General features: G+C 39.6%; 1 pseudogene; it reads left to right on the top strand.

Moving 5' to 3' along the window:
• Nucleotides 1-23,714: 23,714 nt before the first annotated feature.
• Nucleotides 23,715-33,537, top strand: LOC105980186 (annotated as a pseudogene).
• The last annotated feature ends 38,552 nt before the right edge of the window (nt 33,538-72,089 follow it).

Genomic DNA, 72,089 nt, shown 5'->3' with positions numbered 1-72,089 from the left:
AATCTGCTTATTTAAAATTTAGAACCCAAACTTGACTTGTTTCAAATGGTTCGGCAAACACATCTGTGCACCCATTCCGTGCACTGTGACATAAAGAAAACGTCACAATGCCAACAACTGGGAAACCAAGCAAAGAGAACACGAAGGTTCCATGTACAAGTTTGCTACTTTTCTGTAGTTCTGAGGGTTTCCAAAACAAAGAAGAAAGATTTCAATAATCCGGCAAAACAATTTGATATTGTTGAGAAGTACAAACAACGGAAGTAAAATGATATAGAAAATAACTGTCAAAATGCAGTACGATGCTTCCTCTGAGATGGATGAGTCTGTGGGGAGACTTTTGATACTAAAAACTGACACGTGTGTGTGTGTACGTGCGTGTGTGTGCGTGGTGTGCATGTGTGCGTGTGCGTGTGTGTGTGGTGTGTGTGGTGTGTGTGTGTGCATGCAGGTGTGTACACAATGAATACATACTCATATTCTGTTTTTTTATTTTTCTGGGTGGATATTTCACAAGAGAAAAAAAGGTAAAAACATTATAAAGAGGAGTATAGAGACACTTTCAAAGAACAACTATTAGGCATTTGCTACACATTATTAAAAATAATTTTTTGCTTTCTAACAAGTAAATTTACATATGGGAGAGGTTTTTCTGTAAAAGCCATTAATGTGAGATTTGACCTATCAAAAGGCTCTTACCATGATTGATTTGAAGACTAGTTATCATGTGTCATCTTACTATATAAAACAGTTCTGATATAAATAATTCTGAATCTTGTTTGAGTTGATATTAGATAGTACATAATTCTAAGTACTATGCATTCATATGCATTTAGGCTAACATTCTAGTATTTGCTGTAAGAAAAATCTGAATGAAAGCTTTTTAATTATTAAAAAACCTTATATATACAATTGATATAATTGATATGTAAATTTTGCCTATTTTTTGTAGTTTTATTTCCAGCTCAGCACTGTAAATTAAATCCTTGGAAAAACTCTTAGCATCTTAGATCCCTTTGTAGCTCAACGCACTATGATTCTGGGGACTGGATTGGCTTTTGAAAAACCATGACCCTCCTTGTATTCAAAGATAGATTAAAAAGGCAGGTCATCTTACTGCAGAGTTGCCAGTTGTATTCACCACAGTGTCTGTAGGTGGTAAATGCTGTAAAGGATCAACACACTCTGCTTGTGTTCTAGAATTTGAATACTTCAATAAGGATGAGTGGAAAAATAATGGCTCAGTGCCTGTGGCACTTGTTGTGTGGCCAAGGTGCTTTACATCTCTTACTTCCTTTACCCCTTACAGCAGATTATATAGGTGAACTCTGATGATCATCATTGTCATTCTCATCTTCCAAGGCCACTGGGCTCCAGAGAGAGTTAAGTGCCTTGACCAAAGATCATTTACATGACAGTTAACCCAGTTGGGTTTGAGCTCCTGTTTCTAGCACCAGATTATTACCTCCCCATGATTTGAAAGAGAAGAAGAACTATGACAGCAATGGGAAGATTAGAAAATACCATCATCACGGTTCACAGGGATTCCTAGCAGTAAGTTAAATATCATTTATCTTCACGCAACACAACCGTCTTCCCCTAACTTTTGCTTTGAGGGCTTTTTTTTTCCTGTTCCTCTTTGGTTCTGAGGATGACTTCCCACATCTGCAGTGCTCTGTGGATTTGAACTCCTCAGATAGCTACAACTTCAACTCTCAAATCACGTTTGAATCTTCAGGGTCAGGGTTATAAAGTTTTCTTCTTTCCGCCTATCCAGGGTTTTTCTACTATATCTGCCATCTTTCCAAGCTTTTTTCCCCACCTTCTCCCTCCTGACTTCACTTCTTCCCTCTTTGTCACAATGTATTCAGGCCTGAAAAGAAGCCAGGGAAAAGATATTAATTTGGGAAAAGAAGACAATAATAAAAGATGAGCTAGCCAAGGCAATGAATCAATCTGACTTTTCCAGAAAGGGCTACTTCATGGAAAGATAGTGACTTACAGTGCTTTTTTGTTTTCCTCTCTCTCTTGCTGTCTCTCTCTTTTTCTTGGGGAAAAACAAAGTTGATATAAACAGCTGGAGATTGGGACTTGAAAAATCAAGAATGCAAGATGAATAAAACTTCCTGTTTTCCTCTCTAACCATAGTCTACAGGGGGTTGGGCTACAAGGCCATCTTCCAAACCAGATGTTCTCTTCCTCACGTTTGTTTGAGAATCTCTGCATATCAGTTTTCTTTGCACAGCACCACCAGACCTTAGAAACAATCCTAAGAGCAGGCTGCAGCCAAGCTCCTGCCAGGATCCAGGGCCTCTTGGGAAAAGCCAATAAATGTGGCCAGCACATGACTTGGGACCAATGAGTTAAACTCATTACTTTCTCCATCTAAATTATGTGCAACCTTAACAGAGCTCCTCCCTTATGTCACATACTGTGGCAAAACTCCAGCTTAGCTCATTGAAGCCACAGCACGACCCCATTATGGAGATGCTAATACTGTCTTTATGTCATGGATCAGGAAATTCATTCTTAGAGAAGATGATTTCTGTCTCTGGCTTTCACACTAAATAGAACCACTCCCACCGTCTCCCCACTGTTCATGCTGCTCTGTTTAGAAAAGATGACTAGACGGAGAAGTGACAATGATGGAGAAACCCTGTTTTCTACAAAGGAAATATCATCACCTGAACCACTGTCAGCTTCCGCCTGTTGCTGGGCGGGTTGCTTTTCTCCTTGGCTGTTCCTCCTTTTTGGAGACATGTTGTCATCTACTTTAAAGGTCTGTCTGCATGCTCTGTGGTCACACCCAGCTTCTGGACCTTCAGCCTCACTGCCAGCAGTATGCTCAGCCTCCTCCTCGTCCCTCTGGCCCATCTCTCCTCAGATATGTCGCAAACAGGGAAGGTGGGACTCCTTCATGGTAAAACTCTTTAAGTGCTTTAACAGATCTTAAAAGATGAGCTCCAAGCATGACATCATCCATCTATATTCGGCTTTTCCATGCTGAGTTACAATCTGCCAATAAGATTAGTGGAGGAGTTGTTATGATCAGTCTTTTCCCTGCAAAACAGGGTACAGTGTGCTTTTGGATAAAACTGGTTCTTGCCTGTTGGGTAATTATGTATAGCTAGAAATAGCAAGTCGTCAAAAATACATTTGTCTGTTTTATTGACTCCCCAAAATTTCCTGTGCTTTTCTAATTGTAAAGAACCCATGGGATTGGCATTTCAAACAATGAATGAATGCCCACAGTAAACTTCAAAGCTTTCCTGAGGGGCCTCAGGCCAGGTCAGCTTTGAGTCCTCAACTCTCCATAGGGTCATTGAGAAGAAGAATCTCATGGGCAGCCCCACCCTATGCGCCATTAGTTTTCTGAAAAGTAGCCTTGCTTCCAAAGTTCAGGAACACCCAGAGTAACCTCATCCCTTCCATTTAGCAAGAATATTGTAGGCCCCTGTTTCATATACAAAATCTGGAAAGCAGCAATGTAAATGAAAAAAAGAAGGCATATTTCTTTAAGTCAGGAATTCACAGTACCATGAATATCTCAAGATCACTCTGAATCCTCACGAAATAAATGCAATGTGCGTAATGTGTAGAGCTTCCCAAACTTTTTTTTTAGCTCAGAATTCTTTTTTTTTCCTTTTTTATTTGAAAATACTGTACAGAGGGATTACAATTACATGGGCAAGATAATGAGTACATTTCTTATCAAGCATTGTAGCCTCTTCCTTTGTTTCCCCTTCCCATCCCTTCCCATCCTCCCCCTACCCACCCTACATGGGAACTTCTTAGGATATGGTTGTCTCACAGAACCTGTCTTGGTCTGTTCATGCTGTTTTAAGAAAAAAAAAGTTGTTACAGATGATGCACACCAACAACACCAACAACAGAACAACAGAAGTTTGTTTCACACAGTTCTGGAGGCTAGCAAGTCCAAGATCATGATGTCAGCTGATGAGGGAAGACCCAGCCTCTACTTCCAAGATGGTGTACTGGCTATGTCCCCAGAAGGGATAAGCATGTGCTCTTGTGGTGGAATGGAAAGAATCACAAGAGAAGACAAACTTTGAGCTTCTTCTTTAAGGGCAGTATCTATCTCCACAAGGCTCCCCCTCCTCATCACTACCATGTTGTTGTATTAAGATCTATTCTTCAATACTACAACAGGAATTAACTTAGGTATAGTTGCAATGTATATCACAAAAGTTTGTACTTTGGAACCTTCATTTCTAATGTGTCAGTTTGGGGAGGTAGAACCCAGTGGAAGGTATTTAGGTCATAAGGACTCTATCTCACCAATTGCTCAAGGCCGTACTTGCAGGAGTGTGCTAGTCTCAGGAGTGAATTGAATGGCTAGGAGTGACACTCATGTCTACTCTCACTTACATCTACTTTTTATTTTATTTTTGCCAGTTCTGGGGCCTGAACTTGGGGTCTGGGCACTGTCTCTGAGCTTCTTTTTGTTCAAGGCTAGCACTCTACCACTTGAGCCACAGCCCCACTTTTTTTTTCTGTTTATGTGGTACTGAGGAATCAAACCCCAGGCTTCACGCATGCTAGGCAGCACTCTACCCCTAAGCCACATTCCCAGCCCTTACATCTGCTTTTCTAACTTGGTATAGAATAGCACAAAAGCCTTTTTCAGGGGCTTGGGCTATAGCTCAATGGTAGAGCTCTAGAATGAATAAGGCCTTGAGTTCAACCCCTAGCACGTCAAAACAAAATGAAACAACAATAAAAAGTCCTTGTCAGATGCTATCCCTATGCTTTTAGAATTTTGGCCTCCAGAATCATGAGCCAGTGCAGTTTTATTTCCATATAAACTACCTAGTCTGTGGTGTTTTGTTATTGCAATGGAAAATGAATGGATTCAGAGGAATTTCAAAATGAATTTTGGAGGAGATATACATTCAAACTGTCACAGCCCCACTTCAGGGAATCATAAAATAACCATAATGGCCACGCGCATTAAGGTCATATGCCAAGCCCAGTCTAAAGCTCGGCACTTTGCATACATCTTCTCACTTAATAGCCACCACATTATGAGAGGCTATCCTTATTATCAGCACATTATATACAGGCTTAAAGAATTTAGTGATTTATTCAAGGACACACAGCCTAGAAACAGGAGGGCGAGGACTAGTTGCAAAAGTTTACACTCCTAAATCTCATGCTCTTCTTCTTTGGGTAGTTTTTAAAAGCAATTTTTAATAAAATAAAAAGTGGAGGGGTAAGCAGGAAATCATTGAACAGACATTTACCTTGCTAGCATGTGAAGTTATTATGTTTTTAAGTTTGGTCTAATTTATTTCCAGCCTTTCTTTTCAAAAAAGGAATAAATATAAATAAGTCCTATTTACTTTTTCATTTTTTTAATTGTGAAAATATCATACAGAGGGGTTACAATTACCTGGGCAAGTAATGAGTACATTTCTTATCAAGCATTGTTGCCTCCTCCTTTGTTTCCCATCCCTTCCTATCTCCCCCCACCCCCCACGCCCACTCCGGCCAAACTATTTACTTTTCTTTTCTTTTTTTTTTTTTTTGTCGGTCGTGGGGCTTGAACTCTGGGCCTGGGTGCTGTCCCTCAGCTCTTCAGCTCAAGGCGAGCGCTCTACCATTTGAGCTACAGCGCCACTTCCGGTTTTCTGGTGGTATATTGGAGATAGGAGTCTCACGGTCTTTCCTGCCCGGGCTGGCTTTGAACCGTGATCCTCAGATCTCAGCCTCCTGAGTAGCTAGGATTACAGGCGTGAGCCACCAGCGCCCGGCTACTATTTACTTTTCTTACAGGCTAATTCCATGTTACAAATGAGCCCCAATCCCTAGAATGGATGAAGGAGGCAGCAAAGTAGTTGTGAAGGATTACAGCCCCAACTGTTATGGGAGTGGTTCTTTGCTAACTCTATAAACACATTTTTTCTCTTCTAGTTCTCATTTCGTAGTGCTCTATTTGAATTCTCTTCTAATCTGAAGCCCAAAGATAAATATGATTAAATGATATCATAAGCAGAACTCCAAATCTGTCAGTAATATATTGACCTACAGTTAAGAAAGGAGTCCCATTCAGATCTTCAAAGTAACAAGGAGTTGACAGTGATCAGTGGTAAGGAGTTTAAACTAGTGACATCACACAGTGTAGCTAAAGCTGTGCTCTTCAATGTGTAGATGCATATGGCATCGTGCTCAAGTAGGTGCTCCAGGCCTCTAGGTCTGTGAAATTCCTTGCTATTCCTGTTCCTCTGATTTGATTTGTTTTTCTACATAGCACTGCTTGGCATATTTCAACATACTTGTTTCTTGTTTCTTGCCTCTCTTCTAGGATGTAACTTTTTTTAAGGTATTTGTGTTGCTCACCTGTCTGTCCTCTGTCCTCCTGCTCATTAGAGCAGTTATCAGGGATTGGGGGTTGTATATTAATGGCACCAAGGTGGAAAAGACTACACTGCACTAATGGTATTCATTCCACACTGGGCTTTCACTGTAGGATGCAAATGAGGACTTTTAGAAGAGATAAGCTCCCATGCTCTGTGGGAGTCTTTGCTGAGGTCAGGGAGGAAAGGAAGGAGGATAAATAGAGCTTTCTTTGTCTTCCATCTAATGAGGCAGGTGGCCCATCAACAGGTGTGTGGATCATTTTTGCTGTGATCACAAATGGCACCCAATCCAGAAACCTCTGCTGGACTCCTTTCCTTTGGGTCTTCTTTATTTGGAATATAGGTCAAAGAAGAAACTTCTATTGGCAGCATACTATTTTCATGGCAAAGGACTCTACACAAGAGTGGCATAACATATCTATCTCACATTTAATTGGCCTCAGCAAGTTACATGGCTACACTCCCCAAAGACCTCCAAAAGGTCCTGACATTTATTATTTATTTATTTAAGCATTTACTGAGAGATTGCATTTGGACAATCAAATACTGTGGCCAGTGAGAAACCATCCTTCTTGCTGTATATTTGCTGGTTTTCATCTTCCTCAGGCCCACACACCCCTTTAAATGTGGGGAGCAGCTCATGATGGTTAAGGAGATAAGACTTTACTTCTGAAATTAGATTGCAAAAAGCCATGACTTCCATCTTATCTGGGTTGTCTGTCCATTGTACACCACCATGTTGGGAGCTGCCCTTTGGAGAGGGCCAAGGAACAGAGATGTCCACAGTGGGATTAAGAATCTCAGCCAACAGCTTACAGGAAACTCCATCTTGCCAATGAATACATTTCAGGTATTTGGCAGTGGACCCTGCTGTCAGATACCTGATAGGATTGCAGTTACACTTGGCACTTTACCACTTAATCCAGCTGTAATTTACGCTTGAATGACCAGTCAATTAAAGGCATTTTTCCCTCTCTTCCAAATGGAGGGCCAATTGTTACAACACAGATTGCTGAATAATCCAATTCTTTCATCATTGGTTAGTTATATCCCTTTCATCATTTACTTTATTTTCTTATCTACTCTATTTTCTTATCTTATCAAATCTCTTTCATACTTTCTCTCTGAGCAGTGATCTATTTGTGTTTTTGGTTCTAAACTCTTGTCAGGATTTCAATGACTTTATAGAATTTTGATATCTTGTGGTTCATATTCTCATTGACATTCATTTTCCAAAAGTCTATTCTCTATTGTTTTCGGCTGAAATTCAGAATCAGTTAGAAATTCTCATGAAAAATTCTGTTAATATCTCCAGTGGAAAAGCAATGAAATAATGAACATATTTGTTATTTGCATGTTTTGTTCTAGAACATATTATTCCACTTAACTAAGCTTTAATTGATGATTCTTAATGTGATTGTAAAGCTTCTTTATGTATATTCTACACATTTTATTTTTATTGGTGCTTTTCCATAAAAGCACCATATCATAAGATCACTTTCTAATCATTGATTACTGCTGCGACATAGGAATATCATTGGTTTGTGTATTTTGTACTTTATCATGGTACAGTGTGCTATTTTCTAGTAGTTGTTCTTATTTCTTTTTGTTTAATTGTGAAAGTATCGTACAGAGGGGGTTACAATTACATGGGCAAGATAATGAGTACATTTCTTATCAAGCATTGTTGCCTCCTCCTTTGTTTCCCCTTCCCACCCCTTCTCATACCCCCCTTACCCCCCCCACCCGATCCTCCCCCCCCCACCAAAGTTGTAAAGTTCATTTTTCGACATAACGACTTGTACATCTTATTGTTGCAATGGGTCCACCTGTATCCCTATTTAAACGATTTGTTTTTTCCCTCCCCTCCACAAATTATACAAACATCAAATACAATGAAAGCAGGGGTTATACCATGGGGGAGGGATATAAAAAGCAACAAAGAAATCATCTTATAAATATGTTAGAAACAATTGCATGAAAGAAAAAAACATTTGAATACTTATCTTGGGGTTCATTTCCCTAACATCAACTTATTTGACCTTTTCTGCTTGACTCAGACATACACTGGTTATTGCAAATAAGGGAAACCATAGGACCTATGTTTCTTTGGGCCTGGCTTACTTCACTTAATATAATTTTTTCCAAGTCTTTCCATTTCCTAACAAATGGGGCAATGTCATTCTTTCTGATGGAGGCATAGAATCCCATTCTATATATACCACATTTTCTTGATCCATTCATCTACTGAGGGGCATCTGGGTTGGTTCCATATCTTAGCTATAGTAAATAATGCTGCAGTAAATATAGTTGTGCTGGTAGCTTTAATGTGGTCTTGTTTGTGATCATTTGGGTAAATGCCCAAAAATGGGATTGCTGGGTCATAGGGGAGCTCTATGTGGAGTCTTTGAGGAACCTCCATACTGCTTTCCAAAGTGGTTGAACAAGTTTACACTCCCACCAACAATGAAGTAAGGTTCCCTTCTGTCCACATCCCCTCCAGCATCTGTTGTTATTAGAGTTCTTGATTATAGCCATTCTAACTGGGGTGAGGTGGTATCTCAATGTTGTTTTGATTTGCATTTCTTTTATGGCTAGAGAGGTTGAGCATTTCTTCATATGTCTATTGGCCATCCTTCTTACTTCTTCAGAGAAGTTTCTCTTTAAGCCTTTAGCCCTCTTATTTATTGGGCAGTTGTTTCTGTGAAAATTTGTTGTTGGGGGATTTAATTTTTTGAGTTATAAGTATATTTTAGATATGAGACCCTTGTCCATTGTATGGCTAGTGAAGATCTCTCAATCTGTGGGCTTTCTATTGATCTTGCTAGCTATGTCCTTTGAGTTGTTCTTATTTCTATGCTATGGTTTAATGTTTTTGCTGTTGTTCTAATGAGAAATGGATGCTAAATTTTAGCAAATGCTTTTTAACAATTATTGAAATTCTCACATGGGTTTTTCCTGAGCAAAATTCAATACAATAAATATTAACATCTTTTTAAATTTTAAACTATATTTTTATACCTGTAGGTTAACTTCTATTTAGTTATACTGTAACATTCTTTCAACACATCCAACCAACTGGATTTGACATTCTACTATTTTATTTAGATATGACTTGCTGATGTTTTATTTAGGATTTTTGCCTCTATATCCGACTGTAAAATTAGTCTGCTGTTTTCTGACTTTGTGCTGGTACTATCTGCTTTTAACATCAATGTTAGGCTACTAACTTTAACACTGAGTTAAGATGTTCTCCTTTGTTTTTATATTATAAGACAACTTTGGAAATTCAGAAGTTATACATGCTTTGAACATTTTTTTTTTTGGTCAGTTGTGGGGCTTGAACTCTGGGCTTGGATGCTGTCCCTCAGCTCTTCAGCTCAAGGCTAGTGCTCTACCACTTGAGCCACAGTGCCACTTTTGGTTTTCTGGTAGTTCATTAGAGAATTAGAGATAAGAGTCTTGGACTTTCCTGCCTGGGCTGGCTTTGAACCAGGATCCTCAGATCTCAGCCTCCTGAGTAGCTAGTCTTACATGCATGAGCCACTGGTACCTGGCTGCTTTGAACATTTTTTTAATGTCACCTATAAAACCTCTTGATCTGATAACTTTTACAAAGGTACTGTGTTGGTCAGGTGCCAGTAGCTCATGCCTGTAATAATCTTATCTACTTAGGAGCCTGAGATCTGAGGATCACCGTTTGAAGCCAGCCTGGGCAGGAAAATCCATATGATTTTTATCTCCAACTAATCACCAAAAACCAGAAGCAAAACTAGAAACTGGGGTTTAAGTGGCAGAGTACTGGCTTTGAGCATTAAAGTACATAGACAATGCACAGGCCCTGAATTCAATCCCCAGTATTGGCACAAAAAAAGGTACTGTGTTATTTTTACAATTAGAAATTTTTCCAAAATTGAGACAAAAAGTTTGTCTTATTTTCCCCACAAAATCTTTTAAATTAACCTCATTATTCTATTTGGATTGATCTAGTTGCTTAGAATCTTTCTATTTTGTTTATTATAAGCTCTTTTTTTAAAGGTATTGCTTTCCTATAACCTGTGTGGTTTTCATACTTGGGAAGAACTTATTTACTACTAAGAATGGCTATTTAGGGTTAATGTCATCGGCTTTAGTGAATTCAGGAAACCGTATAAACATGCTAGGATTAAAGTAGAGAAGTTAAAGCTGTTTTCTCCTTAGCTTAAACAGAATGTTCTTGATTCATACAATAAATTATCGGGGAAGGGGGCAACCCAAGACCAAAATAAAATGCACAAAGATTGTATATGCATTAAGGCTTCAAACCATTGGAAACAGAAGGTACTTATTACTTTTAATTAAGAAATCCTACAAGTCACATTTCCAGAATAGCAGAGTTCCTGTCTCCTGGGAGGCTTGAGACAGTTGATTTGGACTCCATTAATCTGTGATATGGGGCATAGATTATGATCTTCAATGCTTGAATTCTCCCAGAGGGTGCAATTATTGTGCTCTTTTCTCTGATAAGATTTCACACACCCTGAGACAGTAATGGGGCTAGAGCAAACCATATGAGGCAGTTGACTTGAGAGGAAGGGAAAGGCAATGATAGTGTTTGGTCAGATATTAAAAAAATACCTGTCTACTTTCCAGAATAAATATACGATATATTAAAAGGAATTTAGTTTGGATCCTTTGAAAATAGTGGCATTTATGGTAAGAAAAAGTCATAGGATGCATCGGAAGTAGTTGTGAGGGGTTTTATTTTGGCACTCTCTATTTTCAGAATGCTGTCCCCCATTTGTTTCTCTTTTGCTGATGTAGTAGGTTGGCTGAAGCCTCTCCAAAATATATGCCTACCTGGAATCTATAAATGAGACTTTATTTTTTTTTAAAGCGTCCTTGCTGGTGTAACCAAGTTAGAGATCTTGAAAGAAGTTCAAGCTGGATAATCTGCTATATAGTAAACTCATTGACAAATGTCCTTAAAAAGACTCACACAGAAAGAAGAAAAGAGAGAGGTAGAGACTGGATGAATCACTTGCAAGTCACAGCATGCCAGAGATTTCTGGCAAATTAGGGGAGAATCATGTAATGAATTCTTTCTCAGAATCCCCCAAATAGTCCAAGTACTCTTGGACTCCAGAAATATGGGGAAATAAACTTCTGATGTTTTTAAGCCCCCCAGTTGGTGGCAATTTGTTATGACAGCCTCAAGAATGAATACACTTGGTAGGAGCTCACTATCTGTTTAAAACACCTTCATTCCATTGAGGTCTTTTGCCCTAGATCTCTATTGCTTTTGACCATGAGAACAAGCCCCAACCCACCACTGATTGGATGCAAGTGGTTTGCTATAGCTCTATGCACTGGTAACATCTCATCTGGTAGTTAAGAGATGATTCCAGCCTCAATGAGCTCACAAATTCAAATTTTTCTTCTTCAAAACTGACTAGACACTATGTTGAAAATGAATAATACAACTTGTGGGTGGGGACAGGAGGGAAAACTGGGAAAGAGTAAGGGAAGGGGTGACATCATCCAAAGAGAAATATGTTCATCTGACTTAATGTAATTGTAACAAGCCCCTCTGTACAGCACCTTTATAATGATAGAAAAGTAAAACTGAATAAAAGATCACAGAAACTACAAAAGCCCCTGAGAAATAAGGTTCCTGTAGCTCAGGTCTCCAACCCAGTGTGGATAAATGGTACCAGCATGTCACTCCTCTTCCCTCTTGGAACCCACATAAATCACATCCTCAAAAGTCCTGTGTAGTTAGCATTCATGAGTCCAAGCTGAAGAAGACATCTGAACATCCAGGGACTGGCAGGCTAGATTTACCTATTTTCATTATAATTAAAGGTGCTTTCTACTTCCATTCTCTGCTGGATAACCTTAAGAGTCTCCCTATAGGGATATGTATGATTTTATTTTTTTCAAACATAAATCTAGGATTTGTCCTGATTAAAAATATTGCCTAGCTTCCTATTGCTCCCTGAATCTGAATCAATCTCCCTCCTGACATTCAAGGTCACAGCACTATCTTTACTTGCCTCCTATTTGCCCACCCACCTCAAACTCTAAAACTGTACTTCAAATGCATTCTGTAAGTCCCCACTTGTATGTTTTTCAAGCACTCACTCCTTCCCACGATTTTGTCCCCATGCAGGGCAAATTGTGGCTTTTCCAAATAGCCTTCTTGGATTCCTCTCCCCACTAGAATGAATGTCTCTCCATCTTTATTTATTTTTGTCTCACAATCTGCCTGGCAGAGGAATCACTTCTTGTGCACAACTAATTTTTATTTGAGAGAGTCTGAATGCTTGGTGGAAAATAGAAGCTAACTCTCTTTGCAACTTAAGCTGAAAAGGAGTTTTTTGGAATTAGTAGGAATTTGTAGCTCACTTTATGCATAGGAAGGCTAGACAGCCAAAGTGAAATGTGGAGCAAAATGCACTATAATCATAACCCAGATCCACTCTCCTCATATCTGAGTTCTTTGCTATGGGACTTATAGTCCCAATTTTTAAAGGGCAGAATCTCACTAGGCATCAGTGGCTCATGCCTATAATCCTAGCTACTCAGGAGGCTGAGATCTGAGGATCACAGTTCAAAGCCAGCCTGAATAGGAAAGTCTGTGAGACTCTTACCTCCAATTAAGTGCCAAAAAGCTGGAAGTAGTGCAGTCCCTCAAATGGTAGACTGCTAGCCTTGAGGAAAAAAACAAAATGAAACATCCTCCCCCCCAAAACCCCCACAAAAGTTCAAATAGTGTCCAGATGCAGACACCTCTTCCTCATCACTTCAGTTTGGTTTTGGTCATGTGACTTTCTTTAATCATAGTTAAGTGTGATGTAACCAAGGTTTTGAAAGGTACTTGTGCAAATGTGTTCAAGCCTATGTCTTTGCTATGCAGTTATAAAACAACAAGCATAGACTATCCCACTAGTGAGTCAAGGGAGATTGAAGAAATAATGAAACAAAGCTGGACTGTCCAGTCAAGTCCAATGTAGCTGACAACAAACCAGCATTCGCTTATGTTTGTTAAGTGTGAGATGTCACTCTGTATTTTTGAGAGCTACAGTAGGCTACATTTAGTGTTCAGACATTCAGTGGTCCCTTGTCTTCTGATTCCAATGGGTTCTTAAGTTTTAATGATTGTAAGAGTGATTGTACACATACCTATATACACACATATACATATGTTATATATTATACATATATTTATATGTAAACTCACAACACTGTGTGGGCAAGTTGAAAATTTTTTCAAGGGTAATTTTGATTAAGTGAGATTTTCTATTTTGTCACTGATTTTAGACCTAATTGCCATGTAAGCAAAGCCCTATTACATTTATCAATATTAAGGTTTAATACACTTCCAGAAGGTGAGGGCAACTATAATCATTCTTTTGTCCACCCACCATCACTCCACTCTCAAGCTTGTTGATCTGTGGTTTGCTGGGTTGTGTTTGTAGTTACCAAGCAGTTCATGTAGTTATGCATTTAAAAATTCTTAGGGGGGGCTGGGAAGGTGGCTCAGTGGTAGAGCACTTGCCTTGCATGTCAGAGGCCCTGGGTTCGATTCCTCAGCACCACATAAGCAAAAAGAAAAAAGCCAGAAGTGGCGCTGTGGCTCAAGTGGTAGAGCGCTAGCCTTGAGTTGAAGAGCTGAGGGACAGCGCCCAGGCCCAGAGTTCAGGCCCCATGACCCAACCCCCCAACAAAACTAGCAAACAGAAAAAGCCGGAAGTGGGCACTTGGCTCAAGTGGTAGAGCGCTAGCCTTGAGCTGAAGAGTTCCTTCAGGCCCAGAGTTCAAGCTCCACGATTGACAAAAAAAAAACAACAACAACAAACAAACATAGGGAAGCATTCCAGAGAGCTCTGGGGACATAGTTTGTTGTTGCCAATTTATACTAAGGTGTACAGCACTCATCTAAGTGTGTGTGTGTGATGTTTGTAACTGAAAAATTTTAAAAAGGCAAGAAAGTCCAGCAAGTTGCTTGGGTGTACATTTCCTTTGCTAATTAAACAGTACGTACCATTTTCTTTACCACTGACTGCCAATTAGGAGCAAATTGTTAACAGTATATTTTAGTAAAATCTCCCTCCCCCAATTTCATGACACAGCTGCTCTCAGCTCCTACAATTGGGAAATGACCCATGCACCGTTGCACTTCAGAGGACATGATCCAAGTTTTGGCCTTGTACCTGGGAATCTTTTCCAAGGAGATAAAACTAAGTTTCCCACTCTGGCTGTAAGAGGTTACAGCCCATTTCTCCTCCCCAGCCTGCTTGCCCCCTGTGGGATCTAAGTCAATGCAGCCAACCTTTTCTGTTTATGCAGCTGGACCTCAGGGATAATGATACTAACGACCTCATCAGGATATTAGGGAGTTCAACAATTGATCGCTTTGTGGCCTGAAATATGGGCGGGAGAGAAAGCCCCTTTGGCAGAAAAGAAAGCAGAGTAAGGCAGAAAAATCCCTATAGTAAACCAGCTATTCTCTTTCCACCCTTTAGATTGCTCAGGCATCGGCCCCCACCTCCCCTGGCTGTATGGGATCCACAGTTACCTCTCCAAGTGCCTCTCTCCTTTGCCTTGCAGTGAAGAGGAGGATCTCATTTCCTCCCATAGCTGAGGTGGAAATTGGATTCAGGAATCCTTCTTTGACCATCTTCCTCCACAGCCAGCTCTCCCCTCTGTCTCTCACACACTGCAGATTGTTGGTCATTTAAAGAAAAACACCCAGGGACAAGTACTGCCTGGTGGTTTCCCATCTCACTTGGAATGTGGTATTTCTATCTTGAGAATTCCACTCAAAGGAGACAAGAAGAATCCAGTTTTAAAACTTCATTTGCTTATTTCTGATAAATTCCTAGACTAACTGTAGGTTCTTGACAAATTAGGTTGACTGAGTGACTACTGCTCTCCCCTTTCTTCAAAATTTGTTTTGGGGTCGGATGCAGAGCTTATGCTTGCAATCCCAACATCAAAGAAAGGTTGGACAAATGGGATTGCATGAAGTTGCAGAGCTTCTACATGGCAAAGGACATAGCTAGCAAGAACAATAGAAAGCCCACGGATTGGGAGAAGATCTTCACTAGCCATACAACAGACAAGGGTCTCATATCTAAAATATACTTGGAACTCAAAAAACTAAATCCCCAACAACAAATCCTCAAAGAAACAACTGCCCAATAAATAAGTGGGCTAAAGACTTAAAGAGAAACTTCTTCCAACTACAATGAGGTAGATGTAGGAGCAGTTAGGGCCAACTCTGGTCTTAGTGAAAGTGTGAGACACTATCTGAAAAACAAACTAAAAGCAAAAGGATGTAGAGAAAAAGGATGGCAGAATATCAGTTCATCCTCTCATACTGCCAGAAGCTAAAAAAAAAAAGAACAGGTAATTTTGTCGTGTTTTATTACTATGTTTTGATTCCTCAACTAAATTTTAAGCTTCTCTAGAGTAGACATTATGTCTTACCCAGAACAGGGACTTAGTGAGTCCAAGCTTTTCACAGTATTTTCCAGCATCAAAAGTGTGGACAATTATATAATGCACAGAGATGGGCTTCAGGCTACGTTGGCCAAATTAAAACAAGGATGTCCTCAATTCTAAGTTCTTACAGGGATGTGCATGTGTACTGAGGTTTATCCTAGGCCAGAGAAACTAAAACATTTGAGGGTTGAAAATGAGTCAAAGAAGATTAGGAACACAAGACTTGGACACTCAATGCTTCATAGTTGTTGTCGTAGCAAAATGCAACTACATTTCCCTTGCTGTACTTTTTGCTGTCTCTAAGAGCAAGTTGTAATTTTTACATTGCTGAAGTCCTTATCCATTGCAGCATTTGTGGAGGTTCAGTATACTCCTGACAGTTCTATCATGCTTCCAAGTTATTAATTTGTCACCTTTCAGTACTTGGAGAATGGCACTGTATAAAACTCTCCTTCTCCAATGCATCATCTCCTTAGATTACTGTTTTATGTTTTGAGATAAGGTTTTGCTATGTATTCTAGGCTTTTCCAGAACCAGCTAGTTATCTAGTCTGCCCTCAAACTTGTAATCTTGTCTCTGCCTGTCACCTGTGGAGGTTATAGGCACTATGGTAACGCTAATTTTTTTAAAAAAAATAAATAAAATACATTCAGTGCGTTTTGGCAAATTGCAAAAATGCAAATTAGTGATCCAGTTCTGGTGACTTACTATCATGGAGTAGAGGCCAAAAAGTGACAAGAGGATATTCTTCTCCATGTTCTTGACATTGTCTTAGGAAATCAGAGGACTTGGTCCCAATTTTCTTGTGGTTTGACCCACCTGGAGGACTTGAGATGAATAGTAGACAATAGTAGTAGGCTGCTTAACAGGTGTTGGAAAAAGGAGATGAAAGAATCTGGTAGACTCACTTGTCACCCACTTAATATTAAATATCATCTATCATTGTAACGGGCACAAGGATCAGCACTATTTTTGCCCAACTACCACATATTCCCTGACTTATCGGTGCATCCTTTGGTCCTTCTTTAAAGAGCCACCCACCTTGGGTTGGGAATGTGACTTAATGGTAGAGTGCTTGCCTTGCATGCATAAAACCCTGGGTTCGAGTCCTCAGTACCACATAAACAGAAAAAGCCAGAAGTGGTGCTGTGGCTTAAGTGGTAGAGTGCTAGCCTTGAGCAAAAAAAGTTTAGGGACAGTGCCCAGGCCCTGGTTCAAACCCCAGAACTGGCAAAAAAAAAAAAAAGATTTCCCCAATTTGGCCAGGTGATTCAGGCGAGACTGTCAATATCTCCTGTTCTAGAACTTCAAGATGAACAATATATTCTATTTGTATGGCTACAAAGGGTTCAGGTCTGGGCAAGTGAGCAGGCTGGAAAAACCAGAGTCATTCAGTTTGGACTTTGGCTGGAATACTTGAGAAAGTATTGACTGGGATTGTTGAGAAGAAATGAAACATGACTACAAGTACCGATTGCTACCTTCCTACCATGAGACAATACCTTGCCTGAATCCAACATGAAGGAAAATAGAGTTGAAAAATGGAGGTTACAATACAGATGCATCATTTGAGCCCCTAGACCTAGACTGGCCTGAAATTCACACTTTCCATAATGTACCTATTGTAGCTCATCATTTCATTTTTAGGCTTATTTGAAATTCTCTCTTTCAACTGGGAAAGTTCTAGCTGGAACACTCCTTTGTTTTCCCCCACTCCAGGCTAAGAAGTGTACAAAAGAAATATACAAATTGCCACAATTCGATTGTAAGTTTGTATTTGAAGTGATGAATTTCTTTGATTTTTCCCCCTTCTACAGTGCTTAGTTAACCCAATGCTCTGCATGCATATAATAAACACTTGATGGATGTTATAATCTTTCATATGATTTCAAGGTTTTAGATGATTAGAGTAGGGTAGAGTAGTAAATCAAATTCTTTAGGTATATACTATTTATATAACATTGTGTCCTAGGAATTTTGCTGGGAAGAGGACAAAGAAGGCTACAGAAAGACAGTCTGTGAACGAGTAAGGTAATTAAAAACACCTGGTATATGTAATGGTGTAACTGTTCTATTATTTTTTAAAAAAAATAACCAAGAATAATTTCAGTTATTTTCTCAGCACCATAGGCTCCTCTGTTAAAATACACATCTGGCAATCTCAAGTAAAAATTTTGTTCTCTTGTTGGATGGACCTCTAGGTTTTTTAAGGGGTATTTTATAATCATTGTCTAGAATGATGATTGCACACTTTGAAGTAAACATGATTCCCAGTAGAAATGGTTCTTTGTTATTTACTAGTAGCATTCAAAATGTAGGGAATGAGGTCAGCATACGAACTGGGTATCCATTTCTCTTTCTTGATTTTTTCCCCCTAAACTTCTGCAGCAGAGCATATCACATTATTTGGGGTTGAACTCATATACAAGCTATATAGAGGAACCATGAAAGACCAACCACTGATGCTATACTGCTACATGATGTCATCTTGTATATACTTGGATTTCTCCTGGAGGGCAGGAGAGTTGTGGTCTTTGAGTTTTCTATAGAAGATGAGAATGAAAGGAAATAAATAAATAAACAAGTGTTGGTTCTTTTAAAAGAGCAACAAAGTTGACAAAATTTTAGCTAGTCTAACAGAAATAAAAGAGTGATGAATCAAGGTACTAAAATCAGGAATGAACAAAGTCATTAATAATGATGATATGGGAATAAAATGTATTAAAGGAAATGGCTGAATTTGAATGACATGTTGAAAAGACTGAGGCTCCAAATCCAGACCTTCTCAGTCAAGAAGAGTTCACAGCCTCTTCCACAGAGAAGTGAACCGCTAGACAGGGTCTCTGAGTATGGAGACCAGCAGGTAGGGTGACTATATTCCTTAGGCCTTCCCAAACCAGGGTGGAACACAGTAATCTATTCACTGCTCTCAAACTCTATCACAGAAAGCTTGGTGGCCCATGAGATATAAACGGGGATATGTATAAAACAGTGGAGAACCTGTCCTTCCAATAAGCAAAAGTTTCCTGCAACCAACAACCCAATAGCATCTCCAAATACACAAAGAAAGGGAGCCTCTAAAGTGATTACAACCCAGGGACAGGCAACATAGCCAATTATAAGAGACTTAAGTGATTTTACCTCAATCTGAGCAGGCCCTTGTCACCTACACACTGAGTGAAGGATTGGTTACTGAGCCATCCAGTCTATTCCAGTGATGAGAAATAGACTTCAGTCCAGTCACTGCAGTGTTCTACCTGAGCATTAAGACTAGGTCTTAATGGAGCACAGGTGATGAAAACTCAGCAAACAACTTGGCCTCAGATGTGTAAATTCCAACCTAGAGATAAAACACAAAAACCAAGCAGGTCAACATGTTTCCTCCAAGAATTAAGAATGACACTCTAAAAGACTTAAATGGTAGCAAAGAAAATGAAATTTCAAACAATGAGCTCAACAATGGCATAAAAACAACAGATATAAGCACCTTAACCAGAGGTTAAAAGTAAACAACTGAATGAAATAAAAGAGAATTCAAATAAACAACTGAATGGAATAACAAACATAATAAAGGACACAAAGGAGGAATTCAGAAAAGGTATACAAATTCTGAAACAAAATCAAATTGAAATCTTGGAAAAAAAGACTCTGTAACCCAAATAGTAAACTCAATTGAGAGTCTCATAGATCAGAACAAATTGGAGAAATGAGACCAATCTGTCAAAAACATTGAAATCACACTAAGAATATAGAAAAGAAATGTGTGAATACTCTCCTATGCCATCAAAAAAAAACAAACTTGAATCATAGGCCTAGAAGAAGGAGAGTTATAAAGGCAAAGAGAATTTATTTAATTAGTAATAACAGAAAACTTCCCCTGGGAGGTTTTATATCTTATTCTAGGATCTTAAGTCATAGCAAGTACAAGAAAGTTGAAATAACTCTGTTTCCTAAGACCATCATGGAATTAAACTAGAACTCAAAGAAAAAATCCAAAATTAAAGAAAATATTCTATCACATGGAGAATGACTGATATATTGTTGAATGACTACTCAATTATTGAAGAAATAATGAGAGGAGGTAAAAAATGCTCTTAGAATATAATGAAAATGAAAGAACAGCTGCTAGAACCACTGGGATAGAGCAAATGTAATGATAAGAGGAAAGTTTATAGCTGTGAGTGCTTCATCAAAATGATACATGTGGGGACTGGGAAGTTGGCTCAGTGGTAGAGCGCTTGCCTCGTGTGCATGAGGCCCTGGGTTCGATTCCTTAACACCACATAAGCTGAAAAAGCCAGAAGTGGTGCTGTGTCTCAAGTGGTAGGGCGCTAGCCTTGAGCTGAAGAGCTGAGGGATAGCACCCAGGCCCAGAGTTCAGGCCCCACAACTGACAAAAAACAAGCAAACAAAATGATACATGTCAAATAAATAACCCAATAATGCATTCAAAGCTCCTAGAAAAACAAAACAAGTCAAACTCAAACAGAAGGAAAGTAAAATTAGGGTAAGAAGGAACAAAACTGAAGCAAAGAAACAAAAAAAGCTAGAGAAAATATGGGAAATGAAAATCTGGCTTATTGAAACTAAGACTGGGAAATCCCTGGCCAATTGGGTCAAAAGAAGTAAGAAAGATTCCAATTAATAAAGTTAGAGATGAAAGGGATAATCATAACAAATACCAATGATATATAGAGAATTATGAGAAAATACTCTGAAAACATGTTAAAGTATTTGTCAAAATGTAGACAAAATGGATATATTTCTAGATGTACTTGCTCTATCGAAATTGAATCAAAGGATAAAAATTGTTTAAACAGATCTATTAGAAGAAATGAGATTGAGGCAGTAATAGAACCTCCTAACAAAGACAGTCTCCTAAATCTCCCAAAACCTAATAGATTTCACGACCAAGTTCTGTCAGAACTTTAAAGATCTAACATGAACATTCCTCAAATGTTTCCATGAAATTGAAATTAAAAAATGCTACCATATTTACTCTATTAAGCCAGTATTATTATACTCATTACAAAACTGGACAAGGATACAAAAGCAATAATGGAAATAAAGTATAAACAAATCTCTTTCATTAATATAGACACAAAAAGTATCAATAAAATTCTTATAAACTGAATCCAGCAACAGATTGATTTAGTTGGTTCCACTCAAGGGAAGGTCTACCATATGTAAATTAAAAATGTAATACATCACATAAACAAAGTCAAAGATGAAAATAATCAATTGATCATTTCAAAGTTGCAGAAAAAGCCTCTGATAAAATTCAGTATCATTTATAATTAAAAAAAATCTGAAGAAACCAGAAATAGAAGGAATCTACTTCATAATGAAGGCTATATATATAAAACCTATAGCCAACATCATACTAAATGGGGAAAAACTAAAATTATTTCCCCTAAAGTCAGATACAAAACAAAAATATCCACTCTCTCTACTACTCGATATAGCTCTGGAATTCAGGACCAATGCATTAAAGAAGAAAAAAGAAATAAAGAGGATTCTAATAGGAAAGAAAAAAATTGAATGGCTCTTATTTACAAATAAGAATTGATATGACTCTATCACAAAACTCTTACATCTGATTAACATATTTAACATTGTAGCAGCATATGAAATCAACTCAACTTTTCTATATGCCAATAAAGAACAGACTGAGAAGGAAATCAGGAAAACAGTTCCATTTACAATACTTCAAAATGTATCTAGTACAAGCTTAACTAAGGAGGTTAAAATAGCATTATAAAACCTTAAAGCAGCAAATTGAAAAATATATCAGAAGATAGAGTAATTTACATGTTCATGAGTTGACAGAATTAATATCGTGAAAATGGCTATATCCCCAAAAGCAATCTACAGATTCAGTGTAATGCACAGCAAAGTTCCAGTACTGTTTTCTCATACATAGTAAAATCTAAAGTTTATGTAGAAGTATGAAAGACCTCAAGTTACAGAAGTAATCCTAATCAAAAAGAGCATCACTGGCGCTACTACAATATCAGACTTGAAATTATACCATAAATGTTGAATAAGAATCTTCAGCCTCCACCACTTTTTTCACTTTGCTCTCAGATTCCAGAAAACTTCCTACTAGATTTCACTAACTCTCAATTGTACCGGGCAGAAGACCAAACCTAGCAACTTGCAGATCTTTTGAGGGACATATAAGATCTAAACTATAGCAAGTAGTCATCTAGATTTTGTTTGTCTCAGGCCTTGTCTACAAGGCTTTACAATCTCATTAAAGTGGATGATTGGGGGTGCAGGGACATGCAGCTATGTGAACCATGTACTTCATTTAGGTCTGTAACCGGCAAGACTGCAAAATCCTTGGAGATTTTCCAAGGTCTAAACTGGGGGATCTCATAATGTGCCTCAAAGCAACCTGCCCCATCCTTCATCCTCTGTCAAGCTGTCACACAAGGTCCTCAAAATAGTGCTTCTTATGACACAGGTCTTACAAATTACTCCAGACAAACACTTCCCACATATTTTTTATCCAATCTTTTAGCCTTCTCAGTGTCTAGAGAATACATACTGTGCAGTCTTCTCACCTAGAAGCCTTCCACCCAGATGTCCACAAGAGCTTCCTTTGTACACACAGATGGGTGTTGGCCATTGATTCTAAGCTGAATTAGGACTACAGGTCATGCATATTTTTCTTCATTTTCTTTCCTCCCTCCCTCCCTCTTTTCCTCCCTCCCTCCCCTTTCTCTTTCTCTCTCTCTTTCCTTCCTTTCTTTCTTTCTTTCTTTCTTTCTTTCTTTCTTTCTTTCTTTCTTTCTTTCTTTCTTTCTTTCTTTCTTTCTTCCTCCCTTCCTTCCTTTCTTTCTTCTCCTTCCTTCCTTCCTTCCTTCCTTTTTTTTTTTACCGGTGTTAGAATTTATTTGAATTCTTCTGATGAAATTGAAGATTGTTAATTATTTCTGATGTTTCTATGGCTTGAAATTGTCCCTCAAATTTTAAGTATTAGAAACTTAAAGTCCTGAAAACACATATTGATGGCATTTGAAGGTATGGCCTATTGAAGGTGGTTAGGATTAGATGAGGTCCATGAGGGTGGGGCATGATGCTGTTAGTGATTTTATAAGAAGAGGAAGGGAGAGTCCAACTAGTGTGTGTTAGAATCCATCCCGGCCATCCCAGGGGACCACGCGGAGGCAGGCAGGCACAGGAGAAAGTTTATAAGAGGGGCTATAATACCTCCCCTGGGTGAGGGAGCAATATGCCATCTGCCCCTATCCAGATGGTCGTTCTGGGCAAGTGGTTCAGGTCCTCTGCATGAGCAGGTAGGTCTGGGTGGAGAGTGGGAGTGGCCAATTATCTGGGTGGGAACTCTAGGGCAGAGTGGAGTTCAGGTCTGGGTGGAGCTGAGGATCGGAGGTGGGGAGAATGCTAACAGTGTGCTTACTCTCTTTCATCATGCAATGCCCGCCACCATGCCCTATGGCAAGAGGACCTTACCATCACCACGCATGTGCTTGGACTTTCCAACCTCCAGACCTCAAAGAAATTTCTTTTCTTTACAAATTACACAGTGTCATGTATTTTATTACAGCAACACAAAAACTTACCCCTACAGATATCGACACAGTCTTTTCCAACTATATTAACAGAAACACAGGAGTGATTTTATTGAGGCTCTGGTCAAAGACTACAGAGGTGCTATAATTTCATTCTATCTCTCCATTCCCTATTATTTTTCATAGAATTTTTCCTTCTTCACCCAGATGGCAGTAAGCAAGGATTTTGTTCCTCTTAATAAATTTCACAGAAAGAAATATAAGCAAAGAAAAATCCCACCGTCGGGTATATAAACACCAAGGGGCCATGTGGAGGCAAGTGGAGGCTGTTGAAGTAACTTCATCCTGTGTGGATGGTGAAATCACTTGAGCAAGTGCAGCCAGGACACGGATTCATTGCCACATGTCAGTGAGTGTTTTGGCCAGCTGATTATTGTTTTTGTAGCTCCATGTGCCTGGTATCATCAGAGTCTCCAGCAGCATGCTGGCAGGTTGAGAAAGACCTCTTTCATTTCTGGGCATAGGAGAGATCTTTCTAGCCCAGAGCTCTGTTTTGATCTCACCAGGGGTAAAGCCCATCCCCTCTTTCTAGGATGGCTCTGCTGGCTTCCTCAGCAATGCTCCACCAGCTTCACTTCATATGTGAAAGCTTAAGCTTTCACATAAATTGCAACTGGTTTGAACACTGGGCAACCTATTTCATTCATTAGTTTTCTCACTATTAAGCCTCACCCCACCCAACAGTGATCTTATAAAACACACACACACACACACACACACACAGTGCAATCTACTAGGGACACTTCTCCATTAGCACAGAGACATAAAGCTGCTTTATTATTCATACTTGCAAATTTCTTCATTCTTTGCATTTCTTATTTGAAGTTCCACTGCATGTTTTATGCTCAAGTTTGAGTAGATACTGCTTTCTCTTCTGGGCTGTAAATAAGAAAGTTAGAAAGGCAGGAAAGCTAAATTGAAGTCGTAGAATACTTCTTACAGATTCTTGTTCCTTCCTATGTTTGGGAAGGACAGTAAAGAGAGCACAAGGAGGGGAGAGGAGAAAAAAAAGGAGCTTATAACATAGTTGACCTAGGCCTAAGAATAACTTGGAGACATTTGAAGTCAGGTATTGTCCCTCTGATTATGAGATGAGTCTAGCCATCAGAAAAACCTGTTGGCTTGATTATGTGTATTCTCTAGGGAACTTTGGGTTACTTGGTCCCACACACAAAGGAAAATTCACAGATCTGAACTGTCCCTAGGAAGGCTTCCAGTGCCAAATGATAGGACGTAGATTTAATTATTCCCAAACACTCCATCTTCACAAATGTTTTTATGCATTTTCTGGCTTCTTGACCACCATAAATTACACAGATGCCATTCCCTGGGGTTGGTTATGAAATATTTGTAGACAATGCAGATTACATCCTGTCACTGGCCTAGAGAACAGAGGGTATGTATTTAGGCTCTCTATTGACACTTAGTACTTGGGTAAACTTGAGCAAATTCTAAATGTCTTTGAGCTTGAGTCTCTTCATCTTTGAAATAAAAATAATATTAATATCTGCTCAACTGTCCACGTAGGTAGATCTCAAAGGATCTTGAGTGTCTGAAATAATCCTAAAAGTGTGTGTTCAAAAGAAAGGCATAGTTAGGATTTAGGCCAGCTTTCAACTTGCTTTAGGGGGGTGTGTGGTCCCTGTCACATTCATGCTGCAGAATCGATAATGATGTTGTATAGATAGGTGATTATCTTGGAGGTGATTCTTGTCTCCTAAGTGACATTTAGCAATGTCTTGAGACAGCTTTAATTGCCACAGCTGGCAGGGGTAAGAAGGATGCTATTGGTTTCTAAATGGTAGAGGGCAAGATGTTGCCTAATATCCTACAACATGCATGACATCTCTTTATATCAAAGAATTACAAGGTTTAAAATGTCACTAGAGCAGTGAATACATACCCTGGTGTGTACACAAGATGGCATGTTGACTGTTAGAAGTAACGATGGGTCATTGGGTTACCTGAGAGGGTTCTGATCCTTCTAAATCATTTCTGACTCAGAGAGAAGTTGTGGAGTCCTTTGTAGTTGCCCTGGATTTTAAATTGAGGTTCTCAGGAGCATCAGGCTTCCTGGGAAGAGGTCAAAGTTCAAAGGTCGAAGCCCCACCCTTCCGTGTTGTGATGGACCAGTCACTGACGTGGAAATTAGAGGTTGTACATCCTGGTTCTTTATGAACATTAACTGGATAAATTTGGGCAAACCCGGAACTTTTGAGGGTCAGTCTCCCCATCTTAAATAGGGTCATTGATAATATCTGCTCTATCACCCACACGGGACAGTTCTCAAAGGACATGAATGTGTAAACTAGCTAGGCAATCTGAGTTTTAACAAGCCATTCCAGGGATGTGAATGCATGCTGTTGGTTGAGATTCACTGACAAAAACAGTTGCCATAGCTCAGATTTTGCCACGCTGCCCTTGGAAAGTGCATGTTGGCGTGGGTTCAGCAGTGGCGACTCCTGGCAAGATTTTTACCCCAGGATCTCTCTGCCAAATCCTTTCCACTTCAAGGAGCATAGGCAACCTCACGTTGCAGAAATCAAGTGACATTATGACTTAGCTCTCCAATTAGAGGTGCCTTGTTGAGAGCCTCCTACACAGAGCAATGTTACCACCTCGCACACATTTCATTTTGATTAGACGTTCTGGCTGACAGGCTTCTCACAGCAGAAACTATGGTCCTCATTCCCTTCAGTGAGGGTGGCAATAGGTTTTCCGTGGCCCTACTGTGGATGTGGCTTGACATGGAGCAGTATTCTTGATAGAAGGTCCTGACATCAAATCACAAAGAGAAATTGGTAAGATGGAGAAGTGTCCAGAGCCTGACTTGCTTTTTCTTAAGAGGCACTAGATATCTACCAGGAGCCCACAGTCAAGTCTCAGTGAGAAGAGAGCACAGTGAACTCCTTGCATATACCAGATCTGTTATTTGGTCCTAGCTCTGACATGTTCTCTGGGGCAGTTAATCTTACTGACTTTATCAGTAATGTCAGTGTTATGGTGTAGTAATACAATCTTTCCACTGCTTCATTCAGTATTCATCAAGTAAACATTTTATATATAGACTATGAAGCACATGGCATGGAAGTTTATACATGGGAATTGAAAATGTATGACATGAAGTCAGACAGACAGACAGACACACACACACACACACACACACACACACACAATTATTTCTAATGCATATGGTAAGTTCTTCCCTGAGCATGATGGGAGTACAGCACAGATGAAAGAGTTGGGTGCACTATGAAGCTTTTTCTTTGAGTTTCAATCATAGGAAATTTTACCTGCTTAGTGATACTGAGAAGAGTCCAAGCAATGTGTTTACATGGTCATAAGTTTTAATTATACTGGGAAAGTAGGAATGTGAACATCATTTGCTCAAGACCACTACTTCCTTCCCCCTGGCTTCCCCTTCTTTGCATTTCCCCATGTGTTGGGTGGTAATGGAGTAGCCAAAGGCATTTTAAGAATTCATCTTAGGGAAAGTGGACTTGGGAATATGAGTAGAATTACTATTAGATTCTCAGTCATTTTCAGATATAGTGAAGTTCTTGTTTATTATTCTACTTTAGGGGAGACTTACGGAGATGATTCTACTACCCACTGTAGTGGCAGGACTATGAGGCGCTATGTCCCAAAGGTGTGGGGCAAAGGTCAAGTAAGGTGAGACCTCTTATAGCACCAAGTGTGGAAATGTGAGAAGAGAGAAACAAAGTTTGGAATGCTGGAAGTCTATGTTTGGTCTATGGAAAATTCTAATCTCTGAATGTTTGTAAATGGATTATGGAGTTCATCAACATCTAGTTAAGACAAAGATCCTCTTTCATTAGAAATATATATCATGATGTGGGATATATGAATATACACAGTCTCTCTATATTTTTAGGGAAATAGAACTTTTCCTGTTTTTATTTTTGTAGGATACACACGATCAGAAACACTACAAAGAGTGTATAAAACCCACAAGTTTTATGCATCTTAAATCATCTACAGTTAAAAAAGAAACAGTGATCAATCATGATAGAGAAATGACTAAGAAATATTCTATATTTTTACTGATAATACTATACATGATAACTGGTATGCTATGAAGAGGCAATAACAGAACACCATGTGTTGAAATCCTGACACCCAGTCTGATGTATTGGGAGGTAAATCCTTTGGGAGATGAATGTGTCATGGCAAGAAAGATCTCACAAGTAGGATCCTTAGCCTTATAAAGGGGACTCAAGGAGCTCTCATCTTCTTTCAAACATCTGAAGTCACCAGGACAAGTCAACAGTCTGAAACCCAGAAAAGAGCTCACCGCACCCATCCATGCCCCACACTGACCTCAGACTTCTAGTTCCCACAACGATAAAGAAATATTAAATATAAAGCACTTGATTGGTCCAGGGTGTTGTGTTGCCGTAGCTAAGTGACTAGAGCAGTAGATGCATTTCTCACATTCTGGTTCTTCTAGGACAACAACTCCATTTGCTTCTTTGACCGCTTCTTGGTTTGAGATCTGCTTGGCTGTTTTGCAGCCTACGTGGTTAGAGAATACACATGTGGAATAAATATTAAATTACAGCTCCATGAATTATTCACATAAAGGCTAACAGGGAAGACAAAGACTCAGAGCAAGACATCTTTTCTACCCAATTGCCTTTCAAACACACATGCTGGGATTATAGACAATGCAAAGTGAGGTGAGGAGGGTGGAGGGAAGAATCTGGGGCTTCCTGGAGCCCAGAGCTGCAGACCATATGGAGCATCAGAAGCCTGCCAGTGCTGCTTCATGGTGAAATAACTTTCAGCTGCTCCTTGAAGAAATTGCTGCTTGCAGCAGGGTTCAGCAGCTTCATTTTTTTTTTTTTTGAGCTCAAGGAGAGACGAGCTCCCGCAAGGCTGCAGTTTAAAAATCCAAAACAAAACCTAGCTAAATGTGCTCCAGCTTCTCCTGTTCTGATACTGACAGCTGCACTACAAAGCATGTGCAAGTCAATGCTGCACACACTTCAGATAGGAGGATAACAACCTCTGATTGTCCAGTGAATGACACGTGGACACCATTTGGAGAATGGGTGAATGACAAAGCCTTGACTTCACAAAACAGATGCTGCATGTCATCAAGTGATAGTGAGAATCCAGGGAAAGTGATGGTGGATCAACCCTGGGTATGGTCTTTATTCTGTGGGTTGCACAGTAACCCTCTCAATACAATGTGAAAAGCTCTCCCTTAAAATAATTAGGGAGAAGCTTGGCAGGCACTGGTGGCTCACACCTATAACCCTAGCTACTCAGGAGACTGAGATCTGAGGATCAAGGTTGAAAGCCAACCCAGGCAGTAAAGTCCATGAGACTCTTATCTCCAATAAACAACTCAGAAAAAGCCAGAAGTGGTGCTTGGCTCAATTGGTAGAGCACTCAAGGATAGCACCCAGACCTCAAGTTAGAGCTCTAAGATTGGCAAAATAAAAAAATAAAAAATAAATAAACAAGGGAGCAATGAACACTGTGCTTTGAAATAGCCCATGGCAGGGCTCCTTAGGCAGCATAAATTTGCAACAAAATTTCCTTGCTGAGTGAAAAAGAAATTCGTTGGAGGCTGTGTGTGTGTGTGTGTGTGTGTGTGTGTGTGTGTGTGTGCAAAAGCCAGTCCCGGGGCTTGAATTCAGGGCTGACCTTGTGTGCTTAAGGCTAGCGTTCTACCACTTGAGTCACAGCTCCACTTCCAGCGTATAATAATTATAACTATAATTATTATAATTGTTATAATATAATTATTATATATTATATATTTATTATATAATAATAATAATTGGTATTATTATTATAGTTGACAGAGACTTTTGAGGCTTTGCCTTGCTTGCTAGGATGCAGTATTATTTTGCAGGTAATAGAAGAGCTTATGTACTCTGATTTTTACAGTCAGCCTGCCAGATAGGTGTTAGCCAAGTCTGCTTTGTGTGAATTCTTCCCCCAAAACAAGTTCCATAGTTAACCTAGGGTAAAAAGAAAAGGAGAGACTAAAGACAGAGAGAAAAGAAATGTAAAAAAAACCCATCATATTTGTAACTTGTTTGCTTGATTATTATTTCTTGTAGGAAGTGGCACTGATGATACAAATACACTCCTTCTATGTTACAAGACAAACTATTCTAGAGGTCATGGAGTGAAAGTCTCATGGACAACTAAGATACTTGAGATGATTGAAGACTAACAGCCTATAGCTATGGGAAAGGGATGAGCCAGGTAGGTAGAACCAGGGTAGAAGGACCATATTAAGATCATTCTGCCACTATATCGGATTAGACAATGTTTACATGTTTGGTTTCTTTCTCTGGTAACAAAGGTCAGAGTTGAGTTTTGAACCAAGAGGCCCCAAAGACCTCGGACAGAAGGTACTTATTGGCTCTGGGAGAGAGAAACAGGGACAAGAACTGTTGGACATGACAGTGGCTTGGCTAGTTATGATGAGTACCTTTTAGATTTTACTTGTGTTGGCAAAAAGACTCATGGAGTATGAGTGGATATCACTAGTGGGAGGCCAAATTAACATTTTGCGAAGATTAGCTGCTCATTATCTACATTTTGAGCACATCACTTTTACATCTTCAATAGTTCAATTGTATATTTGTGAATAATATCTACTTTGCCTGTGATAATTGGATCAATCTAATGCCTTCCTCTAAGATACACATTCCTTCAAGGTAGATCCTGTTCTGCTTCCAATTGTGCCATGTTGATCAAATCCTTAGAGTTGTCAGGTCTAAGTCTCCAGAGTCACACATGACTATTTTTATTGTGGTCAAATATACGTAAAGTAGCATTTGCTATCTTGAACTTTTAAAAGTATGCAGTAGTGATAACTACATAAACATGGTTGCACAAATATTCACAGTGTGAAGCTGAAAATCTGTATCAATTGAATAACTTAATCTTTTATACTCTTTCCAACTCTCAGCAACTAGAATTCCACTTGAGTTTTCTAAGAATCTGACTTTTCTAAGATGACTCAAGAAAATCAGATTATGCAGTCAATTATCTTTTTATATACAAAATGGAATTCTATGCTTCCCCATTTGTAAGGAAATGGAAGGACTTGGAACAAAAGTATATTAAGTGAAGTAAGCCAGACCCAAAGAAACATAGACCCCATGGTTTCCCTTATTTATAATAAATAGTATATGTCTAAGGTAATCCTATCAGATGAACAGAATAGCTCAATGGCTATATACATATGACCATATAAGATGATGCTAAGGGAAATGAATTCCAAGACATGAACACAAGAGGTTTTTCTTTGTTGGTGTTTATAATGTACTACATGCTTTCTTTTTCTTTTGTGTTTTCCCCCCTATGGTTTATCCCCTATTGTCACTGTATTTGATTTTGGTACCCTGGGTATTGTATATATATATTTATCTGAATTAGGAAAGGGAAAGGGAACAAAAAATATTGGTGAGACATAGGACAAGGGAAGAACCAATGTAACAGTGATACTCAAAAAACAGTATGTTGGAAATTATCTGTGTAACTTGGGGGAGGGTGTCTTGGGAGGAGGGAAAGTGGGAGAAAAATGAGGGAGGGGGTAACAAGTTCAATAAGAAATGTACTCACTACCTTATTTATGTAACTCTAACCTCTGTGTACATCACCTTGACAATAAACTTAAAATTTAAATTAAAAAAGTTATTGATACAAAAAAAAGCTTGACATGTCTGTCTCCATATGATGTCTTCTGGCTTTGCTGTCTTAACCCTTTGGTTACTCAGCATACAGACATGTTGATCGTTTAAAAGTATTTTTGTCCAGAACTAATACTTTGACTGCTTCATAGGCCAAAGCCTTCTCATGTTCAGAATAATGCTTAGTTGGTTATAATGTAGAATTTTTTAATGTAATGTCAAGTACTTTTTATTAGCATTTCTTAAGGGCTTTTGCATTGATTTTTATTTTTTGTTGGTCAAGCAGCATGAACGCTGGGCCTGGGCACTGTCCTTCAACTCTTCAGCTTAAGGCTAGCACTCTACCACTTGAGCCACAGTACCACTTCTGGCTTTTTGTGCTTATGTGATGCTGAGGAATCAAACCCAGGGCCTCATGCATGCAAGGCAAGCACTCTATCACTGAGCTGCCTTCCCAGCTCCTGCATTGTTGTTTATAAGGAAGATTGGTTGGTAGTTTTCTTACAGTATCTTTGATTTTGGGTATCTGAGTCATGATGATCCACTGAATAGTCTGGAATTATTTACTTTTTTTTTCTCTTAAAAAGTTTGAGAAAGATTAAGATTAATTCTTAAATCTTTCTTCAAGGTCTAGAGACATAGCTTAAGAGAAAGAGCCTAGCAAGGTAAGGTTCTGAGTTCAAACACCATTAAAAAAAGTTTTTGATAGAAGTCTCCAGCAAAGCCATCTGATGCTGGATTTTCTTTGTCAGGATATAATATTTAACGAGTTAAATATTATAGTTACACCTCAGTTCAGATTTTTGTGTGTCTGCTTCTCTTCCCATTTCATGATGGTGTTGTGTTCCCCACCTGTGTGTGCACAGAAGAAATGGAAAGACAAATGAGCTCTTTGGAGTGGAATATTGAAGACAAAAGTGAGAAAATAAAGGAGGATGAGAGAGAGAGAGAGAGAGAGAGAGAGAGAGAGAGAGAGAAAATAGAGACTCTTTAAAGACTACAACTTCTAGCCTTCTATCTAGAGAGCAGTGTTCCCAGGCTGTTTTACAATGTAGGTGGGTTAAGCACTGCTGAGGAGTCAGTGACTGGGCTGTTGGAAACTATGGCAAGCATTTGTGCATGTGTAAGTTTTATTGCACATTTCCTGATGTGCTTTATTGAAAGGCGTCTGTGACTTCTCACCCACTACTTCTAAAATGTATGTACATTGCAGAGCTTACAAACGCTGAGTTGCGAAAATGCATTTCTTTTGAATTTCATATAAAAATGAATCTCATCAGTTTTACAGCTCTTGTGTCTCTTACTCCAGTATGGAATTCTGACATGCGGCCAATGCAGTATGGTTTAGGCTCCCTTGGGGCTTTTAGCATCTCATTATTTAGATACCTGCACCTGCAATCTACATTAAAACTAAGAGGAAACATCGTTGTTTCCACTGCCTAGCGTCTACACATATGGCAAATAAAAAAACATGAACTTGATTGAATTATCTTCACATTCAAAGATCCATGTTTCTATTTTTATCTCAGTAGTAGTAGTAGTAACAGGGTATGCTGATCTTCACAGGACTTTGTCTAAGTTCCTCTTTCTATTAATTTTTTGTGCTTCAGTGCTGGGGCTTGAACTCAGGGCCTTGTTTTTTCACTCATGACTGGAGCTCTACCACTGGAGCTATGCCTCTTCTACTGGCTTTTTGCTGGTTAATTGGAGATGAGACGTTCAGATTTGTCAGCCCAGGCTGGTTTGAAACCAGGATTCTCAGGTATCAGCTTCCTAAGTAGCTAAGATTGCAGACAAGAACCACTGATGTCCCTCTTTTAAAAACCAATGAATGGGGGCTGGGAATGTGGCTCAGTGGTAGAATGCTTGCCTTGCATGCATGAGGACCTGGGTTCAATTCCTCAGCACCAAATAAGCAGAAAAATCTGGAAGTGGTGCTCACATGGTAGAGCACTAGCCTTGAGCTGAAGAGCTGAGGGATAGTGCCCATGCCCAGAGTTCAGGGCCCATGACCGACAAACAAACAAACAAACAAACAAAAAAACAATGAATGGAGGTGAGGAGGGCGGAGAGGCAGGTGTCAGTAAGTCCTGGAGTCCCAGCCCAAGGCATGGTCTCAAGATCCTAACGAACATTCATCAGGGATTTTTCATCCAAGGTGCAGTTCAGTGCCCAGACTGATGAACACTGAGTTGAATGCAGTTGATGCTGAAAATCAGGTGGAACTTGAGGAAAAAATACGACTTATTAATCAAGTGTTGGAACTACAACACACACTTGAAGATCTCTCAGCAAGAGCAGATGTAGTTAAGGGGGAAAAAATCTAAAGCTAAAACCCTCATGTCTGCTTCTAGTGTTTTCCAAATATCTGACACAAAAAGCGAATGAAAGTAAGGGATTGGTTTCCCTTCTTACTTATGAAATTGCTGCCACTCTCTCTCTCTCTCTCTCTTTCTCTCTCTCTCTCTCTCTCTCTCTCTCTCACACACACACACACACACACACACACACACACACACATCTCCTTCCCTTTCCCCTCCCTCTCTCTTTCCTTCCTTTAAAACTTGGGATGATTCCAAATGTTATAGTACCTTTGTTTGCAGGTTCATTGAATATTTATGAGGATAATGTCAAATCTAGGCAAAATTAACGACTCAATAGGAGACTTCCATGTGTTTGTATATTATGTTAGTCTAATAAAATGTGCAGATGAATTGTAGAGAACTTACAATTAGAATTACATATATTTATGAAACTTAAAGATGAATGTTTTATTGAATTTGCTTTGATATACTTAGTAGTGACTTTTACTACACCCTTCCTTAGTGAGATATATAAGAAAATAACCATGTGAAAACATGATCAAAATCATGTACGGAAAGCACAGCTCTATGTATGTACCTGTCTGCCATTGTGTGCCTCTTTACCTCTTCTTCATCTGCCTCCTTCCCATTCCCTTTCTCCTAAGTCAAGATAGTTTCACATTTGTGAAAGCACTTTTATTTTTTTCTTAATATATATTTTATTGTAAAAATACTGTACAGAGGGGTTACAGTTACATTAGCAAGGTAATGAGTCCATTTCCTATTGAGCATTGTTACCTCCTCCTTTGTTTTACCCCACCATCCCTTCTCTCCCCACCTCTCCAACTCCTCCCCCCTCCCTCCACCAAAGTTGTAAAGTTCATTTCAACATACTATCTCGTGAATCTCATTATTACAATGGGTCATCCTGAATCCTTATTTCAGCATTTTGTTATTTCCCTTCCCCTCCCCAAATTAGAAAATGTATATACAAGATGCAGGATACCTGAATCAAATACAGTGACAACAAATATTGTACTATGGGAGAAGAACATACAAAGAAACAAAAAAAATCACATAGTACATTGTAAGTACATTAAAAAGAAGAGCAATGAAGATAAAACCTCTTGTGTCCCTATCTTGGGGTTCATTTCACTTAGCATCTGGTTATATGGTCACTTGTACATAGTTTTTTTACCTCTTCTGCTTGTCCTAGACATATATCAGTTATTGCAGATAAGGGAAACCATGGGGTCTATGTTTCTTTGAGTCTGGCTTGCTTCACAATATAAATTTTTCCAAGTCTTTCCATTTCCTAACAAATGGGATGGTGTCATTCTTTCTGATGGAGGCATAGAATTCCATTGTATGTATGTATGTGTGTGTGTATGTATATATATGTATATATATATATATATCACATTTTCTTGATCTACTCATCTATTGAGGGGCATCTGGGTTGGTTCCATATCTTAGTTATGGTGAATAATGCTGCAATAAACATAGTGCTGGTAGCTTTAGTATGGCCTTGTTTGTGATCATATGGTCAAATGCCTAAAAGTGGGATTGCTGGGCCACAGGGGAGCTCTATGTGTAGTCATTTGAGGAACCTCCATACTGCTTTCCAGAGTGGTTGAACAAGTTGTCAAACACTTTTAATAGTAACCAGCCATGATAGTAACATGACCTGGAACTCCTGAAGTTAACTAAACCTTGCCTAAAGTTTGTCAGTTATGCTTTCTAGTAATAAGATAGGACTGCTGGTTTCATTTTAACCAGTTGAAAACAGATTGGGGCTATAAAGAGGATTTTAATTTGAAACTTAATTATCAAACCCTGCTTTTGCACCAAACAACCTATGTGGCATCTGAATAAGAATTTTGGTCATATATCTATTAGAAGTAGAAAATCTTGAGGAATAAATAGAAATAGAAAATAGCATGGTAAAAGTAGCAACCTATCCCAAATGTTTTCACTTCAGACTAATATTATCTGTGGCACAGAGCAAATCTTTTGGGGAACACACACACACACACACACACACACACACACACACACACATGAATGTGGATGAAGTTTGACTGATTTTACATAAGCCACCGACTATGCTACTTCAGCTCTAGGGCTTGGTTGCAAGGTTTATTTGTTTTACCCAGCCAGCTTTATATGTATAATTGGTAAGCTCAATATTTTTTTAAATCTCACCCCTTCTGTAAATTCAAATAATTGGCTTGCAGAATTTTATTCATTCTTTCAACAATTTTTAAAAACTTAGATCATAGATTCCATTTGGTAAAAAATCAATATCAGAGGTAATATTAAAATATTAGAATAGGAAAAGAGATCCACTCACACAACTTAGCTTTGAGCTACTTTAATCATGGGATAATTTTATATGTCAGAGTAAGGATTGATGAATGACTTTAACTACATAAAGATGTACTGGTCATACCACAAATGTTTTTACATCCTTTTGTGACCTCATTTTACAAGTATTTAAAATTGTGTTGCATTTCTGTTTTGCTGTTTAATAAATAGTTGTTTCAGAAAAAAAGACAATGAATCTTTTTCTTAATTTTTATTTTTATTTTTTATTTTATTGTGAAAATACTGTACAGAGGGGTTACAATTACATGGGCAAGATAATGAGTACATTTTTTATTTTATTTTATTTGTGAACATACTGTACAGAGGGGTTACAATTACACGGGCAGGATAATGCATACATTTCTTACCAAGCATTGCAGCCTCCTCCTTTGTTTACCCTTCACATCCCTTCCCAGCCTCTCCCCTCCCCCCCCCAGTCCCAATCCTTCTCCTCCCCCCCCCAGTACATTTCTTATCAAGCATTGTAGCCTCCTCCTTTGTTGCCCCTTCCCATCCCATCCTCCCTCCACCCCTCATCCAACCCTCCCCCCCCACCAAAGTAGTAAAGTTCATTTTCAACATAATGACTTGTAGATACCAATAGGTAGCAACTTTACTCTCCTTCCATATTTGCCTTAGTTCCATATTTGAAAATACTTTGCCTACTAGTTAATTTAAGTCCCATTGCAATGAATCTTAAATTAACGAATAGGCAAAGTATTCAAATATGGAAGTCTTAAATTAACTAGTAGGCAAAGTATTTTCAAATATGAAACTAAAGCAAATATGGAAGGAGAGTAAAGTTGCTACCTATTGGTGCCTAGCTTGGTGGCCTATGCTTGTAATCCTACCTACTTGGAAACAGAGATTAGGAGGATAGTGGTTCAAAGCCAGCCTTAAGACATCATCTCAGTCGATGAGTGAGCATGTGGTTCCAGTTTCCTGAGAAGCCACAGGTAGGAGGATTGGGATCTGAGGGTGACCCCAACAAAAACACAAGACCTTGCCTGAAAAATAAAGTAGAAAGAAGTTGGGGTGGCATGGCTCAAGTTGTAGAGCACCTGCCTAGCAAGCACAAGGCCCTGAGTTCAAGCCTCAATAGTGTCTCCCCAAAAGTTGCTGGGGTTGACCTACTAAGCAAGCTGGCTACTTTCTCATTTATTCTTTCCTCTATGGGCATCCTTAGTAGGCTTGTCTTTCCAAAATGTTTGCAATGTTGGTTCTTGTCTTGATGTTCTCAGATAGAACTTATCATGTCAAAAGCCTGAAAAAAATCCAAATTTTCTTTTTGTTATTTGTTTTATCTCCTTAAATATAATTATGGCCATATTAAAAATACAAAATGTAAACAAGGGTTTCTTATTTCTCAAGTCTCATGACCTACTGGTCTTTTGACCAAAGATGATGAACAACCTTCCTACAAATGGGGTTCAAACAACTAGTCTGCTCCAGTGTTCCCAAGTTTTTTTCTCAGATTGACTCATAATTTAGATAACTTGTTTTAGAATTCTTGCCTAACATGTGCAGGACCCCAGGTTTGATCCCTAGTATTGTAGGGAAACATTTTGTTTTTTATTTTATTTTATTTTTTCTCTCTGAAATATAATTTTATAAAATAATAAATAATACTTAACCACATATATCCTATGTCTATCTTGTCTATCCTTTTACTTGAAAAAAGTGATGTCTGCTTCTCACCTTAAATAATTTCTTGGCTTTAAACCAATGAAAGGGAATAGAAAGAATGGTTAGTTCAGTAACAATAAGCACTCAGCTGACTGAAAGGAACCTGGATTTTCTGAGACAAAAAAGTTTATATCAAGAGCAGAAAATATAAAACAAGACCCCAAACCCTAAACACAACACTAAAGGAAGGGAAGTATCAGAGAACTCTGGAGTCTTGTAACAATAACTCACGAGCAGGCTTGCAGCCATTCTCTTGCACCAAAGACAGGAATGTTTAAGCAGCAATAATAATAATAAATTCAGCAGATTGAGGCAAATATGTATAATAAGATCTGTGATTTGTAACGATACTGCTCATTTTTGGAGTATACGAGGGAACCAATTCATTATTCTAGAAACATGTAAACAAAGGAAACAAACATTTATCCTGCCTTTCCTGTATGGATCATGGACAGTTAATGAGGAAACGTTTTCTGTATTGGAGAAATTCAGCCAATAAGTGCAGAAAGATGTTAGAATTAGAATGTACACATTCTTTCCCTTAATAAGTATAAAGGTATGATACAAAATAAAGGATCTAGGTAATAGTCATGAGTACAGCTAATATCTTAGTCAAAGACAAATGCCTGGATGCAGCAGATAGCATCAGAACACACTGAGTGATCTTGAAATCATGAAAAGAAAACCAGACATTATGTAATGCAATAGAAAGTTTATAACATCTCCAAAAAGTAATATGGCAAAAAAGGGAATGAATTCTGATTAAACTTTTAGCTCTATATATTATTTTACTGTGTACTGGAAAATATAGAATATGAGGGCCATACTAAAATACTAGTAAAAATGGTATCTGCAATCAGTGACTAGCCAAATCCTAGGAAATTCTATATGGCAAATGAACTTCTCCCTACATAAAATAAATCTTAGAAGAAACAAAAGAGAGCAAGGATTGATACCTTGTATAAAGCAAAACAAAAATGTGATGAGAAGGGAAATTCAAATTCTGATTGTCTACTTAATGCTAGTAGGAAATTTTTATTGGTTTTGGCTGAGTAGGATATAGAAAATTTTTATACAGAAAGCTTAAACTTGCTGTAGAATCTGATGTAAACAAATAATTGCAGAGATGTGGAACAGAAGTGCATCTGTGCAAAGATGAGCTAGGATTAGCCAGAGGTGATCACTTCTAAGCGGGTGGTCTATTGATGGAGTTTACTGTAAGTTTATTATACTGATTTTTCAGTTTTTGTGAATTCTCATGTTTTCTATAACAGAAAGTGTAAAACAAAAAACATCATTCAGATGAAGACTGATCGAATGACTTCCAGAGAGAGCTTGGAAATCTCAATGGATCAGTGCTGAGGAAAATGTCTTTTCAGGAATATCTAGCTGAGGCAGCCAGAGACAGGATGGAGAAAGACAGAGCACAAGTTATTGGTCGAGCCAAAAAGGGCATTTCCTTGAACCAAATCTGGGCCACCTACGAGAGAGAACAGGCTCACAGTCACCTTAACATGGAGCCTACTCCTCAGCAGGGAACTAAGAAGAGTGGAGAAAAAAAGTGGAAAAGTGGAAAAAAGAAGAGTGGAGAAGTGCCAGCAAATGCAAAACTGTGAACTGTGAGAACACCGTGAGCATCCAACTGAAGTTGCGGGCTAAAGGCTCCAGCAAAGGCAATTCACGTTAGCAAAATACCAAATGTCTGAACACCCATCAAGCTCAAAGAAAGTCAGGTTCACGTACCTCTACTATCCCAGCCTCCTCTGCTTCAGTCTCAGAGACCCCAGACATCTTTGTAGAGGCGGGGTAGGTGGGGACAGGAGAAATAGATCTGTGAATATCATCAAGCAGATAGATGAGAAAGACCTGCACTTCCAAGGAAATGTTAAGGGAGTTTTCATTATTAAATATGATTAGAAAGCTTATTCATAGAATTATGGACTATTCTGTTTTATTTCACTCTTCATCCAATGCAAATGAACATGTGCTTCATGAGGAATACTACGGAAAGTAGTTCCTCAGAGCACGTCTGTAGTGAATGGTGGAAGAATGCTCGACTTATTTTCTGCCCCGTGGACTCGCAATTTCTTCTCCCACAACCAATGGTGTTTAGTGATATAAGACCTGCAGTGTATTGCAGCTTAGCAAGTATTAGTTGGTTACTATCAACTATGTGTTATTTTTCTAAATAGCTTTGTAGGGAGAGTTTTCCAGTTATGTGAGAGAAATGCTCTGATAACTCACTAGAGGTGAAAGGTGACACTCCTAAAGACATAGGCAGGCAGGAAAGATGACCCTGAGGCCCTAGACACAGTGAAGACAAAAGAAATAGAACATGAGTAAGAGGAGGAGTGGGAGATAGAGATTGTGCGAAGGGACTTCCTACCCAAATTCATTCCTTAATTTATTCAAAGCTTGCTACGTCTGATGTGAGAAGATGGTCCCCTCATGAGTGAAGGGTTGTGGCCTGACCCTCAACTAGTCTCTTTGTGCAAATTAGAAAAGACAATGGCCTAGGTGAAACAAGTTATCAGACTGGCACATCCTTTGGATGGAGGAATTACCTGAAATATCTTTTCTTCTAATTGTCCTTGTAGAGCTGAGCCTGGCTGGATAGAGTAGTAACTCTGCTTTTGTAGCCAGGTGAACAGCTGTCTTGGTTCTCAGCCCAGGTTGATGAGAGAAAAAAAAAAGCAGGAGGAGGGTGGGTGGAGGGGATACAGAGCCAAAAGACAAAAATAGAAGGTTCCAGGAATTTGTGGGAAAAGGAGAGAGTTTCTATTTTACAGGCCATAGAGTAAGGATTCAAGGCAATCTTACATAAATCTTACAAGTCAATCTGGCTATGCATAGATCAACTTCTGTCTGTTCTCTATATGATTTATTTACTCTCCAAAATTTCAAAGGATTTCAATCTCAAGGCTGTCCTCGTCTATCACTGCTCACCATTTTCAACAACTGGGTAAAAGCAATTCATCAAATGAACTAATGAGGTGTGTGGCCTGCACTGGACTTTTCCTGGCATCCCCACCCACACGCACACCCCTCTTTTCTCTACAGCTGGATCTCAGGTCTCTCTGCTGGGCAGCAGCTCAAGCTCTGAGGGGCTCATGTGGGGACAGGCATGTTCAGGACCCCACCAGCTGCCTCTGTACACTCTACACTTTGTTTAAAGGAGAACCATATGGCAACTTTGAGTAAGGGTCCCCTGAAAGGAAAACAAGGTGTGCTGGCAAAGAAAATAAATACACTGGAGAACAAGACTAAAGCAACAAGTAAGAAAAGGGATGGGGATCTGCAGCTGCTGGGGAGGAAAATGTGGAGAGCGGGCTGAAGAGCTGCCCAAAATGTAACTGGAGAAGAAAGCTCCCCACTGAATCTGTGTCCAGAGTCAAATCAAGAGTGTTTTTTTTTTTTTTTGGCCTCTGAGCCTGTATCATCTTTTGTGATCAGATGTTAGATAACACCTAGCTCCTCTTGTCTTTATGCTCAAACCCCTGAGAGTGGGGAGAAGCTGGGAAGGATGGAGGAAGCAGGGTTGGAATTGGAAAGGTGTATTGATCATTGTGGTGAGGCTGGAATCCGGCAGCCAGAGGAAAGCTATTTTAAGTCAAGGACCCACAAGAATATGCTCAGGTTGTGCTTTGGTGAGTAAGCCCAGGAGGCAGTGAGCCCCTCTCAGATGGGCTCTTCAGATTTGTAGTCCTAACAAACTCAGGGAATTTTCTGTTAATAGCAGGAACTGAAGACAGAAGTGTTTGGTGACTGAACACTGAAAAGAATGTTGAAGGGATGGAAATTAGGGAGTAAAGATCAAGTAGCATATTAATCACAGTGTTGTGTGATTAAGGCAAGAGGACATATAATATCCACTTCTAGAATGTTCTTTGAATATACTACTCCCAGAAAACTATAGTCATGAGGCACTATGGGTGGCCCAAAGCATGATGTATAGGTGCTACACTGAACTATAGGTAGGACTGTTCTGGGCTAGAAGATCTGTCCAAAGCCAAGAATCGTTCTGTCTGCCTTGTTTCTTAGCATTGGTATAAGGGCTTTGTCTCCAGTTCAGTTCCTTGCTCATTACAAGATGTCCCCAGGATTCCTGGCAGCCTTATCAAGAGTAGACACTATCCAGAAACAGGGAGGAGTCCTGTCCTCTGTGCTTCTCTAAGTATGAAGAAGCATGTCCCAGAAGTTCCCAGCAGCTTCAGCTTACAGCCTGGTGGTTCAAATTATGCCACAAGGTATACTGTACACCAGACATTGGGCAAGGGGAATCGAGAGCTCACGCCAGGGATTGGAACATCTTTAACATCTTTCTGTGGTTGAAGAAAAACAAAAGTCAAATGAAAGATATTTCATGACATGTGAACATTACATGAAACTCAATTATTAGTGTCCATAAAGAAAGTTTTGTTGGAATACAGCCACATTCTCGTACTTTGCGTTTACCATGACAATGCTGAGTAGTGGGAATGAAGGCGTGGCCTAAAACCCAGCTCTTCAGGCCTTTATAGAAAACTGTTGCTGACTCCTGTCTTTCCATGGATCAGAAGCCACCTTCAAGGCTGGAAATTTGCTAGTCTCCTTAGAGCTCATATGCACATGGAGAAGAGAGGTTGACAAAAGAAAACTGTCAGAGGCTTTGGAAAGAGGAATGTGGCTGGGAATGTGGCTTAGTGATAGAGTGTTAGCCTAACATGCATGAAGCCCTGGGTTCGATTCCTCAGTTCCACATAACAACAACAAAAAGCTGGAAGTGGTATGCTCAAGTGGTAGAGTACTAGCTTTGAGCAAAAGAAGCTTAGGGACAGTGCTCAGGCCCTGAGTTCAAGCAAAATAGAAAATAAAATAAAAGAGAGAGAAAGAAGGAATGGAACATGAATGTATTCTTCCTCCCACTAGCCACAATGCACTCATTGGCTCAAAAATACAAATGTCCCCAAATCAGGCCAATCCTATTTGTCAGAGCTTCTGAACAGAGAAGGGAGCCATCATCTTTCTTGTGGTTTGACTGTCAAATGTGAGCTCAAAGCTGTCAGAGATGGAGTTCCCACCATTCTGTTAAGGATGCTCTTTGAGAGAATATAGCGAGTTTCAGAAACAAGAGACAGAAAGGAAGGATGTGCTCAGGCAATATGTACATCTCTGCTTCTAGTTGGGCCTTACCATGCAGAGATGTAGGAACTAAGCCAATACCTTCACATCATAATGAAGGTTTAAGAAAAGAGTAAGGGTTCACTTTTAGGCAGACAAGATTCAACTAGCTGAGGGTTTTTTGTTGTTTGTTTTGTTTTATTTTTGCCAGCTGTAAGGCTTGAACTCAGGACCTAGGTGCTGTCTCTGAGTTCTTTTGCTTCAGGTTAGCACTCTACCACTTTTAGCCACAGCTCCACTTCCAGTTTTTTGGTGGTTAATGGGATAAGAGTCTCACAAACTTTTTTGCCTGGGCTGGCTTTGAACTGGGGACATTTGAACTGCCTCCTGAACAGCTAGGATTATGGACGTGAGCCACCAGCACCCAGCACTATTCTGAGTTTTAAGTATTACTGCCAACCTGAGGAGACAGGACTCCTGAAATGGATTCAATATCAGAGAGCAAATGCTAAAGACCCAAAGTAAAGCTGAGCAAGTAAAAACCATTTGAGTTCTCAGTGGAGAAATGGATGGATGGCAGTAGGTTGGTGTTTCAAAAATTTGAAAAAGGGCCCAGCACTGATGGCTCATACTTGTGATCCTAGCTACACAAGATGTAGAAAAGTCTGTAAGGCTCTTATCTCCAGTTAAGTACTGAAAAGCCAGAAGAAGATCATGACTCAAGTAGCAGAGTACCAGACAAGCAAAAAAAGCAAGAGATAGTGCACAAGGCCCTGAGTTCCAGCCCTAAGACTGGCACCAAAGAGAGGGAAAGAGGAAGAGGTAGAGAGAGAGAGAGGAAGGGAGAGGGAGAGGAAAAGGAAGAGGGAGAGGGAGAGGGAGGGAGGGAAGGAGGGAAGGAGAGAGAGAGAGAGGGAGGAAGGGAAGGAGGGAGGGAGAGAGAGAGAGAGAGAAGAGCTCCAGGATGGGCAGAATTTAAGTAGCTGAAAGTAAAACAGCTAACCCACAGCTGGAAAACTGTCTAGATACAACTACTGGTAAAAATATACAAAGCAGATCCAGAGCACAGTCCAACCAATGCTATGGCCTGCGGGTGAGGTAAGGGCCACATGAGTCCACTAAAAGTTGGTGAGCAAGAGTCTTGCATAAAGTCATTTGTGGGCATTGTAATTGTCCTAATTCTGATACAGCTTTGTTGTACGTCTGGAATATATAGCAGAGTTCTGAGTTGTCTTTTACTACGTGTGAATGCTAGTAGGTTATATTAATACATGTAGCCCTGCCACCTTCCAAGGGTGCTATTGCTACACAATCATTTTGTACCATCCTCCCAAGACTGCATACCAGACCCTGAGTCAGAATGACCAGGTTTGGTCTGAACACTCAGGAAAAGCCCCATTCCCCATGTCTGCCTGTTTGACACTTTGAAAGATGAGGAGGGGAAAATACTGGCTCCTGTAATTATCCCCACCTGTTTTCGATACAGACCCCCCCCCACACACACAGGAAAAGAAAGGAGGGAGAGGTGGGCCATACCTGTTTCGGGGATCAGCCTGGTGTCATTTCTGCAGACCCCTCCCTAAGGTCATGGTCTCAGCCTGGTGTCATTTCTGCAGACCCCTCCCTAAGGTCATGGTCTCAGCTGTCATTTCTGCAGACCCCTCCCTAAGGTCATGGTCTCAGCCTGGTGTCATTTCTGCAGACCCCTCCCTAAGGTCATGGTCTCAGCCTGGTGTCATTTCTGCAGACCCCTCCCTAAGGTCATGGTCTCAGCCTGGTGTCATTTTGCAGACCCCTCCCTAAGGTCATGGTCTCAGCCTGGTGTCATTTCTGCAGACCCCTCCCAAGGTCATGGTCTCAGCCTGGTGTCATTTCTGCAGACCCCTCCCTAAGGTCATGTCTCAGCCTGGTGTCATTTCTGCAGACCCCTCCCTAAGGTCATGGTCTCAGCCTGGTGTCATTTCTGCAGACCCCTCCCTAAGGTCATGGTCTCTTGATCTGGAGAGTTGCTTGCCAACTCTTTTGAGGCCCTCCTTGCTCCTTCCAGTGTTTTCTTCAAAACCATCCTTCTGAGTGCTCTACCTTGCTAGGCTCCTGAAGGCTGCTCAGCGCAGTTTTGCTGCCAGGATCTCCTCTTGAAACCTTTACTAAAACATCCCCTGATGCAAAGCATCTGATTGCGCCACCAGCCTTTGTCCAGCCTCCTCTTCCAGCTGCAGTGTCTGTGAAGCAGTCCTTGCTGTGGCTTCTGAACAATCACAAGTGTGTATCACATCCCATGAACAGTAGCTAGATTCAAACCCTGGAAGGATTCCACACTGCCTGATGAATTAAATTCAAGTTCTTTGATACAATGCAGAACGGTGATATTCCAAGGACCATCTCTAGGCTGGGAACCATCACCTGGGGAACATGTAAATTCTAGGCTTCATCTCAGACAGACAGAGTCAGAAACCCTGGGAGAGGTCCAGCAATGTGTGTTTTAACCAAACTCTCCAAGTGATTCTGTTGTAAGGTCAAGTAAAAGAATGGCAGATGCAGGAATCCCTGCCCACCGATCCAGACTCATTACTCACTTCTACCCGACATGCGTTCTGGGGTGCAGCCCAAAAATGACAAAAGAGATTTCCCCAAATCTGGGCCATTCTTTTAAGGCTTTACTGGCTTGCTACCATGATGTGTTCAGAATAATGCAGTTTCCGATGTCATTATTAGGAGAAACTGTACCAAGACTGATTGGTGAAGTAGAAGGACCGGGGGAAAGGATGACAGTTCACAGGCATTTTGCATTCTAAATCAAGTCAAAATTTCAGTCCCCCACCAAATCACCTGGGCTTTATGTTACGTTGATCAGATTCAGGGCCAGACCAAGCTGGGAGAGATGTTTTATCTCAAGAAATGCCAACTTGATGAGGGTTCCTTCAGCTCTGAGGAGCCAGACCCTGCTCAGGAATCCGAGGAAGTGGGGCCCCCGGTGGGAACTTGCAGGGAACTGTGTTTTACCTATTTTTCTTTGTGTGCACAGCTGGAACCAAGTGGGACAGGGAGCAGAGAGAACTCAGCCCCAGAGGCAGAAAGGAGACACCCCAATGGCCGTGGATACTTGTGCTGAGCTCTGCTCAAGACCCCTAAGTCCTCAGGGGGAGGGATGTAAGTGTGATGTTTAATTTTTCTTCCAAAAGAGGTAGGGGGCAAGGAGGCCAGACAGGGCGGAGCTAAGGGGGCTGTGGAGCCAAAAGCATCTGGAAGTGATTACGACCGGCCTGGAAGGCAGCAGACAGGTAATCGGCTGGGCTGTGTATTGCTGCAGAGGAGACCTCTGCCCTCAAGGTGTTTTGCAAGTCTGCTGTATTTTGTCTCTGAGTCTGACATGGCTGTGAAGGTTTCTATGTGAAAAAATGGAACTGCTTAGCAAGTTCTTTGGCACTCTGGAGGTGGGGACTATTTTTGTTGGAACCAACAACAGGCAAATGGCAAGATATTCTCTCCAGACAGACGTGAAGCGAAAACAGAGAGTTCAATGTTGCTCTCTAACCTCTCTTTTCTTGAAAGTAGGGTGTCCATATCTTGCTTGGGTATCCTTCCTAGACTCTCTGCTGTGACTCCCTTCCTTGGTCCTCAATTTCCTCACCCAGCTTTTCCCAGGCCTTGTCACACTGGCATGACAAATGAGACCCCCTTTCCCTTCTAGTTTGGGAGCTGCTATCCCTCTATCCCAGAAAGTTTAACCTTTCTTCTTGGATGGCACAAATCTCTTCTATTTTCTTCTCAAGAAAACTTACTTGTCAAAGAGGAGGACTCTATTCTCTTTGTTATGGGGGGAAAACACTCCAGTAATCTAGGCTTAATGATCCAAAAGTGAGTCAAACTTTTCAGTCTAGCAAGCCTGAAATAATTTCCTTGACAGAATAGACGAAGGAAGAATGCCAGCCTAATAGAATTTGTTTTACCTTAGGCATTTCACCTCCAGAACTCTCTTGGAATGAAGAATAAACTCAAACACAAAGGTATTTTTTAGAAATTCTACTTGCTGCACTATTTCCTCTGAGCTGAGCATGCTTTGCAGAAATACAAGCTGCATGCTATTATCCTCAATTTCCAAGTCCCGACTTTGCTACATTGGGCCTGTCACCCTTGCTGTTAAATGTCAGTTAAGACCTAATTAATTTCACTGCTCTGACAAGTTTAAATTAGTTCCCACAGAGACAGTAATTTGCCTTGAGTTCTTACCTACTATAGACTAGTAATTCCCAAAAGACAGTGCTATGTTTTAAATAACCTTTGTTGGTTTTTAAAAACATATATATATATATATATATATGTATGTATAACCAAGTTTATCATAGGAAAGTCAGAAAATAAAAAACAGAGTAGGAGGGTTTTGTTTTGTTTTGTTTAAGAGTGACAGCCACTATATTTTGGGGTAAATATCTTCTTGTTTCCTATGTATTTCAGAAATGATTCACAAGTATTTCTCTTTACATTTCCATATTTCTGCATTAAGGCTGGATTTTGCAGGTACTAAGGTGGAAAGCTGGATTTTGTCCAGAGAAAAAGGATTTTTTCCAAGTTCTTTGGCTATCAAGAAACAAGCTTGAGAACCTCCGATTATAGATCCTTTTGCTTGAGAGTAGAGAAGGGATTTCTTTTCTTTATATTGATAAGATTATAGAACTTGCTACTAAAAAGAGAAAAATGTGTGTGTGTGTGTGTGTGTGTGTGTGTGTGTGTGTGTGTGTGTGGAGATAAGAGAAGCTCACATTCACATCCACATGCATAAAATGATAGAGAGGAAGAGGCTCAAACAGGGGAAGGACAGCCCAGTTCAGTCTTCCTACTCCCAGACAGGTTTTTGTCACACAGGATGACAGGACACCAAGGATGAGGATCCTAAGTGATTTATCTTGGTTACTTAATTTAAGGTCAAGTCTAGAGGGAGTATTAGTGCTTCTACATTGGTTTCCTGTCTCCTCTAACCACCTCAGGGCCTTTGCATTTGTTCTTGCTCTCTCCTTGGCCTGCAATGTTCCTTCCTAGAGCTCTTTGTTGGCCTTCTCTCCACCATTCTTTTTCTTTTTAAATTTTATTGTTAAGGTGATGTACAGAGAGGTTACAGTTACATATATAAGGTAGTGATTGCATTTCTTGTTAACACTTCCCTCATTTTTCTCCCTCTTCCCGTTCCCCATGCAATTCCCACCCCTAAGTTGTATAGATCATTTCCAACATATTGTCTTGTGAGTATCACTGTTGCATAGGTTCCCCTTTGTCCTTTGTCACTCACTATTTGTTGTTTCTCCTTCACTTCCCTAGTTCAGATAAACGGTACCAAAATTGAATGCAGTGACAACAGGGTATAAAACATAGTGTGTCTGTGTGTGTGTGTGTGTGTGTGTGTGTGTGTGTGTGTCTGTCTGTCTGTCTGTGGAGGAGGGGAGAAACACAAAAGAAAAAAGAAATCACAACAACAACAACAAAGAAAAACCTCTTGTGTCCATGTCTTGGTGCTCATTTCGCCTAGTATCGTCTTATATGGTCATATGGACATAGCTTTTGAGCTCTTCTGTTCATCTGCTAAGCGTATCCTAGATTCTCCACCCATTCTTAATTCAAGTGCACTGTCCTTCCAACTGCTCCTCTGTTATTCTGGGTTTCTTTCAATGTGCCTTTTATAGCTGTAATCCCATGTTTTATTATTCTACATGTTTGTTATGTTTCTGTTCCGCCAGAGTCAAGTGTCATGTGGTCAAAGACCATTTCTGTTTTATTCACCATTTAGTCTTCAACACAACAGCCAGAGCAATGTCTGGTCCAAAGTAATGCTTTGTTTCTACTGTCTAGGTGAGTGAGTGAGTGAATAAATGAGAGTGAATGAGTGAATGAATGAATGAATTAGTGAAGAGTGAATGAGTTCTATACAGTCCAGTAACAACATCATTTCATCACCACTTCCCCTGGTCCTACCATCTACCTTGGGCTATGGTACCAACCATGGTTCATTGTGGATACTGATTTTCCTATATTTCTCCTCTGTCCCAGACTAAGTAATCATCAAGAGAAAGAACTGTGTTCTTTGTGAGGTCCACACAGTGAGGGCTTCATGAGCATTGATAAAGGGGCCAGTAAAAGCTGATTAATGAAACCTGAACACACAGAACTGCCAGTTCCCATAACAGCTTATGGCCCCAGCCATAATCACCTCCATGAGAACAGAGCCTTCCAGCCTCCTGCACCCAGTAGCTCTGGTCAGGCCCAGCCAGGAAAGATTCTGAGGGAATATATGTTGAATGGATGAATAATTGGGTGAGGGAGAAAAGAATGTCAGATCCCACAGAGTTTATCTTTTTATTAGCAACTGCCTTCACAAATGTTTGTTTTGGCTTTAGCCTTAAGGTTTTTTGACCACTTAACAAGAAGAGAATGGTCTTTTTGAATAAAAAATACTTTAACCATTATTTTCCTCTTTTGGTCATGACTGATATCGACATTCTTTAGATAACTTCTTCCAAATTCATCTCTTCACTGGTGCGCTCACCTGTCTATCCATGTAGTTAACTAGCCCAGGGTTACCAGAGGCCCAAGCTAAATTGTATATACTCCATGTTTCCCTCTTTTCACCCATCTGTAGTTAGAGAGCCTCAAGTGACTGGTTTGTGGCGTGGGAGGGCCTATAGTCCCTAATTACACATGAAGAAACTGGGGACTACAAGACGGGAGAAAAAGGTGAGCTAGAGAATTGGGTTCCAGGTTCCTTTTATTCCCTAAAAGTCCTTTCATGAGGGTGACAGAGTGACCATCGGCCTCTGATCTCCTGTTCCCAACTCCAACATTCTGCTCCCGCACCAACCATGCAAATACTGCAGAGCTGCCCACAAAGGAGCGAACATCCAGGAATTCTGAGAGCTGGAAGAAGGTGAGAACTTATGTGTTCTAAAGAATTGAAAGTCCTTCTTCAGGAGTGGGGTCTACACAGTGAAATAATATATACAGTTAAGTTTGAGACAAGGAAAGACAGACTTCAATAGTTTCAATCAGCTTTCACTTCATTAAGTCTGAAGGAAAGGAAGGGGGTGGCTGGGAGGCAGAACTTCAGTATCAGGAACCAGAAGCCTCTGGAGAGTTCCAGTGGCTGTAAGAAAAAAAAAAAAAAAAAAAAAAAAAAAAAAGAATTGAAAGTCTTTTGGAGCTTTTTCACTTTTATTTTTTATTTTCCGTGGCTGAGGATCAAACTCAGGACCTTGGGCATGCTAAGCACATGCTCTACCAAAGTGTGTCAATCCAACCCTGAGGGAATTCTCTCCCCCCCCCTACCCCCGACCCCCATTCATCACTCCAACACTTTACCCATAAATTAGGTTTTTTTTCTCACGTACTGAAATAAATACATTGTAATAAAAAGGGCAATGTAAAATACCATATGCCTTTTTTGTTTGTATGCTGATTGGAAAAAAAGAACGTGTTAATTTTCTTTTTAATTTTGGAAACTATGGAAAATGACAGTGAAGAAAATAAGCAATGTACCCCCACAAATAACTATTTATTAATATTTTTAATCTTTCCTTCTACTTGTTGCAACCATGATAGATTTTTTTTCATGTCTATCTTGTTCAATTTTATGTTCTCTACTAGTTAGGAGCTCAGTAAGTGAATGAATACAATTTTTAACTGAATTGAAATTACAAAAGTGAGAAAAACTAATAATTATTTTATTTGATAGCATCATTTTTTAGTTTTTTAAAGTTCATCCCCAGTAATGAGGCCTTCAGATGTCTTTGTTTTTGCCTGAAGTTTAATGCCTTTGAAGTATTGCTTGCATGACTTCAACATCTAGCACTATTGAAGCAACATGCGTTTATCATTTAGCATTATAGGCTTCAGCCTGAACACGATTAAATGGCTCCAACCCACTGCATTTTTCTCATAGGGAGAATGGGTATTGCCCATGTATCTCCCTGCCCTTCAGATAATAAGTGCCCAACCACCCCTCTCATCTGCCAGTCTTGGATAATGTGTGTGTCTTTGCAGCTTTGCAGATGTTTCAGTCTGATGCTGTTGGTTCCTCTCCTATGAGAGTCAGTGTCATGGTTCTACCCCTAAAAGAACACAGGTAGGATGTGGGGTACACATTAAAGATGTGATTACCTTTGGGGTGGTCAGCAGATCTGGTTCACGAGCTAGCACCAGAAAATTCCTTGCATTAAAATTCCCCCGGGAGACAGAACCAGTAGGACATAGACTGCTAGGTATATAAGTAGATATAGATGAGATTTACTGAAGGAATACAATTACGGAAACCTAGAAGCCACAATCTGGAGAGCTCAAGAAATTGACCTTTTAATTAGATCTGAGGCCAAAGATCTAACAACCAGGGGAGCAGATAGGGTAAGAAAGCCAACAATGGGTACCCATTTTTATACAAGTCCCAGAGCCTAGATCTAGGTCCCAGAACCAGCAGCTCCACTGTCCAGTGTCTGAGAGTAAAAGATAGATGAGGACCACTCAATGAAAGAGAGAATTCTTCTCCCTCCATCTTTTTGTTTTTGGTTTTGGTTTTTGTTTGTCAGTCATGGGGCTTGAACTCTGGACACTGGGCACTGTCCCTCAGATCTTCGGCTCAAGGCTAGTGCTCTACCACTTGAGCCATAGCACCACTTCCAGTTTTCTGGTGGTTAATTGGAGATAAGAGTCCTACAGACTTTCCTTGCCCTGGCAGGCTTTGAACTGCAATCCTCAGATCTCAGCCTCCTGAGTAGCTAGAATCGGCGTGAACCACTGATGCCTACCTCATCCCTCCATCTTTTAGCTCTGTTAGGTCTTCTTTATTATGTCAATTCAAATGCTGTACACCAGAAACACTCCATACTGCTCAAAGAATTGTTTCTGCCAGGGCCTGAATGTGTCTGTTCATACAATCCTTTACCAACATGTTCTTCTATTTGACAAGTCTATTGAGACTTAGCATTGTCTTCTTTTTCAAAAAAGGGGGAAAAATCAACACCCTAATGCACACCTCCTGTACCCTTGTAAGTATTTAGAGGGTAAGAGGAAAATGAACATATTACTGTCATAGTTACTTCTTCATTGTCCCTATACCCCCTTGACTTAGAAGAAGGAAGTGATGGTGAGTATATAAGGTCTCACTGATTTTTAAAAAGCATCACAGGGTTCCTTTAAATGTCTAGTCATTCCATGTATACAGCAACAAGAAAAATCACATAAGTAAAATAAGTTAAGGACCAATAATAGTCTCTTAGTATATTTAAGAATTCAATTTCCCATTCTAATTTCAATTACAGTGGTATATTACAATTAATTAAATGTTAACAGCTATAAACTCATGTCCATTACCCATGGCTCTTTAAGAAAAATAACTCTGTCAAAACTTTATCATGTCCATTCCTGTCATCTACACATCTTTGGTAACCTCGTGCCCTACTCTCACACCATTCCTTTCAATTCATTCTTTATTATTAAATGAAATACTCCAGATGATCACTTTGTTCATGCTTTGTAGAAATTAATGACTAAGTTAAAAGACAGAGGACAATAAGGTTGCTTGCCTTCCAATTGAGGACACAGAATAGGCAAGGAAGCATCCAATCTTAGTTCTTTTATGAGCACACTCTGAATGATTGACCAGTGGGAGCTTGGCCCCATTAGACTTCAGCTTCAGAGAAGTGATATGACACAGATAGACCGATGCCCACCTGGGCTCATCTCTATATAGAGTGGCGCTCTGGATCAACCTCTGTGGGGCCTAGAGACCAACCAGAACCAAGGCTCCTGTGGAAAAACAGCTAGTCCCTGACCCCTTAGGAACTGGCTAGTGCAATGCGCAGCTCTGAGGGCAAACTTTCTTGCTCTGAAAGGGAGGTAAAAATCTCTGAGGATACTGTGCAGCTGCAATAGCTCATAAAACTGTAGCGTGACTTCATCGCTGGCCTTAGAGCAGAATATGACACAGAGCAGGACAAGCAGCCTGTGCTAAATCAGGGGTGTCAAGACAGGAAAGCCTGGAAAAGACCAAGGAGGGTGTCTTAAAAACTCCACCCTACTAAGAGTGGAAAATTTTGCTATAAGTTAATAATGTCTCGAGTAAGCATTGATGAGACTGGCAAATAAGCAAAGACCTGACTCTAGTGTCATTTAACAGATCCCAGCATCCCTCGTCTGGCTCCTAAAGGTCTGGATGGACCACCAAGGAGCAGGAGTTTATTCTAACTCTAAGTTGGTTTTGAGGCTGTGTGTGTGTGTGTGTGTGTGTGTGTGTGTGTGTGTATGTCTGTGTGTGTGTGTGTCTGTGTCTGTGTGCGTGTGTGTGCCTCTTTGGGACTATAAAATGGTTATAATTGAACAGGAATCATCTGAGACTTATAGAGGCATGAAATTAATTTATGGTAAGAAATGGCTCTGTTTTTGATGGTGGGGCACTGAATAGTTAGCCAGGAAAGGTCAAGTTCTTTCTTATGGTTATTTGTGCTTCCAGAGAAACTTTGCTTTCCCAATTATATTTAGATAGTAAATTGAGTCAGTCATTCACTTTTGATGACAGTGTGATTCTACTTGTATTTAAGTTCTGTATATTGGATCGTATTTTATATAAACACTGGAGCAATGTATTATTTAAAGGGTACTTTGTGAATCCTTTTGTCGAATAAGCCTGTGAGAATAAATTGATTCCCCCAGAGCAATAACTATTCCCTTGTAATAGTGGACAATCTCATAATTCATAAAATCAGAAATAATGCTATTAATAAATATCCTTCAAACTTTTTCCAAAATAACAATATACTTTTCTTATCATGTTATGGTTTCCTATCATTCTTGTTTCAGTCTACATAGTAATGTTTTTCAAAGGATATTTGTAAAGAACAAAGGGACCAAAGAACACCTTTTAAAGAATTTATATACTAATGGCAATATTTGTTCCTGAAGTCTCCTTGTGCATCTGTGAAGTCTCATAGGTCCTGGGCACCCTATGTGAGCCAAATCTTTCTTTTACTAGGTATCTCCAATTAGATGGTTATTTACATAAAGGACTAAAGAAATTGCCCATCGCAGGTTGGCTCTTAGTTACTCATGTGTGGTTAATCTGCTGTCCTGTAATGTTAATGACATGTCACCAGATTCACCTCCTGAACTCTAGGCTGAGGCCTCAGAGTTTGAAAATAATTATCTGATAAAAGCAGGCCACACACAGAGTCCCAGGAGTGCAATGCAAAGGAGAAGAGCATTAATTTTTGAAAAGCATCCTTATAACGACACCTCAGAATGAGATTAGAATAAATCTTGTGTGGTAATTAGCACTCTCTATTGCATGCACTGAAATTTCAGAGATAACCAATTCTCTTGAAGCCCAAAGAAGTTACATGATCAGTCTCAACATTCACAACTATTTAAACTTCACTGGAGCTGAGAGGCACGTTTTGCATTTTACCATTTGACTTAAGTTTTGCAAACCTTCCATGAACCAAATACTTAGCAGGTACCATCTCCAAATTTTGAGAGGCTTTGCATTCAATGGATAGACCACCAGGAGCTACATGGCAAGACTGCCATGATATAATTCCCTAATTCAAATGAGGCCAAAGTTGTGTACATATGTAACCACATCCCTGGCTTCATTTTAGAAGACTACCCCTGTCTTCCCTTCTCTTTTCATCCCTTTTTTTTTTGTCAGTCATGGGGCTTGAACTCTGGGCTTGGGTGCTGTCCCTCAGCTCTTCAGCTCAAGGCGAGTGCACTACTGCTTGAACCACAGCACAACTTCCAGTTTTCTAGTGGTTTATTGGAGATAAGAGTCTCATGTACTTTCCTGCCCCGGTTGGCTTTGGACCGTGATCCTCAGATCTCAGCCTCCTGAGTAGCTAGGATTACAGGTGCCCGGTTTCCCTCTTTTAATTTATACTTTTCTGCTGTATATTTGAATTCTTATAAGCTTCCTTAAATCCTTCCAGGGAAAAGGCAAAATGTAAATTAGTAATTGATCAAAGATTAGTCTACAACTCTTCATTTCCACACCTCCCTCTGCTTACTGACTTCTCTGCTCTCCTATCATGACTGGGTCAGGAGCCATCAAATTCATCTTAGAGCTCTTATTATTGTTTCTCCTGCTAACTCATCTAAGGCTCTGGAAGCGACCTTCTCTTCAGGTCTTTAATTCCCTATTCTCATTGTGTCTCATACCTGCTCTGCTCTTACCCTCTCAACTGCTTTCTTGAGCCTCATTTTTCTAGTACCTCTCACTAATACCATCTGTAGATTATGGAATTATGGAATTTACTTGGCATTTATGTTTTTCTGTTTGAAGGAGGTTTCATTTATTGTCAGAAATGATAAGCCCCCAAAGACAAGAATCATATATTTTTAATGTTACAGAAGACATTGCACATCATTAGAACTAAGCATCACTGATTTAGCATAACAGAGGTAGTGGTGGTTTATCAAGCTTTCCTACAGGAATTTGGAGAAAATGTTAAGAAAAAAAATCAACTGGCTTTGGAAAATACAATTATATTGTGTAATGAAGTCTAGAGTCTCATAAGCCATTAGCCTCATAATGAAAACCAACAAGCTAACTGAAATCTTTTACCATGTACAATACTAACTTTGACACATTTTATGGATGGTGGTGTGAATTCTGGTTATAATTTCTGTTTTGTTTTGCATGTAATTTCTAAAACCTGTTTTCACGTAAGATATTCCTAATAGGTGCATATGTTGGATGACTCCCAGCTTCCCAGCTTGTAGTACTACTTTGAGAAGTTGTGGGAAACCTTAGGAGATGGATTCTAGCTGGAAGAAGTGGAATATTAGAAGTGTGCCTTTGAAAATGATGTTGGGTTACATCCTAGCTCTTTGCTTCCTGTCCTCCATGAGAGAAATATCTCCTCTCAATATGCTTCTGCCACCATGATGTTTTTTGCAAGCACAGCCAAGTGACCATGGGTTGAAACATTCAGAACTGTGAGCCAAAATAACTAATTCCTTCAAGTTGTTTTTCTCAGATATTCATCATAGTGACTCAGTCTGACACAACCTGTTTTGATTCCTTCTCCTTTCCCCATTCTTGCTTTCACCATGCCACAAGCTGCTTGTAGTCTGACTGCCTCTCATTTGTAATAGCTTCCTACATGTTGCCCCTGCTGCCTTCTCCTGCAATCCATCCAGCAATTGCAGAGACCTTTAAAAGTTGAAACTCTAGCCATGCCCCTCTTCTGTTCCATAGCCCTCTGTAGCTTCTTATTGCTCTGTCCTTGAACCCTTACTTTCTTATGTGACCTGCAAAGCCTTGCATGACCTCAGCAGTCTTTCTCAGTTCCTCGGATGAGCCATGCTTTATGCCTGCACATTTTCTGTCTTTGCCATCTATGATTATCTAAACTCACAGTCTTTGACCCTGACTCCTCAGATCAGTTCATAAATGCACCATTTACTGTCCTTTTTTTTCTTAACCATTCTTTCTTTTCCTAGGATTTACAGTGACAGTCATAACGAAATAGTCATTTGACTATTCATTTGCATAATGTGTGTTCTCCATGACTTGATGAGAAGCTCTTTAAGAACAGACAGGATGTTTTGCTTAGTGCTTTATCCACAGCAACTAGCCTGCCACATAGTAGATGCTCCACATTGGATGGTTGAGTATGTGAATAAATATAAGTCATAAGAGAATCAGTCCTTCCTCTCTGTTGTATCAACACAAAAAGATGTTTAAGCCAGGAGTAAGAGACACGGCTGTGTTGGACATGTAGTATAGGAATGTATAAAACACATCCCACAGTCCTAAGGAGCTGATTAGAATGTGGTTTAAGGAATATTCACGTGCATGTTGAGTAGCACAGAACAAAATTTGAGCCAGAGATCTTCCCTTCGGTCAGCTAGGGGAAACCAAGATCCTATGCTGCCTTTCCCACCTGCTAAGCCTGCACATAAATGTTTTGGCCTATTGCTGTTCCTTAGTGTACATATGGTAGATAAATTCTGTAATTATTTTCTAGGGAGTCTACTAGGTTGAAGCCAATACACTACTAAATAAGTCACAGATCATGATTGCTTTTCAAAAATAATGGAAGGTGAATCTGATCAAAGTATATTCTGTGCATGTATAGGAATTTCACAATGAAAACCCACGCACGATAAATTATTCTGAGGTAATGAAAACTGCAGAAAAAACTACACATCAAATTTCACCTCACCTTGTTTCTATTTATCTTTAGAATTTTGGCATAGTTTTAGCATTTCAGGATCTATGAAGAGCTTTGGGAAATTAAAAGCAGCATCTATGGTCTGAGAAACCCAGAAACAAACATGAAGAAACTGAGCATTCTTACAAATCTCATTCTGACTGTTCTTTGAACTCCCAGAGCTTCTATTCATGCCTCTGACATCCAGAGACATAGATGTTGTTGTTATTTCTGCATAAAGGAGCCATGGAAGAATACCTATGAAAGTTTAAAATTTTCAAATGTGTATATTTTATTTAAAAGTTAACATTTTAATTTTAACAGGATAGATTTTCATGGATTCCTTCTGAAATGGAATATGTCCAAAAGTATACATCATCATCCAAAAAGAATTTCCGGAATATCTACCATGGACATGGCATAAAGCTGGGAATTATGTACTAAAAGACTGAAGACATAACTGGACATGGTAATTCACACCTGTAGCTCTATCACTGAGAAGGCAGAACTAGGAGAATTGCAAATTCAAAACCAAACTGAGATACATAGAGGCCATGTCTCAGAGAGAGAGAGAGAGAGACAGAGAGAGAGAGAGAAATAGTGAGCAAGACAGAGAGACTGACAGACACACATAGAGAAAGCAAAACAGAGAGACTGACAGACACACACAGAAAGGAAGAGAGAGAGAGAGAGGGAGGGATGGAGAGAGAGAGAGAGAGCACGCTCTCCTGGAAAAGATTCAGATTCAGTTCCTGTTCTGAAAGTTGTTAAAGTATATATTATCTACCATCAGAGAAAGGGGGATGAGTCAACACTTTTAAAATCGTTCTCATATGCAAAAGATAGGCCTAAAATATAGACACATTTAAAAGTACATACAGGACAATAAACATGTATACACAATCAAACTGACTAAAGGATAATAAATGCAAGAGTGATATTCTATGATGTAATCTCTTTGAACAATTAACAGGCCATTCAACAAAATGAATACCAGAAAGCTGAAACTTGTCTTGACTGAGGCAAATGGGAACTAACAGGAGGGAGGCAGACAAATGAAAAGAGGATTGGTAAACAGAGCCTAGGACTCAAGATATGAATGTGAAATGGACCCAGGACACAGGAGAAGACACGTGGGAGAGGATAGATGGGAAGAAGACAGAACAGCTGGAAGAGCTGGTTTGGATCAAGATGTATTGTACTCATAAATAGGCATGTTAACTTGAAACCCCTTTGTAGCTATTTGAGGAAAACAATAAAAAAAGAAGCAATATTTAAAAGAAAAAAAAGACCAAGCCAGGTGCTGGTCGCTCACACCTGTAATTCTAGCTATTCAGCAGGCTGAGATCTGAGGACTCTGGTTTTAAGCCAGCCTGGTGGAAAAGTTCATGAGACTTTTATCTCCAATTAATCACCAGAAAACCAAAAGTAGTGTTGTGCTCAAAGTGATAGAGTATTAGCCTTGAGCACAAAAATTCAGGGACAGTGCCCAAGCCCTGAGTTCAAGCCCCAGGGCCAAATAAATAAATAAGTGGAATGAATAAATAAATATACTAATTGAAGGGAGAAAGTGGTAGACATCGTTACAGGAATGGAATAGTCATTCTAAGTATCCTACCATTGTTTCATGTGTCTCCTACATATCTAGATCACAGAATGACTTCTTCCAGTTAGGAATATCTAAAAGTTTCATTTTCTTTAGCACATCAATTCATTTTACCTATTATAAAGAAATAGGGAGACATGGATAGCACAGATGAGGTAAAAGAATACCACCACAATACCTCTTCACAGAGATGATCATTAGGGCACATTTCCCTCTGTGTGTATTTCTGTGGTTGTTTTACAAAATTGTCATCATCTACTGCATGTTGTTACTTGCTTTCCTAAAGTCTAACTTGTGTATCTCTCCATGTGCACTTGCTGGTCACCTCCTGAGTAGTTTTTGTTGTTGTTGCGATGGTTGTTTGCTGGGTAATGACTGGGAGAGCAGAACCTGAATCTAAGCTGTAGGAGTTTGTAGAACGAAGGATGGTTGAGCTCAGGCAATATGGAGAATCACACTAGTGAGGGCTTCTCTGGCTCTGTACATCAATCTAGTTTTATAATTTTTCCTCAGTTGATACTGGCTAAACTTCAAGAACTCACCAAAGCATAGGCTCATCCATTCAGTGGATAACCTGGTCCATGAAATCTGCCTGAGTGCTACTGAGATACTTGGGGGAAGCAAAGGGTCATCGGGAAACATTTCTCTTCTTGATGGAGCTGAGCTGGGCTCGCTGCTGGGAGTAGACCCGCCTTCTGGTTTGATGCCAACTGGAGCAAACGTGGCATGTGGGCTGATGTATTTTTATTCAGAAAAGCACTGCCAATTAGATGGTAAGAGCCTACAATTTTCTGAATGTTTATAATCTAAGTGGGTGTGCTCAGGGTGCAGTCCAGTGGGAAGCTTAACATTGTGCTTGAAAATACACCAACCAAACGCAAGGTACATAGGCCACTTGTTTTTTTCTCTGAAGCAAAACAATTTTTCAAATTCCACCAGGCTTTTCCTGTCTCATAGATGCGAATGACCATTCAAAATGTCTGATTTATAATGCAAGAAGTTCAAGTTTGTCACTGTGGCACTATTCAAAAAGAATTCAAGGTCACAGTGTTACCATGATGATATGGAATATATGCTCACAATGGAAGATATTAGCATCTGAAATGTAAATATTCTATGGTAGGTTGGATGGGCACAGTGAACTCCACCCATGGGCTTACTATTCATCTATTCATACGTACATCCACACACACACACACACACACACACACACACACACACACACACACACAGGGATTGAAGACTCCAGTACAATGTACCAGAGGCAATGCAAAATTTAACTCAAGACCAAGGTTAGGACCATTCCAGTCTGCCATATTCATAAAGCAGATGGTAGAAATGTGGCACCAGGTCACAACTGGCCCAGAAAATCAAGAGTATAGGATTGACCCAAATCAAGCAGGTGTGCTTGTAGAAGAGACTCAGAAATTATGTCCTAATATTTTGTAATGCCAGGGTTCAATGTTCCCTTAATAAAAGATCATTGTAAGTTATAAACTAAGATTTTATAGTCATAGGTAATCTAAGCAAGAGCCTTGTGCCCAACCCTTTCACTATTGGGAGGAAACAGTTATGTTTCTTCTAAGGACCCAGGCATTAACTCCTCTTATGCATTGTGCCCAGTTACAACCACCAAGGAGAGCTTCATGTCATGGCTTGAGGCCTCTGGACCTATTTCTCCACGGAAAAGCCTTCCATTCCACAAAGGCTCTTTGGCAGGGAAGGGCAGGTAGGGAAGGCTGTCCAGGCCATTTTCCTTCACTATTCTGTTCTTTCTTCTCCAAACCAACATGAGGTCTAAGGATCCAGTTACTAGGAAGCTAAAGAAAAATTACATTATAAGAAAAAAATTGCAATTTAGATAACTCTGACTTCTTTCCTTGCTCAAGAAAGTAACTACAGGAAAAGAAAACCCAGTTCCCAACCTTCTTCCATTGTCTTCTTGCCCCATTGTCTCTCATGTCCAACTATGCTTTGGGATGGTCCATCCCTTTCTCATTGGGTTTGGTTTACTCAGTTAATCCCTGTTTCCCTGCCATACAGGTCTATGTTGCTCAGTTCATAGATTTGGGGGCTCCATCAGCACAGAGGGCAGGAATAGGAATGTAAAACTTAACAAATAAAAATATAAGACAATTAAATTGGAATTTCAGACAAATCATTTCTTGGTAAGGTTATCTTATGTAAATTATTTGTTGCTTATTCAAAATTCAAGTTTATCTAGATGTCATGCATTTCTTCTGGCAATAATAAGCAGAGGATTTTAGCACCCCCTCAAAGACCATAGAACAGTCCAAGGTGGGTGAGGTATTTGATTTCAGATCCCTTCAGCCTCCTCTCTTTCTCACTTTCTTTCTCAGTGATGGTATAATGTGACCTTCTAACCCATAAAGAAGGGAAATCATCTGCAAAATAGTCCCAAATGTGCCCATTCTGCCACACATGGGTGGAAGAGTCAGAACTGCTCGCCACTGCTTCATAGAAATGCTAGTTTCTTTATTCCTCATCATCTGTCTCCTTACTGATTTCTGGTGATGCTGTTCATACTTACAATGGACTGAATGCCAGGTTCTCTCCAAATCCACAAGTTGAAATTCTAGCCCTCCACCCAGTGTGATGGGATTTACAAAAGTGACCCTATTCTATGGACAGGCCCTGCACAAATGGGATTCATGCCCTTATAAAAGTGATCCCAGAGAGCTTTCTCTCTTCCTCATGTGAGGCTATCACAAGGAACCCTCAGTTTGCATTCTGGAAGAAGGCTGTCACCACATCTCAGCCTTGCTGGCATCCTGCTCTCTGACTCTCAGTCCACAACTGTGAGAACACAGTACCTAATGCTTATACGTCACCCACTGCTTGCTACTTTGTTACAGCAACTCAGACAGGGCCCAATGGGTGTACTATGGATTCTCACATTCCCCTACCCCAGGGTTTGTGAAAGGAGGAGGAGGTGTATTGTTGTGGGTCCACAGATTTGTAAGGCAATGTCATACTGGTCATAGCACAGGCTCAAGGTGAGAATTGTGCAAATCCACTGAATATGAATTGTGCCTTTGGTATTAACTAGCAGTGTAAACTTGGAGAAACTGTTTAATGTATCTCTGTGTTCATTTCCTCATCTGAAAGGAAGGGGTAAACATTATCATCTACCTCACAGGACAGTTGTAGATCAAAAGAGGTAATATTCATAAGATGCTCACATGTGTTCCTAGTACTTAATATGCATGTGTTCAACATTAGCCTTTCTTACTATGTTTAGGAGTTGTTTTTGGTAATGATAACTAAATTTGGGAAGGCTCTTAAACAAATCTGAGAGTGAATTTCTGAATCTTCACATCAAATACAGCTTTGACTGATCTCAAAATTTATTCTTCTAAAGAGAAACTTCTAGCCTAACCCTCCCTGGCCTCTGCCCTTACCCCAAGTGAATGTTTCCCCTAGTTATTTTTTCCCCTAGCTACCTACCACTCATCAGATGATGGGTGAGTAGAAATCAGAAATGAAGTCCTTGCACTGGATCTAAACTTTCCACTTCTTGCCAAATCCTGTGGCTAGAGGAACAAGCAGATATTGCAGGATATGAGGGCTGTAATTACAGGGAGGAAATATAGTAGGAGACAGGCCTCACGGGAAGAGTCAGGAAGAGGAGGAGCAGGACCCTGAGTTCCTATGCCTCCCAAGAGCACATCTCTGTCTCCACTGAACCTAGATGAGACATTTAGATGCATGCTTCAGTATCCTGGTGTCACGGACATTGTAGTTGCCCCTTTTGACTGTTAGGATTTGAAGTATTCTTTAAACACAGGCAGCAACGTCTACCCTAGAGTTTTGCCAAATGACGTAAACTACCAATTCTTTTACCTTCCTTTTTATGGGCAACTGTGCTAAATGTTTTTCCTGTGCCCTCATGTCTGGACACACCTCTCTTTTGAGTCAAGAAAATGATCTTTCTGCTATGACTAAGAAGTCCCAACACATTATATGAAAATTCAATCAGTGCATCACACATCAAGCCAGTTTGAGTGAGAGTGGCTTTTCTGGGACTATTTTAACCCAGACAACTTCAGGGGCGTTCGAGTTAGGATGAAGTTACAGACCTAAGCAGAATTTGAATGCTATCAGAATCTACAAATCACTCTTACTAAATATTGTCAGTCTTATCCAAATTGCAAAACATTAGAACTGTGCATGGTAGACTTTCCATATAGTCTAGTAGCATAAAAGTCTTAAGTATGACCTCTGAAGGAGCCTTCCCTTCCTAGGTTTACATCCAATCCAATGAACTTGCCATACAAATGTCCTTATCTGTCAAATGGGAGCAGCAATAGCTACATTCTAAGGTTCAGAGGCGAAAAGGAAGTGATTGTTGTAAGGACCTCTCAGCTCATGTGAGTCATAAATATAATTTTAATGTTAAGCTTCTAGTCAACTATTTTAAAAATCATATAAACACACATATATGTGAACATTCATATGGGTGAACAGGATATAAGTCAACTCTCACAATATACTATTTTTGTAATCATCTTAACTGCAAAAGTAATGCACGATCAGTAAAGGAGTTCACAACAGTGGTTCTGTTTTTCACATACATAGACACGTTATGAAGAACATGGCTTGGCAAAATATTGGTGTGGCAAAAGTGCTTTATCAAGGTAAAAATAGTGTTAGATTTTTCTCTTCCGTGATAAACAGGAAGATGATTTTTAACCATCTCCCAATCTAGAAAGATCTAGTAGGTGGCTCCCAATGACCCACTCAATCATGCAAGGAGAAAACATCATTTAATACTCTTTTCCTGATAAACAGTGGGGGAAATGGAGGTGGGCAGTCCAGGCCTACCAGCTCACAGCAGCCAGTCCTCCACATTCTGCATTTCCATGTTCTACTTTAAAACTAGATTTCTTTACATGGAACTACAATCATGATTTTAAGTATCTTCTCTGGAATGCTCACACATGTATTGACCTAGCCCAGAATTTCTAAGCTCCAGACCATTTTCTACTGTCATCTTTGGATGCCCCAGAGGAACCTATTGAACTAAAGTATAACTCATCATTTTGCTAAATCTGAACTCCTTTTCTGTCCTCCGAGACCCACTCCTCTCCCAGACCCACTCCTATGTCATTGAATGGTACCACCACTAATGGTGCAAGTCATTACTTTCAGTTCAACCTTGATGCCCCTATCTCCTCCTTTTATCCTGTCCTTTATCAAATCTTATTGGGTTTGCGTCTTAATTTGCCATTGTCTCATTTGCTTCCACATTTACCTATCCCAGTCTTCACCGCCGGCACTCAAGTTCAAATCAACTATGCCTTGAATGGCTGCCATTTAGTCAGGTGCTGTGTCGACTCTGGGTGCTTCTCCAATTCATTCTCCACACTGAAATCAGTCATCTTTTTTCACCTTTTTGAGTCTAATGAAGATGTCACTCCCCTGCTTAAAAGATTCTAGGTAATTTCATTGTTCCTAGAATCATGATGAGTTCTTAATTTCTTAAGCCCATATGCCTGAACCTTCTAGCTATTTCCAGAAAACAAGGTAAGCTATGGTTCTCAGATATTTGTTTTTTTTTCTCTCTCTCTCTCTGCAGACATAGCAGTTTGGAAGACCAGAAACTTCTCTTGCTAAGTATTTTCTAGCAACACTCTAGCATTTCTGCTTTATTTCTCCACTAGAACTAAAACTAAAAATTCAAAATTTTGCAGTAACAAGAGGACAATGAGAAAACTAATGAATGCAAACTAATGGATGGAGATTTTTTTAAAGCACTAAACTTGCCTGCAATAACTCTTCTAAACCATTTTGTCTCTAGAGCATGAGGACTGTCTGTTTTCCCTTGGTGTCCATATTTTCCACACAAATTCCTGAAAAAGAATTATTTCATGAAATTTCTAAAGATAAAAATGAAGAGAGGAGAGCTTCATCATAGCATGAAATTGTGCTGGCAGTGAATTTTCATGCAGTGGAGGGGTGAGTATGGGAGGAAGGGGCATAGTTCACGGTCATTTGATAAGAAATGCTAAATCAGCAAAAACACAAAGTTTGCTTTGGAAAGCTTTCCAAGAATAGATCAACTCTGATAGCATGGCTGGTTAAATCATAGAGCTCTACTGACATCTAGTGTGCAATAGCAAAATGTTTCCTGTTACTAAACATTCAGTACTAGACATACAAAGATGAACTTACACTGTACTACTAAGAGGAACCATAGCACTGAAAGTCCTAAAATGACAGATTTTCTTAATAACTTCATTTAATTTCTAATGCAATGGCTCCACATGGACAGCAAAGAAATTATTATTCATCCCATTTCACACATGAGAAAACTGAGCCTTAGAAGAAGAGACATTTAATAGCCCTCATGGTGAAGGACAAATAAGCATGATTCCTTTCGTCCTCCACATGATTGTCCTGTAATCCATCCTCACACATCTACCCTCCAACACCTCGGATCCTCACCTCTGCCTGCATCAATAGGTCTGCCTTTCAGCTGCAGAGGGCTCTAAAAGACATCCTTCAAGATAGACATAGAGGCCTTTCTCATTTGTGAGAGTCATAGTACTTTGTCAGTGTTATGGAAATTATGGTTAAATTTCCGCTCTGAATTGGTTCCTATCCAGGCTGCTAAAACCTTGAGTTAGAAAAATCCATCTTTGTAGCAAAAAAAAAAAAAGATAGCTAGAAGTAAATACAAAATGAAAAGGCTCCAAACTAAGGAAGAATTAATAAATCTCAAATGTCCTTTTCATTTTCCTTTTAAAACAAATCAGAAAATAGAGACACAAACACGTTCCTATATCTTCATTCACATGCACACACACATAAATAAATGCATAAAGGGATATATATGTGTATGCATGCATATATCATAAAAACAGCCATCCTCAAGAATGCTTTAGGGTCTCCTTACCTTCCATTTTACACTGGTGGTAGATACCAACCATTTGATTTTTAACTTTGTCTATTTAACAGCCAAACAAAAGCCAAAACCAGAAGACCAAGTCCACCAAAGTAAACAGAAAAAAAGCAACTGAGATGCATTGCAGTCATAAACTGACATGTCTAATTGAAGCTCCTTTGGTACAACTACTTAAAATAATAAAAATTATATAAATAAAATAAATGCAAGAAAATATCAGAAGAATAATTGAAGACAGACAGCTCCTTTACACCAAAGGCGTGAAGACAATCTAGGGCACTAAGTATTGGCTCTCACTTGTGTTTCAAAAGATTTATTTGGAAGGCAGAGTGTGGTGGTTAACGCTTGTAGCCTCAGCTACTGGGAAGGCATAATTAGGAAGATCTCTATCTGACAAATGCACAAGACCCTATCTAAAAAACAAACTAAAACCAAAAGGGCTACAGGCATGGCTCAGTGGTACATTAGATTATTACTTCAGTCCCATTGCTACCAACATTGAAAAAAGTTAAAACTAAGAAGAAAATTATTTGAGGATAACTACATTCTACATTTCAGATATTTAACCTGATTATGTCTACCTTTCCAAATGGATTTAAAAAAGCCTTTTCAGGTCTCATAAAGTACTATAAAAATCTCATTCTTTTGAATAAAATTGATGAAAACCACACACTAAAAAGTGAATTTATACAAACAGGTCAAAATGTTTGGATGAACATACTCACTACCAAAAGTAGTACTCAAGTGCATTTTTAATGTAATCTCAACTTATTAAATTGTAACTTAATGACCAAAGAAAATAGATGTTTGTTTTGTTTGACATATATTCAACATTAAACTTTCTGAGGAAAAATAAAAGATATTTTAATAACTCATTTAAAAATGAGATTCCTAGCCGGGTACCAGTGTCTCACGCCTGTAATCCTAGCTACTCAGGAAGCTGAGATCTTAGGATCATGGTTCAAAACCAGCCAGGGCAGGAAAGTCCGTGAGACTCTTATGTTCAATAAACCACCAGAAAACCGGAAGTGGCACTATGGTTCAAGTGGTAGAGAGCTCGCCTTGCCCAAGCCCAGAGTTCAAGCCCCATGACCGTAAAGTTAAACAAGAACAATCTAAAAATTTTTGAATGAGATTGGCAGTAAAACATGACTAGAACTCAAACATTTTCCTGGGCCCAAAGTTAGCAGCTGGCCCATCAAATCATGTTGATCAGAATCCTAAAAGGAAAAAAAAAAAGCTTTAAATCAGAAAATGATGGCTACTTACTCAAACAATATAATTATTTGCTCAACCAGAAAATTACTGTGATTTACTCAACCTCTCATTTCAGATCTGTTTCATACCCTTTGACATAGAAAATGAATGTACTAGAAACTGCCAAGGGATTTATTAGAGCATCTTTATCTGAGCTAGAAATGACTGGTAATTAATTATCCACATTATTTTTTAGTATTCTTAGCATTTATGTTTATACTCAATATTCTAGCACACCCAGTGTAGCAGTGGATGGCAACTGCTATGTGAGCTTCACCGGTGTCAATTCCAGACAGAATTATTCCAGATAATCGCCACCTGGTTTGGTTGCTGTCCACTTACCTAACCCCTCACAGGGCATCAAATCCATCAAATCCTAGAAACATAAGCCAAGAAGAAGTTATTACAATCTGGTAAGTTGTCAGTGTCAAGAGACAAAGGAGAATGGATACAGTTGAGATTGTGTATAAGCTAGGCACTGATGGCTCATGCCCATAAATCTAGCCACTTAGGTAGCTGAGATCTGAGGATCTGGCTGCAAACCAGCTGGGACAAGAAAGTCCATGAGACTTTTATCTCCAATTAACTACTAAAAAGCCAGAAGTAAGCTATGGCTCAAGTGGTAGAATAATAACCTTGAGCAAAAAACATCAGGGACAGTGCCCAGGCCTAGAGTTCAAGCCCCAGGTCCAGTATGAAAAGAAAAGAAAAGAGATTGCATATAACAAGGGACACATGTTTTAATGTCCATGGGAGTCAGATAGATGACAAGGAAGGGTGGTGATAGCCAAGTGACATACAGGGTTGGTAAAGCTTATGGTAAATGCAGATGCGGTCCCTTACCCGCTTCCAGCTAGCTGTGTGGGGCAGGAAAGTGGAGAGAAATCAGGAATCTGGAGGTGGGGTTTTTTTTTAAATCAAAACCTCCCAACTTTCAAAATATGGTTTATTAATTCAGCTTTTCCATAACCTCACAAAAGGCCAAACCAAGAATCTCTGCAGGTTGTACTCGGCTCTTGAGTTACTGGTATATATCTGACCTATTGCCTCTAGGCTATATCAACTTTGCATTTATCTGTGCATACTTTGGTACATAGATGTGTACAGACAGATTCACATGTCTTAGACTTATATTTAAGGCAAGTCAAATCAACAGCTCAAAGTAACAGCCAGGAAAAAAAAAATCAATCTTCTTGATCTATCTCCTACCACTCTGTGGTAGATCTTGCCATGACCCTAAAGCCAGATGCCGTCCATTTTCTTACCCAGGCCGGCTCCTACATTGCCTGTGCTTTTTACCCAACAGCTAGTACCTGCCACTTTTCTTTGGAAGACTGCCTTAGAACCCGTGACACATGCAAAGAGCCAAAAGTACATTCACCTAAGGTACAGCCTTTAGCAAATGGCTTTCCCCAGATGTGAGAGTATGAAAGCCAGGCTCTCTTTCCTTAGATTTGGTGATTTTGTGGGATGATCTTTTTCTCCAGATATCCCCTGTAGGATTCCACTGATGTTCTCTTCTCCAGGGCTTTGTGGCCATTGTTTTCTTGCTTACCTAATCTTCTACTACCCCTCCTCCCTATGGGTCCTCTTGGGAGCACTTCCTTAATAAATCACTTGCACATGAACATTGTCTGTGAATTCTATTGAATCTAATAAAATAGCACTAGTCTCCTCTGTGTCTAACTGTTCTCTCTTAGTATGAAGTTAATGTTCATACACTTGAAGGTTGTTGTGATGATGAGATAAGTACACACATATGAAGAGCTCAGAACAATCCTGAAATCACCATAGAATGGCAAGAATTATTCTCTTATAATGGGCAGATGGTTCAAATAAAGATGAAACCATCATATGTTTCAGCCATATTCTTTTTCTGGTGGAAATACATATTGCTTTAAGCTGTGCATGTACATATACACATAGATCATACATAATAAATATGTTAGAGCATAATATACCATCTGCCCTCCAACATTATTCATACAGGGCATGCCTCTAGGAAGAAGCAAGACCTCAATGACAAACCTAATCTAAATAATGGATGTGTTTGTAGATGGCAAATCCACTAGACCATGGCATGGGACATCACAGATACCTTAGACATCCTAATGAAACATTACAGTTGATTCAGCTGTAGCCCATCTATCAAACGCACAAGCCATCTCAAGCTTAGCTCTCATGGCTCATTTGTTTCTTCCATACTGACATGGCCTGAGCTTCCTGTCTTTCCTGTGGAAACAAGCACTCTTTCCAAACTTCCCAATTGTCAACAGTACCATCATCTTTCTAATTCCCCAAGATCATAAGCTTAGAATCATTTATTTCTTAATTCATTTCCCCAAACCAATCTATCACCATGTTTGCCTATTTGTCTTCACAAAGGCTACCAGATTTGTTTTTTTCCTTCCTGGAGCTGCCACTGTAATATTAGCCCTACAGCTTCCAGTTTGGAGATTCCCTTTGTGACTTGCTCTCATCTGTTCTTGTCTCTTCTGTCTTCAAATCATCATCACTAAAGCTGATAGAATGTTCTTTAACACATTTCAACATATTTCACTTTTCTATAACCCAGGAGCATACGTTACCTCCTCAAATTATTGAATAAGCAAGAACGTAGTATATAAGATGGTATATAAGGTACTGTTATATGTGCCTTACAAATACTAACAAGACTTGGACAAAAGTGCTATGATTTTCTAAGTTTTATAGAGGAGGAAACTGGCAGATAAATAACTTACCAGAGATGATACAGCTTATAAGTGTCAGATATAGGCTGTGAGCTTCAGGAGTCTAGCTCGAGCATCTGAGTACTCACAATAACACATACTAACCTTGGCTGTCACCAACAACAACCTTTGTCTCTACTCTCATTACAAACTCTTCATTCCAAATGTTTCCTGTTTCTGAGTTTTCAGATATAATTCTGTAGGTAGATAACGGTTGGGACCACTCTGTGAACAGTAGGATGGTTAATTTGGAAAGTTTAGGCAGGGAGATAACTCCAGACTGGGGTAAGCCATGTCTTTGGGAAGGATCAGGCTACATTTATAGACTACATGCCACACCAGTGGGCATTTCTATATATGCCTCTCAAAACATTAGGAATCTCAGTGTTTTCAGTCTTCCATCTTGAGATATATTCCTAGGGGACCTGCCCATGGAAAGTCTCTTTCTAGTGGACCAAGAACTGACCTCAGAAAAGAGTTCATATGTGATCCTTTTATGCTCTTAGGAATTCCTTAAACTCCCAACACCTTTCTTCATTGGCTCAGGCAGGGATTTTTCTCGTTGAACACAGTAATTCCAAATCTCCAATGCCGCCTCTCCAATATTTTTCTAGGATGTCTTTGCAGACTTCATACAAATAGGACCCTGGTGGCCTACCAAATGAATGTCTCAAAGACCCCAAGCTGATGTGTACATCAAGAGTCTATCTAAACTCTTTTGACCTTCCAACAAGCTGTAGATTTAGCTATAGTTGTGGGTCTTTAGCAATTTGCCAGACCTTGCCATAATTGCTGCCACTTAATTCTCAAAATAATAGCTTCAATATCCATTAATATCTTCCTTAGAAATGTACTAATATTTGCTAAATCTTTCGACTAAAGTTACTAGGAATGGTTTTGGTAAACAATTACTGGGTAAAGTGCCAAAAGTCTACAACAATTTAAGATGTTCCAAAAGCTTTGCAATGTAACTATTGAACTGGAGAAAATAAATTAAAGACTTCAAAAATATGTTGTTCAGTCACCATCTGGAATGGCTTAATACAGTAAAATACAAAAACAATACCATAGAATACATTTTATTGAATTTCTTCAAAATAATTCAATTATAGAACCAAACATATAGTGGGAGCAGACTGTGGTTATTTGGTTGGGAGAACACATGATTTAAAATTATTGTTTTCATTTTAGGCCCACAGGGTGGTGACAGAGAATAGTTGGACATTAATTCCTTTATATTTTTCCCTTGGGAGAATATAGCAACAAGTTTTATTCCATTGTAACTAAAACTTAATACTAACATGGCTGCCCCACTTGGATCAATGTGAGACACATCAGACTCATTGTCAGGAGATTAGTTGGTGCCATGAAATCAAAGCACAGAGGGTAGAGAAGGAACTTAAAATCAACTTCTCCTCACCAGCAATTTTGAAAGATTTAAGCAAGTACCATCATACCTGTAACTCTAGCAACTGAGGAGGCTAAGATCTGAGAATCATTGGTTGAAGCCATCTTGGGCAGATAAATCCATGAGACTCTTATCTCCAGTGGACTAATAAAAAGCCAAAAGTGAAAGTATAGCTCAAGTGGTAGAGCCTCAGTCTTGAGCAAAAAAAAACCTAAGCTAGAACCCAGGACTCTGATTTCAAGCCTCAGTGTAAGCACACACACACACACACACACACACACACACACACACACACACACATAAAATAAAACTTACATGAGATTTAAATGTCCTTATAATAATATCTCAGGATTAAGAGCATGATGGTAGAAAGGTGTTTTGTTTTTTGGTGGTGATGGTAGTGGTAGTGTGTTACTGGGAAATGAACTCAAGAGACTTGTACTTACTAGGCAAGTATTCTACCCCTTGAGCTATGCTTCCAACACTAAGTGTAGTCCAGGCCACTCTCAAACTTGTGATCCTCCCTCCTCACCTTCTTCACTTCATTAGAGGAGCTATGGTCATATATATATATATATATATATATATATATATATATATATATATATATATATATATATATATATATATAACATATATATGTATATACATATATACATATATATTTAATATATAATATATATTATATATAAACATTTATAAATATATGTACTATATATATTTATTTATTTATTTCTGTTCCTGACTAGAACCTTCATTCTGTCATATCTTTTCCCAGGCTTCTATATAACGTAATTCCTAGAAAGGATGTCCAATAGAAGAGTAGTTAACAAAGCCTGCATTCATTTGAAAGCATCAATGGTATATGCACTTTATCATGCTTTAATCTTGGCATTTGTAATTATTATTACTTAATTAGCTAATTTACATTATGTAAGAAATGAAAAAGAGCACAAAGATAAACTCAACAGACCAACAGGCTTTATTTGGAAAGAAAACCTGGGGGAGGGCAACCAAGTCTCCCTCAGCCAAGCTGAAGAGAATATGGCATGTCACCATGACAACTAGGGTCCTTTGTTATCAGGCTGAAAAATGAAGTCAGGTGGGGCAGATGGAGGCGGGGGTGAGAGGGAGGTGGGGCAGATGGAGGCGGGGTGAGAGGGAGGTTGGGGGGGAGCTGTCCTATCTTGATTAGGGGATGTCAAGGTTTCCACATCTGTGTCTGCCAAGGCTGTCAGAACTAGATGTGGCCCTGGTCTCGGGATTTCTTCCAAGGTGGCCAACGCATTTATTTGCTCAGGTGGAAGAGGAATGGAGATGATTCCATTATTTTCCATCACATTACATATCTTTTTTTGCTAGTCTTGGGG

This window comes from Dipodomys ordii, unplaced genomic scaffold (assembly GCF_000151885.1).
Source record: "Dipodomys ordii isolate 6190 unplaced genomic scaffold, Dord_2.0 Scaffold8, whole genome shotgun sequence".
In the NCBI taxonomy this organism is placed as follows: domain Eukaryota; kingdom Metazoa; phylum Chordata; class Mammalia; order Rodentia; family Heteromyidae; genus Dipodomys; species Dipodomys ordii.
This window is presented reverse-complemented; position numbering and strand designations above follow the sequence as displayed.